The sequence below is a fragment of the Corvus brachyrhynchos genome, unplaced genomic scaffold, assembly GCF_000691975.1.
Source record: "Corvus brachyrhynchos isolate BGI_N302 unplaced genomic scaffold, ASM69197v1 scaffold92, whole genome shotgun sequence".
NCBI classification, from domain to species: domain Eukaryota; kingdom Metazoa; phylum Chordata; class Aves; order Passeriformes; family Corvidae; genus Corvus; species Corvus brachyrhynchos.
The window spans coordinates 2,352,795-2,424,883 of NW_008236973.1; the positions used below are offsets into that span (position 1 = coordinate 2,352,795).

The following is a 72,089-nucleotide window of genomic DNA, read 5'->3' on the forward strand; positions in this document are numbered from 1 at the left end:
ATTTGATTGTCCCTTGTAAGTAAGGTGTAATTAGAGCTAGTCCTCTTCTAACCCTTGTGCTAATGAGGCTTTGCTCACTTCTATTAGTGACAGTGCATTGTATTTTAATAAGGATCCCCTGGCCTGGCACAACAGGACCCATAGATAAGGGGAAGGAGAACAAAAGGAAATGTAAAGAAGTGGGATCAGCAGGGGGTCCCCTTCTTGGCACTGGGCTCCACAGGAAGGCTCTGGCTAACTTTGTCTTAGAACTGTCATTTGTATTAACTTCTAACCCATCACCTTCCCTGGTAGGCTAGCTTTACTCAATGAAGCGGGATAGATCCTTGGCTTGGCCTCTCTATCCCCTATTTCAGCAAACTGAATACAACACAAAAAGTTCACAGGGAAAGCATTTGGGGAGATGGTGTTAAGGATAGGGTCAAGAAGAGCTTTTAACTCATCTTAATGTTACTGTCCTTTTCCATTTCAACTCTTATCTGCCCATCAAGGCTTTCGGTTTGTTCATTCATCCACTGCTAAAAGAAAACCCCAAAACACAAAAAAACCTCCAAATGGAAACTATATGTGTTTTGAGATATGCAACACTTTGGTCTATACCAGCACACTTGTTTGTGTGTTTTCTTTCCATATGGTTGTTTTCTTGCTGATCGATTTCTGGTTGTATCAGAATTCTTTGGCTGCCATTCACTAAGGTTAGAAGGGAAAAGAGAATCAAGTCTTTTGTGTCTTTTGTGTAACAGTATTACATCTCAACAAGAAAAATCCTTTCTAATGACGTCTTTTTAGAGATGCTGGGCCCTGTTAGAATGTGACAGATAAACCTCTCCCAGTATGGCAGAAGGTAGAAAAGCATTATTCTTTTTTTTTTGTAGTTCCTATCAGTGACATTCCAGAAGCCCTAGGCAAACTATATTTCTTAAAGTCAGTATTTTTAGAGACTACCTTGGTATCTTCCAGATTTCCAGGGACATGATTCTGTTCTGCCTCAAATTCCAGAAGATTGTTTACATGTTAGTGAAGTGAATGCAATACTGTACCATTTTCTTTCAGTTTGCCATCCACTTCTTTTTTTATGTATATCTGTAAATGCTTCACTAAAAATGAAGCATTGAGCAATCAAGCCAAAGGTCATCCATGAAATACCAAGATATCAGATGTTATTTACCCCTTTAAATAACCAGCGTCCTTTGTGGTAGGTCTTACGTTGCTGACCACCTTCCCGGACAAGTTACTGTTTGGTGACAAGGGAGTTGAACAGACCTAGCAGTTCTTTTGTCCATTACTGATATGGTAGACAATTAGGATTTATGGAGATATGAGAGATAAGTTTGTTTATTTTAGCTCAGACTCCAGTTCACACTCATATCATTAGTTAAAAGAAAGCTGGCATACAATTTCTGCCCCGACATTGTGTGGACATGATGGGAAGCAGAGTAGTTCTGGGTAGCTTGAACTCCAAATTATTCTAATAGGCTTTGTGACTTCATATATTAAATGAAATTGCTTTATCTGGCATTGGTTATGTTGCCACAGAAACTTATGTTCACTTTAGAAAGTGTCTTTTGCATGCCCAGATTAATTTCTTAATTTCATTTGGCTGAGGCAAAACTTCCTGAGTCAGAAAGTAACTGAGTGATCTTTCTGAGCATCACCTGGCTGTCATCATTAAAGGGTGTTGCATGACATGCTCCTTAACATCAGCAAGTGTGTTCTTAATCTTATATGCTTTTCTTTCCCCAGCTGACTTTCAGGAAGTTCACAAACTCCACCATCACTTGGCCGAATCCTCCAGTGCTCTCCCAGCATATGTGTCCCTCCCTAGGCACCAGAGTGGTCTTCAAAGAGGAGGAGAAGTTTCAGACTTGGCATCTGCGTTGAGCATAAGAAAAAGTAGGCAATCTTAATCTAAAAGATCTCCAGAGCCCCAAAACGTGTCTCTTACCCTCAAATCAGAACATATTCAATGCATGTAACTGTTCTGGGTCTTTCAAACTTTTTGTCTTGTCTGCAGCCAGCTCACAGAGTCTTCTTTTCCTTTCCCTCAGCCGTACGAGTGATCTGATGTGCAGCTGCCTCAAACTGACTGCGTGTTGTCTGACTGGAAAGCAAGCATGGTGAGCATCTTAGCTCCCTTAATGGAAGTGTCAGCGTGAAACATAGACCTGATGCTGGTACATGCAGCTCTCCTGTCCCTTCTGTCATCTCCCTAAGTCTCTCACATCATGTCTCCTCTAGACACCACTAACTCTACCATGGAGGACAACCCTCCACATCTCTGGCTGTACCATAGTCTTTTTTCCTGTTCAGATTCCTTAGGAACAATGGTTGCAAGGGATAATGAATAGATGATGATGTCACAAAGGAGATTTGGAGAAGAAGAAGATAAAAGAGATAGAAAATCAGGCAACAGATTGTACAACAAACTGGCTTTTCCTGCGGTTGTTATAGAAAAACTCTCTCATATCTCTTGCATAAACAAAACAACAGTATTTTGTGGGGGGTTTTTGTTGTTGTTGTTGATGATTGTCTTTCAGTTCATTACATTACTGTATCTAGGCCAATAACAGAGGAGCCAGAAGCAATGAGAAGTGTTAAAATGTTATAGTTATGTAGTAGCAGTGAATCTATAATAAAAGCTGCAGTCTTCAATATTGCGGACTCTGAATGCCTTAATATTTTTACATGCTTACCCCTCTTGATTTTCATTATAATTCATTTTTTCTTACAGCTGAGGAGCGGTTAAGAATTTCCAGGGAACACTGTTATAATTCATTTTTTTCTTACAGCTGAGGAGCAGTTAAGAATTTCCAGGGAACACTCAAGCCAGTGAATGTGGCATGTTTAATTCAATGAAGAGAGGAATAAAGTATGTTTCTTTGTTAATAAAATATGGTTTCTTATTTCCAAAAACAGAAAATACCCCATCCACTCACACAGAAGCAAGACCAAGCTTGATTTTTTTGTTTCATTAGTTTTCGATACATAACTGAATGCTGGTCTTGTTCTAAATATTACACAATATTTCTCTCAGATTTTCAGTTCCTTAAAAAAGGAGGAAGACAAGATCATGCCTTGTAATTGTCAAATATACTTTAACACTTGTGTACTCAAAAGAGATGCCAAAAGATAGTAGTGTTTGCGTATGTGACAGCTACTGCCCAAATTGGGAAGAATGTGTTACTCAAATACGTATACTTAGTTCAAATACGTATACTTAGAATAATCAACCATTTGCTCTTTTCCAGTCCTTTACACTGTTCAAGCTTTCTTACAAAGTCAGAGATTTCAATCTTCAGAACTCATTTTTTACTAGTCAGTGAAATCTCAGTTCTTTGTTTTTCTTAGTTATGTGCAGGCTAAAACTTGTTTTTGGAAAATAGTATTCCAATTGTTGTTTGACAACAAAAGCACAAAAATATGCTATAAAGTCTATTAACTTTAAGAATAATATTTCTTTAAATTTTTTTCCCAGTTGAGTGTCACAGCTGTAGTTTTGTATTTCTATCTGTGTAAAGTCACATTAAAAAGTTACTAGTTATTAAAATTTTAATTTTTAAAATGATAAAACACTGTGTCACTGTATTTCTTAGTTTGTTCCTAATCAGTGATAACGTATGTTAATTATGGTGATTCTTCCTATACAACTGAGTCTGAAGTACTAAAATGTCTAATGACAAGACTGTGGGGAAACTTTATAATTTTTTTTAGCCTTTAACTTTTATTTTGGAATATGTCTCCTCAGTAGCCAACATATGTTGTAATCTAATCTATTTGATACCACATTTTCATTCCAAATAATCAATAAAACCTGAATCTGCTAAATGCAGATAAATAATTAACAAGTTATGAAAATGTATCATTTTACTCTGTTTTCAGCTGTAGAAATAAATAAGACAATTAAGATGGTTTAGTGCAAGATTTGACAAACTGCAAAGTCTTTATCATCAAAGACTTCTTGCCCTTAGGTCAAAGTTGTGTGCTTTCTTAAGTATGTTTTTTGTAACACTGTTCTTTTTCAGAAAGAAGAAAGAAGGTAACAATGAAGATCTTTGAAAAATCATTTATCAGACTACAAGTCCCCTGGTGTGTTGAACAAGGAAGAAATGATGGAGGTAACTTCTGCCCCAATAGATCCCAGATCCAAAATCTTCTTTGTAAACAGAGCCTTTCGTTTAGTACAACTGGATCATAAAGTGACAAGTCTTCCTCTAGAATTTAGCCTAAAGCCTCTTCTGGACAGATTAACTCTTTTGTATTCAGCTGCAGACCTGGATTAACCCCTAAGAAACTCTGTATTGTTTCTCCTCATTACATATATCCCCATGTCTCCTACTATCTCCTTTTTACATCAGACAAAGTGATACAAAGTTTAATCCGTGATAAGCTTTTCTTTTTTTTTTTAGTTTTGCATGTTGGTAAAGACTTCTTTGACAGTTGTTTCCCCTTTTAATGCAAACAGCCCATTCAAATAGAAAACCTTGTCAATAGAATTTTCTAACCTGAAACAAGAGAAGATAGTTAGCAGGAGAAGCATCCTTTTTGCAAGGACAAAGGTACCAGTCCTATATCCATTGTCCATTACTTTTATCACTGTGTGCAGATTGAAAACACATCCATGTACAAGGCACACAGTTCTAATGCTAGACCTACTACTAGATTGTGTTTTTCAGTGAAAGTGTGACTGTTGTGAGATGTAAAAGTATCTCTCATTAGTTCTAAAAGCTTTTTAAAAGTTGCTTTTAAAAACTGATGTCTTTCTGATAGAACTGAGTGGATGAACTAGACAGAAGCCCTGATGAAAGCAGTTTTAAAAGTGGGTGCTAGAGTAAGGAAGGACATGGCACTATCTATCTCCCTACCTAACTACTTGCTTACTAGGAAAAACAGGCACAGAAATAATTTAACAGGGTCACAATCCTGAGCTGTATAATACAGCTCTCTTGAGTTGGCAATGATCTTTGTGACTAAGAACTTACTCCAGTATTTCTATTATTACACGATGATAAAGTATATTAGCAAAACCAGCACTTTTTCAAAAACAAGCTAAGATTCAAGGAAGCTTCTCTGGCCTCATCACATGACTTTTGCTGAGATGTCTACAAAGCAATGTTCTCCATGGGGTACGGTTAGGGCTAAACAAGAGATAATCCGGTCAAGACTTTAAGATGTTTTCAGAAACTCAAACCAGGGCACAGTACAGCAGATTATCCCCTGGCCTTTCACCTCCAAGGAAAGCAGACATAGTACTGAGAGATGAGACACAGCTTTTAAAAGGCATATATTAGAAATTTCTAAACCTACTGGCATTAGCTCTATTCCTGGAAACGTTTCCTGCAACCTTTGGATGGCACTGTTATACGCCAGGCACAGAGGGGCTGTATTTCCAATCTTTCTCACAATCCCCATCTCCATAACTTTGGAGAAATGCTTGTAAGAGAGGCTTCTTTCTTCTGACAGATTCAAAATGACTTTGTTTAGCATTGTTTTGCCTTTACTTTAATTTTTTCCCATATTTAGTTTAAAAAAAGGGAAAAATTTGAAACAGTTTTATATTTGCTTTAAAGGGGTTTTTTTTTGTTTGTTTGTTTGCTTTTAGAAATGGAAATAAAATGTTTGGAACCATAGGGAGGCTGTAATTTCCATTGTTTCAAACCTCCGTTTTCAACCAAAAATATTTTGTCAAAATTCTTTTAACTACTGGTTGGTTTTAGATTGAGTCTATTAATAGATTTCAGAAAGAATATCTCAGGAGATCTAGCACGGGAAGTATATTCTGAAGCCCAAAAAACAAGGTTGTAATTTCAAATTCTGTATATTGTCATTGCTCTTTTCTACTATTTCTAAAGCATTTACAAAGCTTCTGGCACTCAGTGAGGAGATAAGTTAGATGTGCGAACACACACCTTACATACAAGAGGCATGGTAACAAGGAAAAAAAAACCCTACATATTTTCTACTAGGTTTATGACTTCTGTCTTAATTACTCCTCCACTATAGTGCACTTTCTCAATCCGTTCTGTTCGGGGACTTCAGGAGATCCTGGTGTTGTCAACAGGAGTTTAAAAATGGAGAAGTCTGCCTGTGAAGCGTATTTCTGCTTGAGCTTTGGAAAGATCATCTTTCTTGCATAGCAAGAAAGGCACACTTGGCACACCCAGAAAACAAGATAGTGATGAGATGAGGTTGTTATCACTGACAGAGCAGTGGAGAAGAATAAGACAAAGTTAGATCAGCAAGAAGAGGTAAAATTATACAAGCTTTTAATAGTTCAGTGTAACAGTGTTAGTCTGGCATAGTGAGAAGAAAAACATGTAACTGCTCCAAGGAGATGGGCGTGCTGCTCGACTGATAAGCTGGTCTCAGTTTGCATGGATTCAACTGAGAAATACCTACGTTAGGGAGAGGAGAGTGTTGCAGACATCAAGGTGTGACATGACGGTAGCTTCAACTGCAAATGTCATGGTGGAAGAACGCATTATAGAGGTGCTGAGAAAAAGGATGGGTAGGTGGATTTGGAGGCCACGTGTAATCCTTTCAGGTGTGACGTTCTCATGATAAAATGTGTGAAAATCCTCTCTTTCCTTGAAAGAATTTTTGTTGGCAACCAGCTCTCCTGTCTCTTGCATGTTAGCTGCAAAGAAATTAAATAACCATGCAAAGTTATGGAGCTGCCTCAAAGGAATGTGTCTGTACTGCAGCTTGTACCTCCATACTGAAATTACAGTACTGCTGTACTTCACTTTTTTCTAAGTGTTGTGCTAATGAGCTTGATAATAGGGGTTTCCTGAACTGTGTTGCCGTCAATATCAATGCAGCTGTCAAGAGTTAATATGCCAAAAAATGAATAAAAATACATTTATGAAAAAAAACCCCAAACACCCAAGCATCAAAGGCTGCTAGGCCCAGCTCTATAGAAACTGTGCCTCAAGAAATTCCTTATCCTTGGATTACTAGAAATTGAGGCTGAATGTCAGAGTAAGGATTGTATTATTCTAAACAGATATTATCTACTGGTTGTAATTGGTGGAGACAGAGTACCTATGTTAACTAGTCCATTGATATAATCCAATTTCACTTCTTTTATTTTCTTACTCAAAAATGTGGATTATATATGTTGTGAGTCATACAACCTATGATTCATAAAATGGTTTGGTCACCTAAGGAAGTATATAAATTGATTTAATATAATTTGTGATAGGACTGTGTTCCACAGTCTCTGGCTCTTCTTATTGATTGCTGTGTTTGTATAATGATCAAGTGCAACTAAAAAATTAGCACTGATAAATTTACTAGTCAATTAATAAATTAATTTTTCAATGTGTCCAGCACTCTTCACCTATCTACTTTGATTTATGCTTAAACTGGAGCAAGTACAAATTACATTACTTTTTCGCAACAAGGCTTTGCAGGATCTGAAGGCTCTGCAGAGACTTGTTTTGCTGGACCAGCAGCCATGGTAATCTTTCTTTGTAAGTCAAATTAAGTTGCTATGATTAAGCATTTTGATGTATTCGGGGCCAAAATGCACCCATTTTACTGGAGCAGTCTTCTAGTTGTCATGGTATGTTTGGTAAATAAGCTTTCAAAAACATATGTCTGAAACATATAATTATTCCTATACTTGTTACTGACATCACCAAGTATTGATATCAACCTGAATTTCAATGTTCTGAAATATACATCTGGAACAATATTCCAAAATGTCCCACAGGACTAAAAGACTGTTTCTGGAAATTAAGTTTCCTATCACTAAGTCAGTTAATGTAAAAATTGAAGTGGCATACATGTGACTTTGAGAAAAGATATGAAAAAATGCAGGAAATGTATGTTCAACCCCAAGTGAATCAGTGCTTCTGGGAGTCTCCTCTATTTCTCTGAGACATGAGACTACTCTTTTCCCACTGCAACATCCCCTCAAGCAGGAATAACATTAACAATATATTGAATGAAATTTTATTTTAAACACATAACTTGTAGATGCTACTGAAAATCCTTTGGAAAAGAGTGAAAATCAACTGTAACAGCTGCTAAACTAAAAAGTCCTGTAGAAGTATGTGGCAGTGCAGGTGGCTCCAACCATTCTTTCTCCTGAGGAGAACTCAAGACAACCAGCTCTGGAGGTTAGCAACCCAAGTTCAGCATGCAACTTTCAGTCATGGTGAAAATCCATGTACCCTTGTTCATGATTCCCATGTTCCCTTGTTCATGCCTTTTGCATGTTTTCTCCCAATTGGTTAATGTTATCCCCTCCCTGTTTCATATACGAAGTTATGTATATTCATTTCCCCTCTTTAATATGTATCAGTTATTGAAAGTTCTTTGTTCCTCGACACCCCATTGGATCTTTCCCTGAGTCTCTCCAATGTGTTGTTCACATTGGTTCCCTTCCTGTCAATCCCACCTGCTTGTCTCTATCCCATTGGCTGAGATCCCTTTCCCCACCTATTCTGTGCCCAGTATAAGATCCCTGGACCCTCCCCACCGGTTGGCCTCTTCGTCCCTGTCTTTTCACAGGAATAAACCTGTGTGGAATGCGTACGGAGAGTCCCCTCTCTTTTCTTCTTTGCCTTCACCTGTGTGCCTGCATAACAGCGACAGAAGGATACAGCCCCTTTTGGGTGAGGAGCTCTGCCCCTTTTTCATTGTGTGTTGGGCACTGAGTGCAGCCTTCCAGAGGGGTTTCAGCGTTGACCTCTGGGCTTCTTTGTGTCGGCACACAAGGAGTAAAACCCCCTTCTGGCAGCCCCCAGTGGCTGCAAACCCCTCCAGAAGTACCTGGAGTCAGTTTTCTTGTTAATCTCATTAAAATACAGACTGTATTGCTCATATCAATGTAGTTCTGAGTGAAGGTTCTTTCATAAGACAAAGATGTTCTTTTAATGACAATTAAATCTATAGAGTTTCTAGCTGATACCCCTCTAAGAAGTTCAGGATCTGTGTATAAAGTTGAAGTTTGTCCCCAAGCTGATTGCTTTTTTTCCTCGACTGTATTCCTATCTGTGTGTAGCTTTCCTAGTCCTTTGTAAATTTCCTAATTAATTACATGAGAAAAAACATTAACTATACACTTGGTCCTGTCTAACATTCTTCTTTCCTTTCTCCTTCACTCAGAAAAGTGACCCCAGAATGAAAGTTACTGTTGTCCTTATACCATCGTTAACTACGCTCATAATCAGATGAAAAATGATGTCAGGAAGAAATGTAGATATTTCCAGCCAAGAAACAAATCAGCCTCATGAGACCAATGAAAGATTGAAGAGCAGATTTCTGCTAGATCTCATAATTTAGTAGTTTGACAGATATTAGCAGGGAGTTGTTCTTTGCATATATCTGTCTTGCTTGATGCATTATATCCAGGCAGTGGACATTGTCTGTAGCATGCACTTCTGATCCTTTTAGTAGTTACTTCTTTGTAGATTTACAGTAAACATAAATAGCAGGCCCTAAATAAACATGACAGACATCTCAATCCAGTGATGGACATTAAAGTGACAAGAATTTGGTATCTCTCATCCAATTGGTAACAAAAGAGAAATGCAAGGATCACTGAGAGAACAGAAAATTTGAATTATTTCAGTTTTACAGAAAGTCTTGCTGCCTGTGCCAATCTCTGGATTGCTACTTTGAAATACTTAAAGCTCATCTACATTGAAAAAAGTCTCACAATAGATGAGAAAAAGACTTACTATTTTGGGTAGAAGAAATGATTCCCACAGAGATTACTCTTGATTGTGAAAATTATACAGCAACATGTTCCTTGTCTGCAAATCAGTACAGAAGTGTAAAGTCACATGAACGTCGCACCATTATGCCATATTGCAGTGAAATGGGTCATGTACATAGGGGATTTTCAGAGGTGCTCACTGATGTACCTCTATATATGTATCTGTAGTGAGGTGGTTCCAGGGAAGAAATGGGGACATATCCATCTTCATGTAAATCGTATGTCAGTAAATTCTATGCATTTGTGAAGGTGTACAACAGTAAATAGTACAATGAAGTAATAGAAGTTTATCTCTGATAACATAAGTAAACTGAGCTTTGATTTTACAGCCATTTTTGAGAAGAAAATTGCTTTAATGGCAGCATGGCACACACAAGTTTTATACCACTATCGTTACTGAGAAAATAGGGCTTTATGCTGCTACAGCTAAAATTGTAAATCCCATTATTATAATGCATATATGTATACTTATTATGTTGTCTCTTCACCATTCTAGAGAGGATTTTTTTTGGAGTACAGACCTGTTGGGTCTTGTAGTTCCCTGGGAATGGTTCAGAGCTGAGTCAAGATGTAAGTAGAATGTATCCTTGAGGAAGTCAAACTTGTAAGGCAGTGTAGCACAGGCAGTTTTTATCAGCCTCGAGATTTCCATACCAGTAGAGATTTTTCAAAGTGGAAGGAAGAAAACATTTGTAAAGGGTAATGTTTCTCAAGATGTATTTTGTATTACCAAATATTTTAGCTGGGTTACCAATCCTGAGTTTAACCTTTCTTATTTTCCCTTCGTCCACGGAACAAAGCCTATTCACCTGCCTGCTCAAAGGGAGTGCTAATACACATCTTACATGCAGTCTACTTATCTTCCCCAACCCAGCCTTATTTTCATAACACACCTCAACAGATTACATTATTATGTCACTTTCTACTGGTCAATTCCTCTTGCTTTTGAAGCAATTTGGCCTAGATGGAAGCCTAGCAATACATTGTTCTTTAGCCCTCTTTATTTTATGACTGTTTCCTTGAGAGTAACTTATCACTTTTCTGTATCTCTCTCTGACATATGCTGCAGAGACAGTAGTGTTGATGATTGCATAGAAGGGCAGGTGTGATTAGGAAAGCGAAGAAATCAAATTCCACAAGAAAAAATGAAAAGGAAAAGGAAGTCATTCAGAAAAAGCAAAAGAAGAAAATGTGGGGAGCGTATAATGGAAGAACAAAAAAAAGCCAGTCTATCTTTGCTTGATCTCCTTCCATCTCTGTGCAAATCTCCCTCGAGATTTGTATATCTGCCAAGACATGGAAATTATTTGATGCAGAATTATTAATTTAAAAAAAATAAACAAAGAAAGTATTTTAAATGTAAGTAAAACGCAAAAATAAACAGAGATAACTCCGAGTGCTTCCAGTTTAGTCCATAGGCCTGAAAAGGAATGGGTATTTGCTTATCTGTGCACACCATGAATAAACCCTTTGACATATATGGAGCTAATAGTAAGCATGCAATCCCCTTTTTGCAGGGTGATGGTTTTACTTTGTAACAGAGCAGAGATCAATCTTGCAAAATTACAAGATGGTTTGATTATATTCTCATTTCAGAAGAACATCCAGATACGAAAGATGCTACAGATAATTCTACTTTGGTGCTTTTATAGTTTTACAAATCCTAACACTAATTAGTTTTGTTCAAAAGGATACTTATTTAGAATGCAGCACACTCTGCACTGCACAGTGTATCTCAGCACAGAATTGGTGTATTTCAAGAGAACTGATACATTTCTCCCTATATAACAGTAATTCGACAAGTTGCTCACACAAGGATTGTGAAGATGAATTAGTTAGCTCTGAAACAGCACACTTCACTGCTGATTGCTGGGATCTATGCTCAATCCCTTTTCAAGTTGTTTTTTCCCTTCTCGGGATAATCTCTGTTATCACAAAGGATATACATAAAAGATATCACAGTCATATGAACTTAATGTTATATACATACATACAATACAATAACTGCATTGTGAATTCACTTTGTAGGAGTCTTTCTTTACACCTCTGATTCCAGCAGATCTTAGGCCTCTTTTTCATAAGGCCACTCTGTTTCTGATAATATTTTGTAGAATTATGAACTCTGTGCACCAGAATTAAATAAATTTTTGTTGCCTCTGAGAATTTCAGGAGTGCGTTTGGATGAAGATGTTTTATTTGCTCTAAGAGATGGGACTTGGGGAGGTTTTAGCTGGGCTTAGTACTACCCTGTATGTTGTCAGGAGTTTCTCATGGCAGATAGATGAGTAGAGACTTTTGTCACTTGAAAGAAGTTGCAAAGTTCTCGGTATGATACATTTTAATAGATATGTATATTCCAGTTAGAGCTGGATTTTTAAAGTATATTTGCATCAAAAAGGAGCAGGTTGTTGTAGTCATGAAAACTGTCTGGGCAAGGCTTATGGGGAGAGGTAATATCTTCTATTAAATAAAATTATATAATTGGAAAAATTAGGAAAATTTTCAGCCAAACACGCTCTTTCTGTCCTAAACAACTTTAAAAAATCACATCACTAAGTACCACACTTTATTTACCACATTCCCAAATTATGTTTAATGCATTTACTGTATTTACTGTATGTAATACTTGTATTTAACTTGAGTCATGTACTTTGTTGTGCCTGAAGGGAGAAAAATAGGATAGATTTAGGTCAGGTTTATTCACCAAAACATTAGCTAAATGAGAGGAAATACAGCAACATGGATAGTAGTGTCAAGCAAAAGAGCTGCTCCTCCTTATATTCAGTATGAGAAGAGTTAATTTGAGGGTAAAGGACCAGTAATCCTAAAGTGGATACTTATTAAACTGTGGCTCAGCAGAGCACTAATGACATATGCAAGCTTGCTAAATACTACCTTGGCTATAACATCCATTTCCTCTGTGATTTAACGAGAAGATTGTACAGGGATGAGTCTAGCAATATTCTGCAATGTTCAAATTCCATAGACAGGTTTGGGTGGAGTAAGGGTTTAGAATGGCTTCATTTAGCCATACCATTCATTAGTGTTGGGGAATTGAGATTATTGTCTTGTATAACCATACCATAAAACCTGAACAATAGAATCAGGTAGAAACAGACACAGTTATTACATTCTTTCAGAGATCCCAAGAGCTTCCCAAATTTATTTCCATTTGTCACAGATGAGTCCATTATATTTTGAAATATATTTTATACACTGATTTTGAAAAGTCCTTGAGTTCCTTTGGCCAACAAAATTGAAAATTAGATGAAGAAGAGTTATGAATGTATTTTTCATTTAAAGTTAACTCTATATAAATCAAAAGATACCCACCATTCTTTTTCATAAAGCCTAATGCTTCTGTGGAGATTTCTTTCTTTAATCAGTACTCTATTGAAAAGGATGAGAAATTGACCTCTTTGTCCATAAAAACTTACTCAGATTATATATCCTTATATTTAACGTATTCTCATAAAAGAATCATAGCTACTCTCAAATTCTTTAGCTAAACTTAACTGATCCTTCAGGGACATCAAATCTGGTATGTGAGCTTTCACAGAAAGAGGCAAGTCCATGCATACAGAGAGCTGCAAATCCTGGTTGGATATAGCCCTTCTGCCATATGGACAGGGGACCTATTTCTCACACTAGGGCACTATGATAAATAATGTGACTTTTACAGCTGTTGAATATATGAACGCACCCCACCTCCCACCCCGTCGCTGAAGTTCAATGTTTCAATCCCTTCAAGAACCCAACCTAAGCCTAGAGAAATCAAACCACTCTGTTAATTTCAGAAAGATTTGTCTTACCCTTAATTAGCACAAACGTATCCATTCACAAGAGTATTGTAGCCTGGAAACGTTCTTTTTACATTAATACATTTGAGCGACAGTTAAAAAGAAGCCAAAATTCTGCAGCAGGAACATTGAATACCTAGGATACTGAGTAAACTATCTCATTCTTTATATTTTGACCATCACTTTTTCATTTTCACTTTTTCTTCCTGGGACTTTTATTATCTATTTTGCAGATTAATATTATTTCTTCCTCTTATGCCCATCTGTCCACCCATCTGCTTATTTTAGCTACATTTCCTTTCACCCTGCTGGCTCCTGTATATCCTCACCACACCCCAGGCATGTATCCTTCAACAAGATTTATAATATGAATCATTTTGAATACCTTCAAAATAGTGGTATAAGAAAATTGGATTCCTACTTTTTGGTGAGTAATATAAAATTATTTATAGGCTTAAAAATGAGTACAGTTGCCCAAAGAGAGCCTTTAGGCTTTGGGTAGGATTTCAAAGAATAATAACAAAGGTATAGATTATATCTAGAAGTTTAAGTACCAACCAAAGCAGTTCTAACTGGTATGTACAAAGTGCATCCTCCTCCTTGGCCAGTGGAAAGAAAGGGGAGCTGCACTTCTGGGCCAGACAGTGCCTGGGGGCTGCACACCACACACTTCATCTGCCTGAAGCGGTGACCAGAAGCTGAGACTGTGCTGGGCCATCAGTCACAGGTAAGCAGGAGCATACATCAGAGTGTGAGAGCTTTCTGTGTGGCCTGTGCTAATAGTGTCTCTAAGGTGATTCTCAGGGGACAAAAAAAAAAAAACCACATTTTTCCACTGTGTGATCTTACTCCATATGCACAGTGGTGGAGGTCAGCATTAAAACTAGGCGAGTGAGGGAGCAAAGAGAATGCAACCTGATCTTTATCTCCTCCCTTGGATAATTTTATCTCTCCTGTCATTAACTTAGTAGAACCATGATGAAGAGCTGTAAAAATACTTCTATCTCTTTCTCAGCTTGCAGAGTTCCTGGAGGAGAGGTTTGTGGCATGGTACCTGCCTTAGGAAGCACCATGCAGATGGAAAGGGCTTCACTCCTTAGTGCCCCATGCTCTTTCTTTGAACTTTTTTTGACAGCTTGGCTAGGACAGTAACATCCAATCTGTTGGTGCTGAGGGGCTCTTCATGGTCCCTTCTTCCAGGGCTCAGTAGAAGTGTGATCAAGGCCCTGTCACTAGGCTGCTTGCTCAGGGGTGGCTGGCCAGTGAGGGAGCCTGGCACAAAGCCAGGTGAAGAGCCATCTACAAATGCTGAATGAAAAGGAAAAGCCACGCTAGAGCTTTAGACAATTGAGATTTTATTACATACACCTGGTGCTCCTCTGCCCCCTCCCAGCCCATACCTGTATGGTGGGTAGTGCTGCCTGCTGGGGTGTCTATGAGGGGGGCTGAGGGACGGTCTCCAGCCTTCTTTTTAGGGCAGTGTGTTCCATCCCTAACTCCAGGAAAATCACTGGGTGTCACAGTTTTTACTTTCATGCTTCTTACTGCAGTCACACTCTTTTGTGCCATTAGCTTTTTCCAGAAAGTGCTGATGTTGGTGGAAAGTTAATTATTTTGGTGGTACAAGAGATGTTCTGTGTTGACATATGTGAATTTTTCTCTCTATCCAAGGAAAAGTGTGTATTTTCTTTTATATAAAGGTATCTGTTTCTTTCTTTCTCCATAATTGCTCATAGAACTTTGTTTATAATTTATATTAAAATACATTGCTCAATAAAACTGTTTAACTTACAGTATCAATCTCAATCAGTGAGAAAAAAGCAGTCACGTTTCCTTACACTAAAAGCAAATCCCAACCTTGTCTTATTAGCAGAGTCTGCCTATGTCTAAATAATCTAAGAAGACTTTGAATTCACAAGCATCGCTACAAAAGTTTGAATGACAACACATCCATTTCATGTGCTGAAGAAAATGGAAATTAAAAGAAGAGAAATCGCTTCTTAGGAGAAATTGTCAATGACTGAGCAGCAGAGATTGCGTGTGTAACAGTATGTGATGTAATTGCCTTGTGTTTTAAAACTGCAGTTACTTTCACAAAGATGATTTTGTTTCCTCCCTTTAGTAAAAACGTTCTTTTATTCAAGTTTATTGACCTCACTTGTGTTAAATCACCGCAATCTCCCTTCCCTAAGTCATAGTCTCATTTAGTAACCATTACATGATCTTTTTTTCACACGACTGAAAGTGCCTATAATCTATTTTGGAACAGGCTTCAGTCCAGAAATATGTTTTACTTTATTATTTTCTGCTCTCTCTGGGGATGCCTTCACAAAATGGTAATGCCCAAAGACTTCCTGAAGGCTAATCCTTTTCTGGGTCATATGATTCTTTTCAGATTCCATCTTGGGAGAGCTTTCTTATAACAATAGGTTCTGCTGTCTGCGAACTGGACAAAATCCTGTTGCTTTAGCACTAACAATGAGTGGAATTTTAGTGCAGGAGGAGTGTTTGCTTAATACAATAGAAGTTGGTACAGGCTGGACTTGCAAGTGTCAAGTAAACAGTGTGGGAAAGTCTGTAGTACTGCAACTGAGTCAACAAGGTGCTGAACGCCTAAATGTGACTGAACTGTAACTGCAATGACTATCTGGTTGACTTCATCTTTTCCTCCAGGATAGGACTTGACACATATTGAGAAAGAGTTAACAAGAGAACAGGCTGCTAACAGGGAAAAGATGGACAAAGGAACCATTCAGTCATGCGTTAGAAACACCGCACAATGTGCAATCAGAACAACTGTGCTTCAGGATCAGATACAAGTCTGATTTACTAAATAAATATGGGAGAAGGCTGTTCAGACTCTGCCATAATTGCATAAATTCGCTCAGAAATGTAAACCAAACAGTGCCCAGGTCACAAAAGGGCAGGCAACTTTTTTTTTTTAATGATGCTAACTCTCCAGTTAATATCAATTTAAAAGAGCCAGAGAAATTTGAGTTCACTTGGCAATAACAGGAATGCTATTCATGTTTGGACTGAGAATACAGATTGACTGAATCCTTACCAGAGGCAAGACAAATGACACGATACATTTATGTTCAATAATGCAAATAGAAAAACTAATATAACTTTTTCCAAGTAAGAAACTACAATTCAGCCTCGCCTGCTACCTCATTTAAAATGCAGAAGTAGTTTTAAGTTAGGAAGAGTTCTAAAAAAAGAAATTCTTCACCTTTTCAAAAGCAAAGTTTTCCAGGTGTTTTGCCTGTACTTTTCTCTCATTTACAGCCTTAATCTTATTTAAAGGTGTATTTGTATTCAGGTTGTGCCTATAATTTCCACAGACACCTAAGACTCCATTTAATGAGCATGGTCACAAAACTCCTGTCTTAAGAATGAAGACAAAAAGTCAAACTAGTGCCTTTCAAACTTCCTTAGATCAGACACTGAGCTAGAGAGGTGTGGCATTGGTCCTAACATGCCTGCCTGAAAGTTTGCCCCATACAAGAAGCAGTCCTTGCACATTACATCTTTCCCCTCTTGGGTCACCACTGAAGCATCACCAGTGCTGATTTAACCACTAAACCCAGTACTTTTATGAGAGTTAGGCTGCTGAATTTGCTTTTAGCCTGTATAAAAATGTCTGCATACTCCAATACTTCCTCAGATATTCCATGCAAACCCAGTTCAGGGTTAGAAAACTCCAGCTGCCTCATGAGAGCTGCCTCTGGAGTAGGAGTTCCTGTGACTCATAGTCAGCTCAGCCTTGGAAAATCTCTGTAAGAAAGTCACTCCCCTGTTTCCCAAAGCCAGGCTAGCACCCCTGCACAGTTTCGTTGCCAGCACTGTGCCATATTCCAGCCTTGTTGAGATACATGTATATTAATGCTGCTTTGTCCCAGGCAGACCTCCTCTAAATGTGGAACTGCTTCAATTTTCTGTAACTGATTCATGTATCTTTACAGTACATTAAAAAAAAAAAAAAAAAACACTTTCTCCAGACACCTGCAAAGATGTATATATCTGTATAATGTAATCTATATAAATGTATTTATACCTGTAAAACACATTTTATGGCTGTATATATTGACTTACATATACACCAATCCAATAAGATATATTGCTGTTAATTAAGCCATTTGTCTTATTGCTTGCTTCAAGAGGAAGAAAAAGGGAGGAAGAATTTGGAAGATTAGCTCTTATTTTTATTTTAGAATATATAGGAAATAGTCTGTTGACAGGGGGTACAGTAGTTAGAGATAAGTGCCTTGCAACAACAGAGGTATTCATTATAGATGTGGGTTTGTGAGTCAGAGGAAATAGGCTTGGGGTTCTACCTTTTGGCATCATTCTGGATATGCCTGTAATTCACAGTATTTCTTGAGAAAATGTCAGCAATTTAAAATGGTGCAAGACTGTGCCTTTCAACAAAAACTTTTTAGGGCATGTAGTACTGCCTCCTGACTGAAAGGACCTGGATATATGTTGTGTTTCTCCATGCAGCAGCCATCCACGAGCTCTTCAGTGTCCAGGGCAGTGTGTGTGCCCTTCTCCTCTTCAGCTGACTAGCTGAAAGAATAATGCTGTGGCTCATTCTCCTTCCCACAATTCCTGGTCTGGCTCATGATGAATTTAAGACTAAGTTCTACAGCTGGTAGAGAAGAACTGGACCCAAGCATTGGGGAGTTTTTTTCTATCTTCTTGTTATTTCCTTGGACATGATAACATAACCAAGAAGGAACCAGAGACGAACATTTTTAACAAATTAAAGCACCATTAATGGCAAACAGATATGTTAAGACCATTAGTTTTTTTCTGTACCTCTCACTATGGACTCTCTCCTCTGCTCTTTCTTCTTAGTACATTTTGTAAGCAGCTGAGCAGCCTCACACATTGTAAAGCTTAAAAGTAAGGTAGATATATGGAGGGTGGTGCTTTCAATGAATCCTGTAGCGCTTCAGTGACCTTGACAGGAACAGGAAACATCACTTTATTCTGATGTTAGGGATTACAGGAGTTTGGTTATTGGCCAAATGAAGCAGCTGCCAACCTGCCATAAGCATTTTTAAGTACCAACACAGAAGAACTAACTACCACAAATCTAGATTGCTTCAAGAAACTTATCAATCCCTCTTAAGGAATACTAACAATGTTCACTTTCTCCTGGGTGCAAAGTGAAGCACTATTTATGAGATATGTTGAGATAAACTGATTCCATTTTCCACTTCATAATAAGAAAAGCAGTAGACAGGGGGAAAAAAAAGAGAAAGAAAGTGAAGCCTTTGTACACAAAGGGATATGCAAATAACTATATTTAAAGTAACCTTTCCATAACTTGGAAGAAGTAAGATAGTGGTCAGCAATTTATGGAACATCAAACAGACTAAGAAAACCACCATATAACCTCTAAGGCAACTTGGTTAAATTTGTTTCTCATGATCATCTGCATTCTCCCAATATATAGAATTGGCTATGGGAATGCTTTTTATTAAAAACAGTTTTTATTTGTGTTCTCCTAAGGATGCCAGCCATCCAGCTTAGAATTAAAAACTAATTATATCTTCTCCGTGCACCAAGGACAAGGTAGACATGAGATAAAAAATGTTATCAGACTTTGGAGGGGCCAACTCTTCATTTTGCAGAAAATAGTGACCTATAGTTGCTACAAATGAATGGAGAATTTGTCCCCACAGTCTTTCCTTGTTATCCAGTAGCTTAAGACATTTCAAGGCCTTTTCATGAAATAAGTTTTGAAACCCATTTTTAATCACAAAAATACTTGTTACTGTTGAACTCCTGAGTGTTTTGCTACATTAATTTAATAATACCTGTATTATTCATACTTTACACTGCATGGTTTCATAAAGCATTGAACAGAAAAATTTACATTAACCTCTATAAGAATGCATGTAACATGTAATGTGGTTCAGTCGCTCTTAAGCCATTGCATCATGGTACCTACACTGCAGTTTGCTTTGTGAGTGGGGGATTTGCAATGCTCTATCTGGCGTTATCCTCTTCATACCGGACTATACGGCTTTGTCACAAGAGTAAAGTTTCAGCATAGCTATGCTGCAGTCTTACTCCCTTTATTACAGTCTTTTGGTGCAAATTTGTTCTAAGAGTTCTTTGCAGTTAGAACAAAATAGCAATTTTGAAACCTTTTCTCTTTGAAAGGCTACACGCTGTCCCCAGACTTCTAATTATGTTATTTGAAGGGAGCATCAAAAGCACCATCACTGTCTTGTGGAAAACATTTCAAATACTTGGAATTGGTTTTTAATATAAGCAGTTTGCAGAATGGAGGTAATTGTATTTACTTTGAATACAGTAATACTCAAAGAGAGCTTTCTAAGAATTTGAATTCATTGTATTTCACCTCAATTCTAAGGACACTATGTGTTGAACTTTGCCCACCTAAGTGCTTTAAATCTCTTCTCTGGCAGGGTAGTATATGTTTGTCTCCTACAGGTTTATTCTGTTATTCTTTCCCGTTATCTTTGTGCATTTCCTGGTAGCAAGACAAATGGCCAAGGAGATTGAATTCTTTTTGTGTTTCAGGGTAAGGATGGATAGCAACAACTATGGAATATAATGAACATTTGGGGAAAGAGAAAATAGATCAGGAAAAGGTAGAGTCACTGTGTAGCTGTATTTTAATAATGAGTTAAATTGTGAAAGTGAAAGGTTAAGCAAAGGTCTTTGCTCTCCTTAGCAGGGAAAGTGAAAAGAGTGGCTAATTAGATTATGCAAACCAGCAGATAGTCCAATTACAGTTGATAGGCCAGATGTAACGCAGGGGACACGTCCACCTGGAGGAAATGGGGAATGACTGCTTGGTCAGCAAACACAGCATAAGGAGTTGAATGCTCTCTGTGCCTGCCAAGGGGTGGGATGCTGATGCTGTCCCAGCCCCCTCCATTCCAGCCAGGGGCGAGATAAGCAGATCAAGACCAAGAGGCAGATGTTCTCCAGAGCCCATCCATACTAAAAAGACCCCATCTGATGAACCTTGCTTACCTGGTCCACAGAGGGAAGGACTTGGCCAGAGTCATAAGTACCATTCAGAATTCAGGGGTAACCTCCTGCCCTTTTTGGACAAGTGATTTTTGTTGTAATGTAGAAGTGTTTTTTCCTGCTCTATGTTTGGGGAGCTTCCTGGTGACTTAAGTGTAAGCATATGTCTACACTGTCAGGCCTAGAAAAATATCCTGATGTCAAATTTTGGTTTTAGGGCCTGACCGTGTTCTGACATTATGTTAGGATGACAGTTATTGGCTAAAATCCAGCAGTAAATATCCAACATCTTGTTGACTTTATATAGGCAGTTACAGACCAGAGATTTCAGACTCAGTTGATAGCTTGAGTTTTTCTGTGGAGGGGAAAGATTTTGCAAACGTTAATGTTTCACCAAATAATTTCATGATGTTTTGATTTTTGAACATCTTAAAGAACCTTGCATAGATCTTTGATATTCTTCAGACTCAGTTATGCTGATTTTATCAATATAAAACTCTTTCCACTTTGTGAACTTGTGTATGAACTGACACAAAATTGCATTTTAAAATTTAGCATTTATTCAAAAAAGTAACTCAGAATTTCTGCAGACTAGAGATGAGATCATGTATTACAGTGTGGCTACTGCTACTGCTTCTTGTCCTTATAATAGAAAGAAGAAAGATGAAAAAAAGAGTTTGCATATTTGTATATAGAACACACTTAAGACAAATATAACGAACTTGAAGCTTTTGATTATATTTTTCTAGTATAAACATCTCACATTTAAACTAGTTTTATGGGTGTTTTTCGTATTTTAGATTGCACTAAGTCCTATACTTCATGTGTTTATGAGTCATCCTCAATGAGTATATTGCTTGTGGAATAAGCAGGCTGAACCATATGTTTCGTTTGCATATGCTAGTTTGGAGAACTATTCCTTCCTTCTACTTCTCTCTTCTTCCTCCCTCCCAGTTTGCTTTTTTTTAGCAGTCATCTGCATTTGTGAAACCTTGTGATTTTGCTTGGTTCATGGATAAGACCATTATGTCTTCTCCATCTAGCAGTAACATCAGGTTAAAAAAAGTAGAATTTGAGCAAAGTATGTCAGAACTGGTAAGATACAAGGCAAGAAATGAGTCTGTGAAGATGTAAATCTTGAAATTTTGGGTTCTTTGTCCACATATTATATTCTTACATGTCTGAATCCAGTCACAGTCTGAAAATCTGCCTCTGTTATTTTGTTAACATGATGAATCATTGTGTACCCAGAAATTCCTACTTTTATAAAGGAATTAATTGTTTTGTCATTTGGACTTATTTATTTCCCCGGGCAACAAAACAGAGCATTCTTTTTTTTAATCTTTGTTTCTGTCTGTCACATATATCAACACAAATTGTGGAGAGGGAGTAGGATACGATATACAAATTCTGAAAGAGGGTGGAGACCAGAGGAAAAACATGCATTGTCAATACTTATCATACAGATAGCCTAAATTGAAGATGGTTTGCTGAGAGCTGTGTGCCATAAAGACAATTCTTTACAGTGTCCTAGATATCATGCATTCCCTTTCAGCTGGCAGCCTTATAGGGGTAACAGCTTCAGAAGAATGCCTGCTCTTGACTATTTCTTTCTTAGTTTTGGCACCAATGTGGCTTCTGTCAGCAGTCAATATGCCTGGTATTTTCCTCCCACCATCATTATTTCTTGGAAATTCACATTCCTTGCACCAACATGCAGACACCCACATTCTCCAGCTGTGTTTGAATTCCCTTGTCTTAAGATCCTATCAGACCCTGACAGTTAGAGGTCCATGACCCACACCTGGGCAGAAAAGATAATCCTCAGCAGACTCAAAAGAACACTGAACATTCATATGGCCAGTTACATGAAACTGGGCTGCCTCCCCCTTTTTGGCAGGACATCAAAGTGCCTGGATGTAGACAGCCATCAGCAGCAGTGATGCACCAGCATTCAAAGGTTTGAGCATTCCAGTGAAAAGTAGAGGATGCAGTTTTAAATCAGACTATAACTCACCCAGGAGTAGAGTGGGGGCAGATATTTGAGTAACTTTCCTGAACAAGTACATGCCTATAGAACCAGAAATTTAACTCTCAGTTATTCAGTAATTTCTTATTTTATGAGTAGTATTACCATTTATTCCAGAGCCGATGGAGCAACAGCACTTGTGCTATGGATAGTCAGCTTAGTAGCCCTGGTGGTAGAGCAGAAAATCTCTAATTTTTGTTGCAATTTGCTTCATGCATTTTAAGAGCTGTTTCATAAATGCCATTTTATGAATATGATCTTCTACAATGTACACCTGTACAGAAGTGTTGCATTATAAATATATGATCTGAAAACTAATTAAAGTGGAACCCTTTCCTGGGTAATGGGTTTCCATTTCCATCAGTAGTAAAACGGTATTTTGAATTGTATGAAATTTATTTCAAAAGTGCACTTTGTTTAAACACCACTAAATGGAAACAACTTGAGCAGCTGTATGTATGTATTTTTGTATTTTAGGGGTTCCAAAAAAATTTTGTCATCTGACAGATAGCTGTGTGCATGAAGATCAAAGTCAGTCAAGGTACAAAATCTATTTTAAAAATTTGTTCCAAATTTCATCTGCACCTAAATTTAATTTTTTAATTTATAATTTATTTTGACTTAAACTCTTGATATTTTAGAGAGATTTTTTCACTTCCAAGTTATGCGCAGTACTGAAAAAAGTTCTGTCTAAATTCCTGTGGGATGGCAGTTTTCATATGATCTTTGGTTCAACTAGAAGCAAGAAATAAATGAAGTCAGCCGTCAACCCTTACTGTTATTTTGATAAGAGTTTATTGTGTTCAAGATGTTCAGATAAAGATAGATATGTATCTTACTGGATGAATCTTTTCATTATTATTCTTATTTAATGCTGGTTTTTGGGTGGAACCCAGTGGTTTTGAACTCCTTTGTGCTAATCAGTGCACAAATCCAACCTGATGCATTAATTCTCCAATATTTTCCCATTAAGGTGCATTATTTTACAATGTTTTCACTCCATTTCACTTTTAAAATGCTGCTAATTAATTTGCCTTTCTTTGTTTAAAATCTTAGTAACAATAAGAGTTTGTGCTCATTGTTAGCTAAGGTTAATGTTATGCTTCACACATAGGACTTAATATCCTTCACAAGACTACTCAAACTAATGGTTGTGATATAAACCCACAGCTTCTGCCAACACAGACATAGCTTCAGATCTGTTTTTCCCTTATTCATGCTCCATTGTTAACAGAGAGAATCAAAAGAGAATTCTCTCCTGACTCCTGGAAAAGTCTCCCCTTAGTAATACAGACAAACAGAGGTGGCAATTTTCATGAAGTGTTTTTATTTCTTTTCATGGAAAGTCAATAACTTGACCTGGATGGGGATAACCTATAATTACTCTCAAATAATATTTCCTAGATATTGTTTTTTCAGATTTTTTTTCTGTGCTACTGGAAGTAGAGTTTTACTTTCATATGTCTTCATATGTCCTTTCAGAGTTAAAAAAAAATTAATGACTCTTTCTTGAAGAGAACGTTTATAATACATTAAAGTTTTTTATCTTAATTGAGGGTGTAAGTAATAAGTAATTCGAAGAGCTGAAAATGGAGTCCAGCGTGACATATTGCACAATATCCATCCTGTCAGTAGAGTATGGTGACTAGTTACTCACTAGTTTCTTCAGCTGATGAGAACATGTGCTTAGCAGAGTTACGAGCATATTTAGCACTTTGCAATAAAAGCTGAGAGATGACAAAGTGGAAGAGACCTTTAAAAATATGCTTGAGCTATGAAAGTACAAACAGTGTCCAATGAAAATGCATGAGATACTATAGTACTGTGTTTGGAATGGCTTTGTGACTGGAGGCTAACTTCTAATATGCAATGCATAAGTCAGTGGGAATAGGTCCTGTTTTATGTCATTACAAATGCAAAAAGAAATGGTTATCGGTAAATGCTAAATAAACTTGAAGAAAATAAGTAAATTATTTTTATAGGCATGCACGTGCCTTACAATTGAGGGGAAAAAATTACCCTCTTCAAACATCTGATGTCTGTCTTTGAGCTTTAACCAGTAAATATTTGCAGAGGTCTGAGGAGCTTTGCTTAAAAAAAAAAAAAAAAACCTAAAAATAATCCTCAGCAGACCGTGATGTTTTATGAGGGAGGATCTCCCAGGGGAGTTCAGAATATCTGCAAGGATATACACCTTTACTGAGAACAGATGAAATTATAATTTTAACCTTCAAGTTGTGCATAGATTAACTCTTCATTACAGAATTCAACATAGCTAGAGGCTAAGGAAAGTTCAGATTGATCTTCTGTGACATCAAACAAAATAGGATCATGTTCCTGACACCTGGTAGCAGCAACAGCAGCTTTCAGACAGTGTGAGAACAGAAATAAAGCAGCAAATTAAAGCTTAACACTACACTTGCATGCAGTTAACCATTTGTTTTTACCAGACCACAGTTACCTCACACTAACTTCACCGTCTCTGTCATTCTTGTAAAATATAGAAGGGAGTTAAGGATATTATTTTCTTTCCTGTGTTTAATCCAGGAGGGATGATGAAAGCTCCCCACCGATCTAACTACTTCAGTTTATTCCCTTCGTCACCGCCACTGCAGGCTGAAGGCCTGCTTGCTCTTAAAGAAAAAGAAATACAGAGTTTAAAATACTGTTACCTTCTCCCTTTCACTCAACTGTGTGAGGATTATACCCTGTTAGTATGTTAATTGAATGATTGAAAACATGCAAACGGTTTCTTTTTGAATTTTTTTAGACACTTCCTACCTCCTTCCTTTGAATATCTTTAAAGAAATTCAAGGTGGCTTGCTTCCTTATTAAACAAAAAAAAAAAAAAAAAGGAAAAAGTTGTTGGATATCCTAGGCTACCTTCATTATGCTGTATATAATATATTTGTCTTTGCATGCTTTGATAAAAATGTAGTAGTATGTCTCTGAAGGGAGGAACTTTGCAGTTGCAATTACAGATAATAGTGTTGTTCTCTAAACCCCAGTGTGGTGTGAACATCAAAGTGCTGTGGATTATAATAATCCAAACAAATAACCTTCTGTAAACTCATAAGAAAGAAGGAGCTGGGTGTTTTCATTAAGTGAGAGGCAATTCATTTAACAGTTGGTTGTTGCCCGTTTCTATGTGGTAAAAAGTCTGTTCATTTGCATAAGAAAATAACCACCAAAGAAGTGTAAATGATTGAACTAGGATCTCATTAGCAAAGCCTCTCCAGCTACCTGAAGGACCTACCTCTGTTGGCAGTAGATCGAGTTTCAAGTACTTTCTTACCTTTTAGAAACCAATTATCTTCAGGCATTTCCATCAGTTCAGGAAGGGGAAAGGGAATATGGCAATATTTTTGGCAACAGATCTTACAATTTAATGAAAAGATTCTCCAAAATAAGGATTTGAATGACTTGCCTTTATTCAGTTTCTTGAAAATCTATCCTTTAAATGACTACATGTTAAACGCACATGTTTTTTACAGAGTAAGGGAGGAGTGTATAATTTTCTGAGGGGGAGAAAAAGCAATACATTCCAATCAAAATGTTGTAGTTTGGAAGGAGAGCCAGATGACGCTGGAAGTTTTTCTGTCAATAGCATAGCAAAAATGTCTAGGTAGGTGGAAAAGATGGTTGCTATTTAAGTGAAGGAAGAGGAAATGGTTATTCTACAGTGATGAAGGTGACAGACACAGGACCTTAACTCCCTTAAGAGAGAAAATACAATAAAAATATTTTGAACTAAATTGATTTAGTTCTACTGGAGTCAATAGATGTTTGTCTGTCTGTGTCAAATGAGAATACACTTCACAATATTTTCTCTCAATACATACAGGCTGTAGATGTTTGACACATATACTGTCTCTAGTAAAGAGCTCATTCAGTGCCTAAACATGACAACATTTCACCTGTGGAGTCCTGAGCTTAGCTGGGGCCTGGTGTGGTGGTTAGAGGTTAGAGGTCGCAGGAGTTTGATAAACTCTGCTTGCCTGCTAATGGATGTTTTTAGTTTATTTAGAAGATAGTTATTCAGTTCTGAATTCTGTCTCAAGCAAGTGTTTTATGGCATCTTTGAAGAGATGCTGAAATACGGAATGCTCAGTTAGGGAGAGATTTTGAGGCATTCAGGCTAAGATGTGCTGCCAGATTGGTAAGTGCTTCCAGCATCACAGTGTAGAACATGATTTGGAGGCCATATTAACAAGAGTGAGTAGGGACACAAACAGGAGGAGCCTTATCTTGAGTCTAGTGTATTAATCAAAAGAGACTCTGGAAATTACAGAAAAAGGCTATACTAAACCTAAAGGGAAAGCAATTTTCTCCTGTGTCAAGAAAAATTTCTCCTGAAACTTTCACATAATATTATGGTTTAGGTTTCTTATCCTTTTTTGCCTGTCTGAAGACAACATCCTACCCTTCTCTGTCTCTCACTATTTCCTCACCATGTACAGCTTTCCAGCCAGCTCTGATGATTGTGATGCTGATATTACTGGTTCCTGCCTCAGCACAATCAAGATTAACCGAGTTAGAAAAATCCCTCTGTGTTTCAAATGATGAGGAAACCTGGATTACTTTTACAGAATGAGTAAGAGAAGTGAGCTGTACTGTTGTAATTATTCAGATGGACATGTCATCAGGGTGCTATACTCCAGGAGTATAGCACTGCTTCTATACTGCATTGTTTGTTCTGCCATTCCTTTCCATATTTAGGTTTTTCTCCATCATACACTTTCAGTGGAGGCAGGGTGTAGAAAGAGACCCAGACAGATAGGTACCATATCAAAATCAGAATCATGGAAACACAGAATGTTTTGGACTGTAAGGGACCTTAAAGATCACTTAGTTCCAACACCTCTGCCATGGGCAGGAACACCTTCCACTAAAGCAGGTTACTAAGAGGTCCATCTAGCCTGGTCTTGGAACACCTGCAGGTATGGGAAGTCCACAACTTCTCTGTGCAGCCTGTTTCTGTGCCTCATGGCCCTTGCTGTAAAGAATTTCTACCTAACATCTAATCTAAACCTACCAGCTTTAGCCATTCTCCCTTGTCCTATCACTACATGCCTCTATGTAAAGTCCCTCTCCAGCCTTCTTTTAAGCCCCCTTTAGATGGACTTACATCAAATAAACGATATAGTTTGTGTTCACACCCTTGATTACCCTGTGGTAAGTAGTTTCTGTGATTTTCTAGGCAATTGTTATCAAGCACATATAAACTAACCTCTCATTAAACAAGATATCTTGTGGCAGACAAGTGCTTGTAAGTAGACATGAACATGCAAAGCCGGTGAAGATGACTGTGGGGCAAGGAAGTCTCTGTACTCAAAATACTAGTGCTAGTTCCAAATACATAGTGTAAACTTAATTATAAACTAGAGCCTTTACTACAAAGTCACTATGAATTCCTAAGGGAAAGTATGATCTCTCTGTCATACAGTTTAAAGACCGTTCAGTGATTGGTTCAATTATCTCTGAATTGCTAGACTATTTGTCCACAAACCAGAAGTTTTGGGATGTGTTTTGGGGGCTTCTTTTTCCTTTTCCTTTCCCTTTTCCTTTTCCTTTTTTTCCTTTTTCTTTTCCTTTTACTTTTTCATTTTTTTCTTTCCTTTTTTTGACACCACATTCAACCTTCTGCTTCCAGAAGATATATGAGTCATATCTTTGACCCCAGTTACATGCAACTGTTGAATATTTCACTGTCTTTAACTGCAGAATCATAACACAGAGGTCATTGAGCAGAAATAATATGAGAGTATTGTGCTGAAGAAGAAAATACTTGGAAGATACCAAAGTGAGATTGGGTATTTTAGTGTTGGCTGAGCTCCATCAGCAGTTCCCCATTCATCAGTGAATTTTTAATCTGCTGTAAAGTTATAAATGAGTCCTGGGAAGATAAAGAACTATTTTTAGAAGTTTATCTCTTCTGAAAGAAAGATCCGTACATAACAGGTCAAAAGCATTGTAACAGAGATTGGACATAAAATGGAACATTGGTCAAAGGCCAAAATAATATTTGAAAGCAAAATATTACTATTATTTAGAGGCACTTGTGTTAAATATGGTGAAATTGAACTGTTTATAGAAGATGCTGGATTTCCTCCAAACAGATTCTGGCTGCACCAGCTCAGTGCTGTTTTTTTTCCTTTAGAGCAGCCATAAATGAGAAGAGAAAAGGAGAGCATAAAGGAAAGAGTACTTCTGGATGCTACCCAGATTACAGCACAGCTAAGCAACTGGGGGTGAGGTTTGGAAGTGTGACCAACCAGCAGAAGGACATTAAACCACACCACCATCCACACACACTGCTCTGCAGCTCTCCACACATTCCAGTTTCATGCTACAGCAGTGCAGAGTGTTTGGGCCGAAAATGTGGGATGGAAAGCTGTTTTGTGAGGGAGTCTGGTCATCTGTATGCTCCAAATGGTGGGGGGAGCCATGTTTCAAAAATGGCACTACTGCCTACACACAGCTTTCAAAATTCCCCCAAGATGTTGCTCCAGCTCTTTGGTACAATTTGCACTTTGGGGGGAGGGGGTGTTAATATTCTGCCAGTCTAAGTTCTTCAATCCTCCTCACTGCCAGTTTAGATGGATGCCAGAGCTTGTGCAAGAGCAAGGAGAGGGCAGTGGGAGGGAGCCGCCCCTCTCTTCAGCAACAGCTGGCAAGGGCTAACACAGCTGTATTGCTCATCTCCACCCTCAGATTCTCCACCAAGCACTGAATCCCTCTTCTGATCACACAAGTGAATATGTAAAGATTTCATGACTTGACTCCAGGTATTGCCCATGGCTAAGTCAGCAAGCAACACCTGTTCCTCTTAACAGGTTTTACTGCTGACTTCAAAATCCATGCAAACTTTTCATGTTTTGAGTTGATCTGTCATTTTCAGTATATTGCCTGTCATTTCCCTCTCTTTGCCCTTCTGATTTGGAGGCTCATATGATCTAAAAGACTTCAATAAGCTAGTTTAGCAAGTCAATACCTCACTATTACTCTTAATTTACTTTAAATTTCTTGCTGTTCCTCCTTGTAAGTCTAGCAGGGAGGGGAAAAATAGCTCTAACATGTGGCCTTAAATACTTCCCAGCTGAAAAAATACAGTTAACCAGCATGAGGCTAATGAGCTGATGTACAAACTGATGATCCACACCAGTTCCCCTGCAGCCAAATAACATCCTCTGGCCTGTATACACAGCAGCTGATTTTACCCTGGATGTTCTAGTTTCTCTTTCCTGCATTTCCAATCTCTCAGTATAGGGCTCTAATGTTACTTCAGACTCTCTTAGCCCATTAACTGCAGGATGCAGCAGCAGGCTCCCTAGCTTGTAGAATCCTTTTTTTTTATTTCTCTGCAGCCAATAGTCAGTACCTCATTATTTACCTTGCCCTTTCCTTAATGATGTCCTTCTCCCTGAACATCATTCAAAACAGACAGTATAATGATTTAAACTACTGCTGTAGGTTGAGCAGCTTGTTCATTTTGTTGTTGCTCTTATCTAAATAGACTTTCCTAACAGAATATGTTTGAAATTCTATCTTTTGAAAGACCTTTACCTCAGAAAAGCTGCTTAAAAATGGAAGTCAATAGCCAGTATTATTTGTGCATACCAATAATATGATGACACTAAATTTTCCTTTGGTATTGTTTTCCCCTTATATTTTTTTACTTTTTTTTTTTTTTTTTACTGTTTTCATCTTGGGTTTGGTATTTGAGGAATTTGGATGAGAAAAATTCAATTTAAAAGAGACGAGAATGTTGGAGTTTTTTTAACTTACTTTCCTGATTTAAAAAGAGTTACTATATCCTTGGATACCGAAAAAATGTGAAGATGGGAGAGAACTCTTGGGAATTAACATAGAACTGAAATCTATGGGAAGGTAATGTAAGAAGATGGAGAAAACCCCAACTCTCTCTTGCAACACTGATCAGCTCATTAGATCTTTCTGTAAAAAAATGTCCATAAGAGTAAAGTTAAATGTTTATAATTTGCAATTAAAATAAAGAAAGAGGGGTAAAGAGAGTGTACATTCTTTAAAGCACAACTGTCTTTGTGCTTTAGACATCAAATATCTTCAAATTAGAAATAACTGGTATCAATATCATTTAACTGAAGTAAATGAAAGAATAAAAGGATTCCCTGAAGATCATTTGGACCAATATAGAGTAAAAATTACATAGATATTTTAAAAGATGTAGTTTAATTATTATGAAGAAAAATCTATCCATAGATTTTTTAAACTAGTGTTTAGAGAGCAGTGATTTTCAACTGATGACCTACAAAACCCTCTGGGACCTGTAAGATATTTCTAAAAAGTCTTTGAAATGCAGCTCAGAACAACAAACAGATTTCAGCAGCCTAAATTCTTAAGGATGTTGGCACAGCAAAGGGTTGAAAATCATCACAAAGTGTTTACAATACTCTTCCCCACTTCTACCCATCAACAGGAGAAAATTTCCAGCTTCCCCTTCAGTTGAACCACTCGATTTCAAATCAGAGCTATGTACTGAATCTTAATCAACTTGAGAAGTGGAAGACTTAAGAGGAAGTCATTTGAACTCAGAGCTGAGTCTCATAGGGGTTTTCAAGCTTTTTTGTTTTGGTTTGGGGTTTTTTTTGTGTTTTTGTTTTTGTTTTTTGGTGGGTTTTTGTTTGTTTGTTTGTTTGTTTTTGTTTTTTTTTTTTAAATGGTGATGCCCTGGCTGTCAGAGTTTAAATGCTCTAGAGGCTCAATAGCTGTGATGTTTATTAACCAAGTGGTTATGATCAGAACTTTGTCACTCAAACTTGCTTGGTATCAGCTGACATATGGTATCATGTTTGAAATACCACTCAGTAAATCACTGATAATGTCAATGTAATTGCTGAGAGCTAACACACGGTGTAATTCTTTTCCCATTGAAGCTGATGGCAAGAGCACTGTTGATGGCTGTAGTGCAGGACTGACTAACCATAAAAATATTTTCTTTTTCCTAATTGCACAGAAAGAATCATAATTTTCTAAAGACCCAGTCTTTAAATGAGCTTATATTTATAAATGCTAGCATATTAAAATTTTCATGATTTACTTTTTTTGGTAGATAATGGCTGCTGTGACTATTTCAATATGCTCTATTTGTGAGTCAGATGCTAATATATTCATAAGTAGATGGATGTATGAATGTAAGAGATCTGCATATATCTCTGTTTCATCTGTTATTTCTTTCTGTCCTAAGTTTAAATACTCTGTGTTCAGTGCTAGCATTGTTATTAGCATTCTATCAGTTTTTGCCATATATTAATTAGATATTATCCATGGAGCAGTTTTATTCTGCTTTTGGGGTTTAATTTTTAACTGGCCATTTTCTCATATAAATGCTAACTTGCCAAAAATATTCCTTAAAACCTCTTCCTTCCTCACTCACCAGCTACCACCCCCCAAATATTTCAGTGGCAGGGATTTCTCATGTTTTGGGTAAGTTGTCTGGCAGAGAGACACTGCCATCACTAAGATGTGAGATATTCAGAGTTGTCTTTTGCTCTGTACAATTTGGAAGAGACTCTTAAACATGGGCCTCCCTAACCTGGAAGGTGCCAGGATGCAGACTCAGTCTTTTTTCAACACATGTGATGAATCTGAGTGTTTGAGTTGATCAGATATCCCACAGATTTATTTCTCTGTCTGATGTGTTGTTGCTTAAAATGCTTCAAAAGGTCTTAGTTTGTTCCACTGATGGGCAAAATTCAAACTACCAAGAGAGTTTAATGACATGGTACAAGTTTCTATAATTACTGTAAGCAGGGGTTAACAGAATGCTGAACATTTCTACAGTTATGCTTCAGAACTACCATTTTCACTACTGTTCATCATATTTGGATGTCTTAATAAAATGTTAATATTATAATTCATTTCAACCTGAATTTTACAATACTGATTTATGGTAAATGTCTTTATATTTGCCAGCAAGTTGTTTGAAAATTTCCAGTGTTTTGGTACATCTCAAGACCTTCAATAAAAATTGATATTTTTCTCTTCTACTCAGTCCAGAATATGTACTGACATTTTTGACAAGTATGAAAACAAATTTCACTGGGTAAAGATTTTATAAGCTAAGAAGACAGTGCACAGATGAAGGATAGGGAAAGTGGAGGAGTAGCCAGCAAAATAATGTGTTTGATTATACAAAAATCTTGTCTTGTTTTGTCTGTTTCATTATATGGTTTTTTTTCAGTTTGGTTTTTCTATTCTTCTGTGTGTAATCTCTGTGTCTATGTGATCATTAAATCTACTTTCTAACTCAAATGAACATGAGAAAATTTTTTTATCTTTTAAGGAAGGTGGCTGCTGTAGGAGTGAATTATGTCAGCAAAAGTAACGTTCCTTGAAAATCAAGAACTGTCATTGCTGTCAAAGGTTAGTGCAAACTGCTCTGCAGATAAAGTATAGATATTATTTTGAGTTTTATTTTTCTCTTTCTCTGAAGGCTATCTAGATAATGTGTTTGTGGACTTGTACACAACAGGGTTATTACTATATTTGTCTGCTGCCTTTGAACTTCCATGTGGCATTTGACTCTTTTGACCATCAGCTATAATTGTAGTCTTTTTCTTATTTTGTAAAATTTATTGCTTTGATCTCTGGTGTCTTCAGTGTCATCTGGTATCCCTCAGTGATATATTCTGGGATCTATAGTATCTCTTTGTTATATGTATGGTAGCTGGAATTACTTGTGTTCACAGTCCAACTGTCAGACAAATGGCTCTTGTCTTTGTTTATCACTCCTTGAAGACCCTGTAATAGCATCTACAGTGCTGCCTGATTGTCCTTCTATTATCAAGGTTTGCATGGTGCTAATTTTCTTAAGTGCAATGCTGAAAGGATGGTATGTAAGTGGAATAATTTCAGCTGGAAGTAGAGCCTCTTAAGGGTCTTTTATCTTCCCTGTGTTTTAGCTTTTCCTGTTTCGAGGCTTTCAGTGTCATGAGAGTGTCTCTGCTCTGGCTGAGATTCTGGGCCATTTGGAACAGGCAATGTTAGGAGAAATGGAGACCTGGCTTAAATTTCCAGCATGGTATTCTTTACATGCAGTGAGAGAAAATGGAAATTGCTTAATTTGGGTCATAAATTCCTGCAATCCCAGACTCTTTCCGTAGTGAAATAGTCCAGGATCCCAAGATCTGCCACTTCTAGCTCGTGTCCTCAGGTTTCTGACCTTTAAGGGTAACTGAATCTCAAAAAAGCATCAACACCCACTAAAAGTCAGAACAATGCATAGTTTTGGGGAGAAGGGAAAGGAAATATGTGTGATGCTTCCTCAGAACCCTTCCCTTAGCTAAATGCTAGCACAGGAAGAAAATTTTGAAGACATTGGAAATTTTTCCATGTCATCTGCTCAGACATCCTTGGGATAATAGGATGTCTCTCTTCTTCAGGTGACTGGTAGGAAAGCTGTGTTTAGCTTTACTCACAGTCAGTGGCTGAAATGGGCAGCTGGGCTTTCCTTGAGGCATTTCCCATCTGAAGGAGGAGGTGAAGCAAGTTCACCATCTGTGCTTGAGGAACACCTTCATCCCCAGCTCTTCAGCATAACCTTTTTGTCCTGAAACCAGTAAATCCCAAATAATTTGGATTGATAGAGTTGTGCCAGTCTTCAACACACCACAGAAACTGATATGTATAACTTTAAATTGCCAGTGCTGTGCATTTATTATTTAACAAGCTTCTTCAGATTAACTACATGTCCTCTAAGGAGCTTGGATCACAACAGGGTAGGGCTGTGAGAGGAATGAGGATGGCAGAGTTTTGACTTTTCCCTTACACATGTACATACTGACACTCATGCATATACATATGCAATTGCTCGCTCTTACTTTTGATGAAAGGAGGAGGCATGGATTTTCTTCCTCTTTGAAGCAAAAATGGGTTAACACTCTATTTTTACACAAGATTTCCCCCTTTCATCATGACACTTCGTGGTAAATCTTTGCTTTAAATGTGGCTGTGGGCACTTTTGTTGCCTTGATACTGAATTTCTTCCTCTTAAGGAAGCAGAATAAAAGACTTTGTTTTGGTTTGTTTTGCATTTTTAAAGAAACTTTAATTATTTTTTTAAGGAAAAGAATTAAAGACTTAGTGTGTCTGAGACCTCTGTTTTCAGAAAATTGTGGGCTTGTATTTTTGGCTGTGTGGGCTTCCTTTCTTAAAAATACAATTTTATACCTTCGTATTAGGGTTTTTAAATGAATAATGCTGATAAGTAAGTCCAGACTTAACAGAATAATTAGACTCAATTATGACTGGAACAATGAATTCAAGTGAATGGAACAATATTGCTAAATAACCTATGCTGATAAAATTAAAATTTGTCTTTAATTCATGTCTGAATGTTCACAGTGGTAATGGGTACAGGACTGACTAAAAAGGTAAAAGAAAGACCTCCTCCTATCCTATGTACTTCATCCAATAAAGGTGAATACTAAAGGTCATTATTTTTAATTATCATTAAAAAAATGAAATTGTGAAATGTGCAAAGAAATAGTCAGTCTTATAGAACACTGGTCTTGGAGTAGGTAGAACTTCCTTCTATTGCTGTGTTGCTAACTTCTTTGATGTTATTTCTTTATGCCTCTGGGTTTCCTTGTTTTCTCTGTTTATTTAGAGCGTACGAGGTTCACAGCAGAGACCTGTTCAGTTTTACTGTGTGTAGTTACCCCTGCCTTACAAAAATGCAAATAAATAATTCACTTACTGCTTTGAGTTACACTTTCATGGTGAGGTTTTTTTTCTTTTTTTGGACAACAAGATAGTCATCTTTGCCCATGCTTTTAGAGGTCCTGGTGCTATATGGTTCTGGTTCATGACAAAGGATTTCAGTTGAGATAATAACAATAATAATAATAATAATAATAATAATTCTTTTTTTCTCTTTGTTTTTATGTTTTCAGTACATAACTAAACTCACAGAAAAGTAAGTGGTCAGCCTGAGATCCCTTTCATCCTGAAATGCTAGGAAAATGTTTATGTTAAACACTTTCATTGTATTTATGCATGCTCCTGCATGTTGTGTATAGAGCATAACATAACAATAGAAGAATGGGGCTTAGGCTACAGGGCTACAGAAATCATTTTTAGAAATAATAATATCTTTAAACCTGTGTTTTCCTCAGTTTTAGAAGGGAAAGAAAAATATTTTAAAGAGAAAGATGCAAATTACTGAAAACCAGCCTGGTAGAGTGGGAAGAGAAGGCTTGAAGGCTGTAGGACATAGACCATGTTCTGAGCCAAAAGTATTACTGAGGATAAAACAAAAGGTAGACAAAAATCAGGCCCAGATAGTCAAAGGAAAGTTATCAGAGGGGAGATGGCAGGGGGATACAGACACTGAGGTAAGATCTTTATGTAGTTCCAGAGCTGCATTTTCAGATCCTGTGTCTTTAGTCTTAGTGAGAAGAGTTGAAGGAAGAGAAGGAAGGACCACATAAACAAATGCAACCGCACTAGACTGTTAGCAAATAAACCTGCTTTTTTCATTTAATCCACATTTTTCCTGACCTTTTACACAAGAAAATGTATTTTCAGATTTTACCCAAATAAATCCTCCCTGAGTTGTTTTTGCCTTAAGATTGAGATCAGGCAGAGAGTAAGGGGAAAGGCTGGAGGTGGAAAGGAAGGTGTCCTGAGAAGCTATGAAATACGTGCAGCAATCCTTGCAGTGCAAACATCAGCTGTAAAGCCATGTAAGGTCACCTTGTAAAAGAAATACAGCACAGATTAGCCATGACAGAGGCTGGAGAGACTCTCTGATGAAGGGCTGGTAACAACTTCCTGGGGTTTCAAATATTTTGGGCATCACACGTAAGAGAGATCAGCATTTAGACTTTAAGATCCCCTTCTCCCCCTCCTACAAATCCATGGTATTTTCTGGACCTTGTAGATCTGTAGTTACTCCTAGTCTATGCTGCCCTCTCCTGCTCAGATTCACAGCCGCAGAGGTTACCTTTGCGTTAGCAGTCAGATGTTGTTTACACAGTACTGTGTTTGCTTGGTATAGTTTCATAGAGGGAGCATTTAGAGATGTATGAGGCATTTAGGAGAATGCTTAAGATAAAGCTGGCATGCAGCTCAACAGCTTGTCAGAGTAGTTGTTGGACTAGTAACGTGATTCTTCCATTATAGCAGTTTATTTATAGCTGTGAACAAATGACATTTTTATACTAAAATGAAAAAATTCTCAGAAATATTGTATTACATTAATATTCATAAGATAAACATGTTGTATTTTATTTATTCTGATGTTTATGCTTTGAAAGAGATGGAAACCACTAAAGCATCAAGCAGATCAAGCTGTTGGCACAGAACAACTCTATCATACTTCTGCTAGCATTTTGTCCATTTTATCATTTTTAACCCAGACCTCAATGGAACTTTCTGCAGAACATATCTATGTATCTTGTAGTTAATCTGGTTATTTCCCTTGTTGCTAAGTTTTCACTTTCTTTGTTGTTTAAATATTTAGGGGTTGCTATTGTCTTTTACTGCCTTAGCCAAGCTTAGACATACTTAACTCTGTTACTTTTAAAAGGACTCATTCCTTGCATGTTCTTAACTGGTTTTCATTCTTCTTGTAGAGTACACAGCATGTATCAGTGATGAGGTACCCAGATCTGAACACTGTACTTTGCAGTGACAAGAACAACAGAAAGCTGCCTCTCTCTGTGAAACCAAATTCTATGCACCCTCTTACATCATTTATTGCCTACAATTTCTTATAATTTTTAATTTAATTAAAGTAATGAGTATTCACCCTTCTATTCATTATTTAAAATTATCATAGTGCTGAATGTCTTCATAGTGTTGAGTGCCTTCTCATAAGAAGCTATTCAACAACCGAGTCGTAGTTGTCTGGCATTGCTTTCTACATATCAGTCACTTTCCTTTCAACCAGGCAGTTTTCCTCTAGAATAAAATAAAATAATTTTTCATTTTATGCCACAAGAGGCAAATCTCCAAGTAGAATCAGCATAGAATCATAGAATATCCTAAGTTGAAAGGGACCCAAGAATCACGAAGCTCAGCTCCTGGCCCTGCACAGGACAACCCCAAACACTTCTGAACTCTGTCAGGCCTGGTGCTGTGACCACTTCCTTGGAGAACCTGTTCCAGTGCCTAGCCACCCTCTGGGTGAAGAACCTTTTCCTAATATCCAATCTAAACCTCCCCTGACACAGCTTCAGGCCATTCCCTCGGGTTGTATCACTGCTTACTAGAGAGAAGAGATAGGAACCTGTCCCTGCTTTTCCCATGTAATGAAGCTGTAAACCATGGTCAGGACTCCCTTAGGTCTTCTCCAGGATGAACAGACCTAGTGACCTCAGCTGCTCCTCGTACAGCTTCCCCTTGAGACTCTTCACCATCTTCGTAGCCCTCCTCTGGACACTCTCTCAATATCTTATATTGTCTTGCCCAAATCTGCACACAAGACTAAGGTGAGGGTGCACCAGTGCAGAGCAGAGTGAGATGATCACATCCCTCAACTGGCTGTACTAAGTGCTGTACAAAGATCCTAGTGTATCACTTTTCTTGAATTCTTTTCAACAATTCATTCTGAGATACTAGAAAACAAGCAATCCACTGTATTTTGTAAAAAATATTTTCCATTATTTTATCTAATTCCAGCTACACACCCACCTGTTCACTTTATTGCTTCTGTGTCATGATCTTCCAATGACGTATGATTCAGATAAAAGTAATTGAAATAAATTAACTCAGGAAGAATTGGAGTGTATTTATATGCTTCTGCTCCTGCATTAGTTTTTCTTTTTTTCTCCCCAGTGTTGAAAGAGCAACTTTTCACTCTACACAGTTTACTTGTGCCCCCTCAAAGATCTTTGGTGGGATTCTCTCAGATCTTTTGCTGTTGAAGAGCAAAAACCTCTAATGCAGACTAAACCTTATTGCTTTATCCCAGCTGTGCATTGTCCCTCAGAGCTTGGCCCCACAAGGCCCTGAGCCTTCCAGAGACTATCTGGAGAGGGACTTAATTTTGCCTCAGGTGGGATGGCTCACCTGAGATGAAGTTGAGTATTTTCTTAAGATCTTTTCAGAGCCTGGATATCACAAGGGCAGTGAATAAAAAATTCTTAATATTGCAGTTCCCTTGGGCTCATAAGGTGTTTCAGTGTCTCCTCTGAAGTACTGCACACTTCACTCCCACTCATTTCAGGTCTCACTGCTTGCTCCTTTGAATTCACTAAGATAGCCTGTGTGCACAAGATGAACAGTATTTAACCCTCAGCGTATTCCAGGTCTTTTTCATTGGACAGCAGGCTGCTTCCAGTATTTTTAAGCTCAGTTTTGTTGCAGTTTTTTATAGTATTACTGAAGGAGGGAGCCAGCTTGTTTCATGGGTGATCACTTTGTGAGGGCTGAGTAGCAGACATGGATGGATGATTCAGTGGGGTTGCTAACAGGTGGCTGTTTGTTCAGACTCTGACTGTGTTCAGGGCCAAGCAAAGGAATCAGACTCTGGCGTATTGTGCAGTTTTTTATACCACCTCTCCAGTGCTGAAAATCCTAGCCAAAGTCCTTTAGCAGTGTTTATTCTTTGCATGTATTTAGTTAACAGAAAAGGAGCCTTTCAGTGCAGATAAAACCTCCCATTCTTTCAAAAACCAATTCTTTTTGTTATATTTATTCATTTGTCAATGCTGTGAAAGTTTCATATGCTCCAACCATTGATTTCAGTAGCCAATGCTATTTTTCCTGTTTATTATAATTTATTGTCTCATTGTTGCCGGTAGTTTGCACTTAGCTGAGTTTCCCACACAATATACAGGAAACATCTCTATAGCATCAGGCTTCCTGAGATTGATTCCCACAGGGGCCAGGAGGGACAAGCCACTCCCGGGTGCTTTGTGATGTGACTGCAGAGAGTCATGTTAAATCCACCATTTGGAGACTTCCTTCCTTGCACCTACGGTAGCATACACAGTAGCCAAGTCGGGTCTGCTCCCATTACATGCTCTCCCACACAGCCTTTGAGAAAATTTTACCTGCATGTGTGCTTTTAGAATTGTATCCCTTTCTTTTCAAGCACTTAACACATTTGTTACCAGGCTCCATTGAAAATGTGAGTCTCCAAGGGTGTCTATTTGTATTAGCGGAAAGCTAATGAAATTATTTACTTTGGTTATTTTATTTCAATTTACCTTTCCTCACTGTTGATTAACTGATGATTTGAAAATGTTGACTGATGTATTAAGTTGTCTAGGTGGAGGTGCTGTGGGTAGTAAAGAAGGCTAGTACACATATGTTCCTTTGAAAACCTTCCTTAAATAATACCCTCCAGAGTCTCCTGGGAAATTAAATGAACATTGTCTGTGTCTCCCTCATGAGCAATACTTCCCTATTAACAAACAATGAGTTCAAGGGTTTAGAACAGAGACAACTTTATTGGGAGTGGGGGAACAGCATAGGGAAAGTTGAATATGGAATTAACTTTACAAAGTCAGTGATTCATAAATCAATTCTATTAAACTATGTCATCACCCTTTCCTGCTGCCTTCCCTCTTCACTCCCTTCTCCTTCATCTCCCCCTCCACCCCACCTCCTCACCCTCCCGGATGTGCTGCACAATAGCCCCGAGCCTACTCTCCTCCCTTGGTCTTGGTTAGTCACTGCTTACCTCAGCTCACACTGCTCATGTTTTTTTATGTGGGTTTTTTTTTAAAGTCAAAGTTGTCTGAATCAGTTCCAGTTCTTGACCTTACAAGGTCACACTGTATTTGTGATTTACAAAGAGTGCTGATTCTAGCTCAGATGCTGGAAAAGCTGCTGCTGGTATCCGTGGCTGAAGCAACCTCAGCTCTGCCGAATACGCTGCAATTGTCCCGGTGCTTTTGTTGGTTTGCTCAGGTTTTGGCAAGGAGCACTGCAAATGTTGCACAAACTGGCATATAAGAAATTGTGTTTAAACACAGAATAACACTTTTTTTGCCATGAAGTTGTTCAATCACTTGAATAGATTTCCCAGAGAGACTGTAGATTCTCCATCCATGTAGATATTAAAGGTCTGATGGGAAATGGCCCTGAGCAGCTCTGAGCAGGTGGGTTGGGGTAGATGATCTCTAGAGGTTTTTTCCCACCTCTGCCATGCTGTGATTCTGTAAAAAGTGTTGAGTTTTCAGTTGTCAGCCAGGATACCTGCAACAGCAGTTCCAGAGCAACAAATACTACTTCATATGAATCAAATAAGTTTAAAAACACAGTAGTGGGTTCCTCTTAAAAGTGATTGCCAGAAGAATATATTTGGAAATATTTTGAGACCTTACATGCTTATGTGGGTAGCAAAAACTTTGGCAAAGTTCATGATCAAATGCTATAAATTAAGTGGTTAAACTGAAGTGTTCATGCCAGACTTATGACTGCTCAATACAAATTCTTTCTAAATGAAAGTTAACTGGCTTTTTTTATTTGTTAATAATTCCCTGTTGCCAAAAACCAACAGAGCACAGCTTTCCATTTTCCCTTTCCTGCCCCTATAGAAGTCAGACTATTGTTTTGTCTAATATATAAATGGCACCCATGACAAGAAGGCCATAATACATATGTTTCCCTCAATAAAACCCCAGGTATTTAGTTTGCTCCTGGTAAGTCTGAAAAATAAATTGTTTTCTAAGTTCTCACTTCAAAACACAACAAGGACTAGCTCCAGGCTGCCTCTGGTGCCAGAATTAATTTTAACTGACCATACCAGAGATATAAATTTAATTGGCCAATGCCTTTTTTAATATTTGCTTGTTTATTGGCATATATTTGTAAGTGTGTTTTAAAACACAGCAAACCCAGCTAATTTTCTATTTGTCTAGCAACCTTTAGGAGTAGTTGTATTTCTCTTCTGTCAGGAAATTTAGTGAAAATGTATATCACAAGAAGATTACCATCTTGAGAAATAGAAAGTGGGATGAGTTTTTCTTCCTCCTGGGACTTTTTGCAGATTTACAAATATATTGACCAAAGTGCTTGGTGCTCCATCATTGCTTTTTGTCTTGGCATCCAGTTTGCTCTTTTTGTTCACTGGCAATTACCTTCTGCTCAGAGGTGCAGCTAAGCATCTCTAAGAAACCTGCTTCTTTTGCTGACTGTCTTCCTGTTTGTTCTTCTGCTGTTATTTGTCACTTTGTTTCTTTTTCATTCTAATTTCTGTTTTACCTTATAATTTCTCTTGTTCTAAGGAGCGTATGCACATACAAAGTGACTATTTTTCTCTGACTCTTTCTTGTCTTTTGTCTTGGTTCAAAATTTGCATATTCAGATCATTCTCCTTTTCAGGCAGAACCTTCTATAATTGCTTGTCTTTAATATTATGGGACCTGCAGCAAGGTTATTACCTATTACTAATCATAAGTGCAATGATTAGAAAGCCATCCCTATAAAGCTTCTATGTGTCCTGACAATATATAGAAAAGTTAGGATATCTGGAATCCAATGGACTTTTCTTTCTTTTCCTGTAACTTTTGTTAAATTCGCAAAATACTTTTCTATGCTTTACAGGACTGAGGTGACTGGATGAAATTGCTCAGATGCCTGAGGCAACACACTGAGCTGTCTGGAATGATAATGATTATTCAAATGATAATTATCCAAATGACCCAGATTTCTTCCTTTCTGTATCTTGACAAATCGCTAGGCAGTGGCATCTCTGCTGTCTGTGGTTCTGCGGCCAGTCACGTTTGGATACCCATGTAGGTAAGCCGTATATAGCAGCAATGACAATAAGGCATATCAGGAGTTTGTTGTCTAAACAAAAGTGTCTTTAGTGAAGTTTTCAACATTGTTAGCTACTGCATGTTGGTTTTTTCTTTCTATTGCACTTCAATGTCTTTATGTTACAAGTTTATCTTTGTATTATGCAACTTCAGAATATGCAGACTATTTGCAACCAGTTGTTGCCAATTTGCCTGAATTAATTTTGCCTAAGTGCTTTTCCTGAACCATCTGCAGACTAGGATCACACTGATATTTTGTTTAGCTTACAGAGTTTTTAGTTGCAGGCTCACAGTTTAGATGAGATAAAATATGATTTATACTGGAAACACCTCCAGTGGCATCCACTTGCTTCCCTGATCTCTCTGATTATGCTATGGGAAGATTTCTATCTAAGTTTACATTTTATGGTGACTTCTGCTAAACAGATTAGACTTCAAAAACAGCAGTCCTATACCAAAGGAAATTATGACCTGTAGAACTCCCCTTTTGTCTATTTCTGGACCTTAGTACTGTTAGCTTTCCTTTATGTTCTGTTTTGAGAACTCTTCTCAGGCGATCCTTTGGTCATACTTGGATTTTTAATTTATTTCTTTATCTGTTTGTTCATTTGTTTGTTTTATAGGTGACTTCTCATCGTATCCTCTTCCTCTTTGCCACCTTACCATGAATTCATGTTCTACTCTTGCTGCTACAGCTATAGGGTTCAGAAGTGCAAATGCTCAGACCAGTGTTTCTGACCGTAAGAACAGTGGTGTACCATGTGAAACAGTCACCTCTTGGTCTCTGTTTTGTGTATTGATAATTAATGTCCCCCTCTTACACTCATCTTTAACCCTTTAATGGAAAAGAAATAGTCTAAAATGATGGAAGAAAAAAATTGAAAAGCAGCAGTTGCTTTAGAAACAGCAGTATAGCAAGATATGGCTAAAATGTAAATACACAGGAAAAACTTAAGAATGAGCAGATTTGTGAAATATGAGGGAGGTGCCATGACTCTTCTGGCTTGCTAGTAGTTGGCCTTGGAGTGTCTCTTCCATATGACCATGGGTCAGACAGAGAAAATCCATACCAGTTCTCTCGCCTGTTATTCTCTGCAGTATCTTTTTCTCTCCAGACCAATATAATAAAAGAAAAAGGCCCTCTTCTGTCTGCAACAAACCTTATGCTATTAAAATGCACTATTAAACACTAAAAGAAAAAACCCAAAAGTAAACAGTCAAGACCTACCATTTCTCTTAGTACCTGGTAGAAGAAGAGCTTAGGTGGATGTTTTCAAAAGTCCAAAGTTTTCCAGAGGAGCACATTTGTAACCTCCCAAAGTCCCAGTGGTAGAGTACCACTTGCAGAATACATTCCTGCACTTGTGGAATTTTGATGAAGCACCATAAGCTATTGTCAGCACATTTTTATCCTGACTGTTGCACTTGGAATGAAATGCTATGGACATAAGGAGCATGTGCATCATTAGTTTCTCAGGTTTGTAGCTCACACTGATTTTGATTCCCCACCTTTCTGGCTCTAAAACCTCCTAACCAGTTAAATAACATAAAGAAAATGAGAAAGTCTGAAAGGGCCATACACTTTGAAAATCTTTATTAGTTTGCCCATAATACTATGGCTGATATAGCTGCACTCTTTTTATTTGAAACTGGCCTGTATCCAACTGGTTAGGAGAAGAAGCAGAAAGAACTATTTGTCTGTAAAAAAACCATTGACTGCTCAGAGACACTTCCCTGATTTAGACTCGTATGTTGCTCATCATTCTGTATGCCAGCTGTCTCCAAAAATAATACATTAAAGGATTTAACTGCTACAAAGACAAGATCATAAATGAATACATTAAAAACTACACATAAGGCAGGACATTTTTAATAGGATTTAAATAAGAAAGAAATTTGGGACAAGAGGAGTTGGCATCAAAGTAGTGCCAGAGGAGGTTTAGATTGGATGTTAGGAAAGATTTCACTGAACGGATTGTCAAATATTGGAACAGGTTGCCCAAGGAAGTGGTAATCCCTGAGGGTATTTAAAAGACATGTAGATGTGGTGCTCAGGGACATGGTTTAGTGGTGGACTTGGCAGTGCTGGATAAATGGCTGGACTCCTGATCTTAGCAGTTAGACATAAATGGTTCTGTGATTCAATGATTCTATGAAATCTAAGTTGAAGGAGAACTCAGAGACTTTGCATCAAGGGGCTGTGATAATGCATTTTTGCAGAACACTGAGCACCTGCAAGTGGTCTGACAGCAGCAGAAGTTGATATTGGTGGTAAATTCAGATTGAATCCTAAAATTTCATGTCATTGTATTGAGTGTAGCACACTAAATTTGAAGGTAGAATCCCTGAAACACAAATCAAAATGAGATGAGGTAAGTTGAACTAAATTTAAAAAATAATTTGTGCATTTAATTTATTTGGGAAATATAAGACAGCATGATTCCTCTCCCTCCCCACCAATAAAGCCTTCTCGATCCTTAGAATCCTGGGAAAGGATAAAAAGAAAGACTTACTTATCCCCAAAAGGTAACTTCCTAAAATAGAAGGTCTTTCAGAAGTACCTTTCAGAAGAAAGAGAAATTGCTGTAATCACTAAATCTTATTTACTTAAGTCCCATGTGCACCACATAAATGACAATATTTGTTTCAAAATCATTGTCATGTAACCTGTGATTCTGAACATCCATATGGGATCTCTGTTTATCTTCTGTAGAAATGTGTGCTTTCCATGAGTTAGTCTATCTCTTATTTCAGAGAGAACTCTTAATTGTCAAGATTCAAGTGAGAATAATTTTTTTTTCACTTTTTATTTTTTTAAACCTGAACATTGCAAAAAGCTTTGTCCTATATACAAAATACTGCTTTCTTCTTTTAGTGCGGTTAAGTGGTAGATAAACTGCAGGAATTTCTGAAGAGCAGGAAGTCTCCAAAGAGCATATAAAATCAGTAATGACCTCAAGGAAATTAACCTGCATATACTAAGCAAAAATGTCATTCTATACTGGTATATCTGTCTTAAAACAGATGCTGCACAGATGCCGGCATTGGTTCCAGTGGAACAGGAATCCTCTAAGGTTTATATTAGGAACTAGCTGTTAGGCTTATAGTTAATTGGGAAAAATGAAAACCTTTTTCCATCCCTGGTTGTTTGATGTAGGCCAAATTAAGGAAAAGAAACATTCCTATTGCTGTGAATGAATGATTGTAGTTCCTTAAGTCAGGGGATCAAAGAGACTCAAGCAGAACTAGCATTGGGCACACCATGCTACAACTATATTTGACAAAACTCTTTGTCATCAAATGGCCAAGTCTATCTTCAGACACAGCCAGGGCAGCTAAGCATGGGGTTTGTGAAAGTGGTGGATATGTGATAGGAGAATGGGAATAATAAGGACCTTGGGGTTGAAAGACCAGCCTTCAGCCTTGAGGATGTTTTGAAGTGTCATGAGGAGGTGCTCAGCAGATTCCCTTCATGGTTAAGACTGATAAAGGATTCTGTCTCTAAATATCACTGGTGGCTTTTCTTTCTGCAAGGCAGTGAAGGCATTATTTTCCCACCAAAAATATGGGAGATGTGCTGAAAACTGAGTGCTGTAGATGAAACATCCCAGGTACCTGTTGAAAATTCCTCTCCACAAGGAACAGATGGTTGTATGAGAGAACTTGTATTTGTGCCAACAAAATCATTCCAAACACCCACATTGTGAAGGTCACTAAGTTCAGAATTAGCACAGACACCAGCTTCAGGATGATGGTTGCCAAGTCCTAGGTGCACCTGGCTGAAACTGAAACATAATCATCCTGGGGTGAGTCATGTTGGGTAACTGTATCCCACGTAAACCAACCAAATGCATATCAAGCTGAAATAAAACATTATTAGTTCATTAAATTACTTTTAAAAAGCAATTTAAAGTCATTGGATCAGTAGCACAAAAAAGAGGATAAAGAGCCAAAGACTGGATTCCTGGAACAAACTTGCATGCAGGACTACAGTTTTTAAGTCTTAGGCTTCCTGCCAACCAGCAGAATATCTTACATGAGAAGCTACAAGAAGCAGCTCACTTCTAGCAAGAAACACTAAACACTAGAGAACTCTTCCTAGAAAGCACTAGCAAGGAAATACTACTCTGAAAATACCAGTACAGTTGAAAGTAAATACAAAAGGAATTTAAGATTTTGTGAAAGGAGGAATTAATGCTTATTATTGCTAATTATTTTTTAATTGAAATGCTTAAAAAGAAGGTGATTGTGTCCTCCTAATGGTCATAATCTTCTCACCTGTTTCACCCTGTCCAAGAGAAATGGCCAATGTTTTATGTTCTGAGACAAAATGTTTCAGTACCTTGGAGTGGACACTTCGAGCATAATTCCTCCATTTTCTTTTTGGTTTTTTTACATTTCTTGGTCATTATGCCTGGTTCCAGTTGAAAATTATCAGGAGTCAATTATAGCCTTTTATCAGGAACTTGGATTGTCAAAAGAATGAACTTTTGATAAGCTTCTTGGCACACCAACTCTGAGTAGGAGGCAATCTTTTCCGAAGAACCATGCAGGTAATTACCAGATGTGTTTGTACACTTACCTTTTCATCTCTTCTTCTGACCATGCTATTTTTTTGTCATTCTTCATTTTCTTGTTGTCCCCATTCTACAGATTTGCCTGCAGTAGTATTGATTTCTTTTTTTCTTTCTCTTCATGAACAATGTTTGCTTGGCCTCACTTAATCAAATCTGTTTCTTATTTTCTGACACTAGACCTTTAAAGTGGTTCTGCATAGTGTGTTTCCTACCCATTTTGTTCTAATTCCAGAATAGTTCCTTTGTCCCTTCCAGATGAAGCTTTTATCCTACTCAGCTGCTTTCTTCTATTCATGCTCCTCCTGCCTAGCTCTGAACCAACCTCTTCCAGCCTAGCCAGTTTTTCCATGGGGGGCACTTTGTCTCAGATTTGGATTCGGTGTTATTTTTAAAAATTTCTCTGGCAACTTTCACTGTTGCCATCATCTGCGAAGAAGGAGAACAACTGTGAAGAACATTTATCTCCTAAAAAGGTTTTGCTCTGGGCCTAATTTTCATGTCCATTCCAGTGAAAGATGTATTTATATCTATGTTAAAAACAAAGTTGACAGCTAAATATTCCAGACTTCTCTCCCCTCTTCACCTTCCCAATAAAAATTGTTATAAACCTTCTTTATTTTTAAATATCTCAACAGCGAATCACTTCCTAACATCTCCCAAATGAGCTTTGTTCTGTGCAAATCATCATGAGATAGTCCTTACAGAGAAAGAAATAAACATTATTCTCATATTCTAGTAATCTTCTTCACTTAAATAATTAAATTTAGTTAATTACATAATTTAATCATTATATAATTATATCTACAGAATCATATTCAGGGATTCCTGAAAGTCCTGGTCTCCACAATGGTACTATCCAGTTAACATTCTCTATTTCCTAGCATCCTGTTACCTGGACCCTTTTGTGTAACTATACCTCCAGGCTGCTATTCTTATAACTTTAGTTTCACTTTCTCCTCTCTTAAATTAAGTCCTGGTCCTGAAAGGTACTCAGTACTTGTGGTGCAGCCACCTCTATTTCCATTTGAAATCAATGGGAAAGAATGATGCTCACCCTTTTGTGTTACTGATTCTTCCTGAAAGAGAGCAGTCAGAGGTTTGCAATATTGGTTTTTCAGATGATTGAATGTCAACCTCATCAAATTGAAATTCAGACTTTCTTGACCTCTGGCTAATGTTGTTGACTTCATTTAACATTCCATCTTAAATTTAAAAAGAACAAAAAAAAGAAAGGAGAAGAATAATTCAATGCTGTCTCCTTAGAGCTTCCTGTCAGCCAACCCAGAGTGAACTGGAGAATGTGAATAGACTTTGCTTTGTTTAATCTATCTCAAACAACTTTCTTTTGGTGATCTTTTTCTAGGAGGATCTAATCTTTGTTCAGTCTGTAAAGTTGCAAGTATTAGAGTTCATTCCTGTTTCTGACACAGACTTGAAGTGAGGAAATCCAGGAAGATATATTCCATCATTGATCCTGATACCACATATCTTTCCACACTAGTAAAAGCTTGCCATGAGCCAGACAAAAGGTTAAAGTTTCCATCTTAAATTTGAAATGAAATGAATATAGCAATAATCAGGGGCAGTTTCAGGCATACAGGAAACACAGAGAAGAAAGTAATACCCACTGTTGCCATGACTAGAAGGATGTGTCACTGAGGATAGGATGCACTGCACTAATTTCACCTCTCTGGAAGTGAAATTAGTAGGTTCCCTTCTGGTCAATGAATAGGAAATGTGCATCTCTGGAGGGCAATTCTTGTTTTAAACACTTGCTCTGGACTACAGAGGGAACCTAAAAAACAAACAGACTGGACATGTAGGGAATCATTCAGGTGCCTAAATGTAGATACATGTGGTGCCAGTTTTGATACTCAGAGGAGTCATAGGGCTTTCAGAGATGCTTCATCAGTTCTGTCATGTTTTGGACCTTTAAAAGGAGCAAAAATGTTATAGTGTAAGAAATTCTACCAAAATAGGAAGTCTAAAATTTCTGAGATTGTCCCTATAAGGACAAGGTTACAAAACTGCTGGAATGGATGAGGATGGATGAGCAAAGTAAACTGTAATAAGACAGAAAAGGAGAAATTCCTAGAGAACTTATCATTTGAGAAGACTATTTCTATTACTGCACAGATACTGGTCAGAAAGACAATATGGCAGTTTATTTTCACAGACTAGTATGAGCTAGTCTGGGTTCAAAATTCAATATTCAAGTGAGACAAAAAATTGGGAAAATTATAAACAAAAGCAATAGGAAAACTGGAAGAAAACTAAGACGAAAAGAAACCTTTCAAGTGTAATTAAACAAAAGTAAAGATAAATCCTAGTGATGATTCATAGCTTCACGCCACATCAGCAGACAGGAAAGATTTGAGATGGAGGAAGAAGGTGGTCATTAAATATTATTATGTGCTTTAGGAATATGATTCAAGTGAAGGAAATAACCTGCAATTGATAGTAAAAAGGCATGATGAGAAAGAAGGAAGATTTTGTGACCTTGTTCTGGAATATTTAGCAGAGATTGAGTCAAAACTGATCTGACGATATGAAGAAAACACAAGCAAAATGATGGGACATTGAGGGATCTTTCAAAAGAGTGTGAGACTGAAGACAGGACAGAATTTTGCATATAAGGGGTTTGGTTTTATTTTACTGATCTGTCCTTAGAGCAAAGACAAAAGTTGGACAAAGAAATGCATCTACATCAGTGGAAGGACAATGGAAATAGCAGATGGCAAAGGTTAAGTTTGGAGGAGAATACCTAGAGAAGAAGTTTCTGTCAGGAAAGGCTGTTCAAGACCCAGTGTTAAACAGATAAGAACTGAAGATTAGAGAAGAATCACATTAAAAATTAATATATCTGCTCTGAAACTGTGACAAACTGATTGCAAAACACTGATGCCAAACTATGAAGGTTTCTTTTTTTTTGTTGTTTTTGGTTTTGGCAGGAGAGTATGGTTGTTTGGCTGACTTCAAAGACAGCTGTACTGGCAACAGCTAAATTGTTTTTGGGTCAGTCACATGGGTGTATGTAGTTTGTTTCAGCATGAGTGTTCTCCCAGTTCCCTGTTTCTCTCTCACAGGTTTTCCCCAGTGTCTACTGTTTGATTCAGATGGATATTAATAATAGCGTATTTAATGAAAAAATTATGTAAATATTTTATGAAACCTCTGTAAATAATTTTTATGGCTGAAATGAATCAGTTGTAATGGATATACTGTGCAAAAATTCTTTCTGATTTTTTTAAGAAATCATATGTTCTGTCAATTCCATTTAGCTGTAATGATGTTTGGTGAAGGAAACACATTGAAAATAATTTTTTAATGTTATGGGACTTTCTTACTGTGCTATATCAGCACACAACTGTACATCCAAAATTGTTCTGCTCAAGAGCATCATGGAGTCTGGAAATATAGACAGCATTTCAGAAACATAGAGGATGGTAAAGAGAGGGCTTAATTGTCAGTGTGTTGCCCTCTGAAATGAATAGTGTCTGTTATAACATTAGCCTAGGTTTATGCAGAAGTTTATATAGTTTAATTGTCTGAATTATACACTGCCAGGAAACAGAAGAAGCTCTAGGGAAGAGATTGGGAAAATACCTGATAATCCCTGCATGGAATATCTGCCCGAGCAGGTAAGGAGCCAGGCAGAGCCACATCCTGCAAATTCTATGGAACTCAAGGAATACCATGTCCTTAATTCAACTTTTATGCTTGAGGAACAATGACCCTACCCCTCTACAATGGGTCAGAACCCTGATTTTGTGGTTACAGGGCATGTGGAGAAGATCAGCTGTGATTCCAGAAGGATTAGTAAGTGCACAGCTATTTTTTAAATGCTATTCTTATCAAATATATACTTGTTTCCAAAAGGAATGAGATTTGTGCAATTAGGGTGCCTGTCTTCCCAGCTTACTCTTCTTTTGCTCCTATTAGGTGGTTTTCACTGGATTTAACATAAAGACAGACCAAAATTTGTATGGGTTTTGTTGGGTATATGTTGGACTTTTACTGAGGTTTTTTTGGTAAAATTAATTTTTGCAAAGATTTTGGAGTGATTAAGAGAAAGACAAGGAAAAAACAAAGACTTTTATCACTGAGGTAGTAAGAAGAAACGTAAGAAGTAACACAATTTCAGGAACTGGTGTATCTACTCTTTCTGATATGATGTCTTCTAAATTTGAGATTATGGAGATTCAGTCTTATCAACATTATTTTTTCTCCACTGAATGGGAGGATTTCTGCCCAAGCATAAACAAAAGTTCAGTTATTGTAAAAAGCCCTACCACAAAGATCTATGTTTTCCTCATTTTGTAGTACAACATTGTACTGGGCTATGCTTTCTAAATTGACAATCCATGTGCTAATCATCACTATTTATATTCGTTTGTATAATAACTGTAAAAACCCCATTCTAGTCATGATTTCAAACCCTGTCTTCTGCTCCCAGACTTTTTCTCTTTATCAGGCATGATTATAGGGTAGGGAACAATTTGTTAAAAAAGCTGAAAACTGAATGGAGTTTGGATAAAGATATTTAGCTGCAAACATTAGTGACAAACATTAATGTGCATATCCATGGAAATCAAATCACCATGGAATTAAATTTGTACTTGTTGGCTTTTCAGACAAAAAGGACGAACTTTGCTTTCAGTTTCAGAGAGGAAAGAAATAGGAGTTTTGTTGGGGTTTTTTTTTTTTCCTAAATAAAAATCTTAAAGTCTGATCCAACTGAATTTAAAAGCCATTAGAAGCTGTCTAGTGCTCTATTAGGTTTTGAGCTCATATTAATGGTTTGTGGTGTATCAGCACTGAAAAGCATATTTTATGAACTCCAATGCATGGATTTACACATGACTTGTGATATTAAATCATGCTGTGTGTATAATTGATAAAACAATTTTGTATTTTCTTTTGCTGATCATGTTTCCTTACAAGAATTGCTGTCCTAAAAGGTAGAAAATGCTTCATGAGGGTGATTTTAATTTTAATTTTTTTTTTATGTTAGCAGCAGATTTTTCATAGTCTATAGGCCTAAGAAAGATTAGTAGGAAGAAGAAATATCTTTTATGATATTAATAAACACATCAGAAATGCTCAGTGTCCTCCCCCCGCAAAAACAACCCCAGAACAAAACCTCCCATTCTGTAGCTCTTGATACCTAAATTCTTATTGTATTGATGCTATTTTTCATGTGTAGCAAAGTGGGTCATTTTAAACACAAAATCCAAAGTTTAAAATAATCATGAGTACTTCAGTATTCATTCAGTGAACAAGTATGTTTGGAACAACAGATACTTGGCATAGCTTGAACTGAAGGTGACCTGGCAGTGCCAATCTGCAGATAGTATTTTGTTATATAATTTAATGGTCTTCACATTTTTCTATCTAGGTGTCTGAGGCAGGTTTCCTCTTTCATACAAATTTTGTGGTAACCTTTGCCCCACAATGGTTTAAATCACATTCTTAAGGGATTAAACTGTTATGACAAAAGAGGAATGTTTAGATATTCTGCTTTGCAGCTAAAAATTTGTCAGATTAGAAATTGTGTATTTTATAATCTCAAGATCAAAGAAGCTTTCCATCAAAGTTTTATGTCCGCTATAATATTTTCCCAACCTTTGTTGAACCTGAATTGTTTTGGATTATCTCACATTGGGTTCACTGAGTATGCCTAGCCAAATGTGGGAAAAAGCTTCCTGCCAACATTTGAAACATTTCACATATGTAGGGCAGAGGCAGTAAGCCACAGGTATTAGTTTACTGCAATGGCGAAGCTTGCTTTAACAGTCTTTTTAACTCTACTTTTATATGAAATGCTTTTTGAGATTAGTATGACAGATAAAACCCCAAAGGGCAACCGTTTATCTTCCATTAGGAATACCATTCACTTTCTTTAACCTAGTGACCTAAGTGCTCCTGTAAAGAGTCTCTTTTATAGAGTTTTTACATCTCGATGGATTAAGTATCATCTCTCTGCTGAGGAGAAAAAAAACACAATTCAATTTCTTTAGAAGAATGACTTGTCAGAGAAGAATAGTTTTTGTCTTTATCCATCTTTAATTCCAGCAGTCATGTTCCCCAAATAGTCACAAAACAGTAATCATTCAAAGTTCAAATTGTCAGTTCATTTAAAATCCACTCACCGAGCCCCTTTATTACATTTTCACTACGTATTTGGCAAGGTAAATAGCAAACCAAGAGGACAGAGAATTCAGTTGTTCTATGTGCTGTGTACTACCTTGATAGTCTTTAAGGTTATTCAGCATAATCTTAGTGAAAAATGCATATTTATAATAACATCTTTTTGTTCTGTTAAAAAACATAACATTATTTTATAGATAAAACCCACACATAATCAAAGTAAATCTGATCAGGTTCCATAAAGAAATAAACAAATAAATTGTTTAGACATTTCCAAATATAATTGGAATTTGGCATTCAGAGTGAGGTTCATTCCCCAGGGTCCAATCAGTACTATTTGGGAAAGGGAGATAGCTTCACTTTTTAATGAATATAATGAAAAGTAATATGCCCAAACTTACAAAAATGTTAACTGTCTCTCTTGCATTTGCTCTGCTTGGTTTATAAAAATTTAGCAATGCTTTTAACAAGCTGTTAGGTGACTCTGTTTGCTTTTAGAAATACCCATCTATGATGAGAGGTCTGGCCTGTGCTCAGATGCTATGCTGCACTACATTTTAGGCTGAGGCTCAGAAACAATTTATTTTTGGTGGCACTTGCCTGAAATAAACCTTTAACCCTACCTTTAAAGTCTAGATTGTAAATTGTTGTCTCCTGATTTTTTTCTGCATTCTTCTTGCCTAAATACCACACTGTTATAACTGGCTGTTCTCTGTTCTCTGGCATGTGCTTATTTAATTTTCTTTTTTGAGGTCAGTAACCTGTTTTCTTGATTGATTTAGGTATTCTGCATGTATCCGCAGGAGTTAAAAGTCATTTTGGTTTCCCTGTTTCACCTGCACTTTTTTAGGCCCTGATCTTTTCAATTGCAACATGAAATGGCCCAGTTATTTCATTGAATCTCTGAAAAAGAGGAGTAACTCACAAACTACAATTCACATTATGGTTTCTGTCCACATTCAAATTCTTTCACTTTAGTCCGAGTCTATAAAAAGCACTGGATGTACCCGATATTGCAAACGTTTTATTTTTTAACTCTGTATTATTTAATAGCATCTATATTGATGTGCTTGAAGCACCTTATAGGTAGGACTACCTGTGGAAAGGGTCTGTTGAAAGCATAGAACTTACTTGTAATTTCATTTGTTTTTCAAGGCTTGTACAGATATCATTAGAAAAAGTGCAATATCAATGTCTTCAGCTGTTGAAGCTTAAGATAAACTTGTATTCATTTTTTGAAACAATATGAAAAGTACTGTAAGACAAAGGATTAGAATTTTTTTTATTTCATATCAATATTAATTGAAAGATAGATTCACTATATATGCATTGCTATCACATCAAATGTTGAAGAATTATCTTCCTTTCCCCCTTTTCACCCAATACCACCTTCCTCTTCCTAGTCTACTGCTGTCTGTACTCTGACCTTTTTGTGCCCAGATCCCCTGTTTAACAGAAAAGATTATTTTTTTATTCTAAGACTGAAACTGTACTCTTTAAGTCTGAATTTGAATCTAAGTCTACTACTTATGGGCCATAAGTAAATATCAATCCTTGATATCTAGTATTTATGTTCTATTCTCCTGTTCTTATGGAGTCAGGATGAGACAGACATCCAGTCCTGTAACAGCATCATCCTTGTGTGTGTCTTCACTTACTGGGCCTATTAATTATGAGTTACAATGCTAACATTAACTAATTAGTTTATTTCTAAGTGCCAGAATCTTGTGATTTGTGATATATGACAAGTCTCTCGATCACGGTGTGGAAAAATATGGTAAAAGGCTCTACTAATTTACTAACTAGTAGAAAAAACTAGCATTTGTCAAAGAAAGGCAGATTGTGTCAAAACAACGCCATTGCAGTAAATCCAGTCTTCCCAAGTTTAACTACAGTAGCTCTGAATCTACTGTCCCCTGTGTTTTGTTTTCTTCATATGTGATTTCCCAAAAATTAAAGGGGAATTTTTAGATTGAAGAAATCAGATGAATGAATGTCTTGTGGAAATGTTAACATATTATTGAAATTGTGATCTGGTAGATGGTGGTAAAAAGTGAAACCTTGCTGACTGAAAAAAATTAGAGAAGAAAACACAACTTATGCCTGCTGGGATACTTCATCAAACTGTTTTAAAAGACTAAGAAATGAGATTGTACTTGCCCATGGTCAAGGGATTTCTAAACTAGAATATTAAACATTTGTTAGAATTAGGTTTCAAACAATGTTGGGTGTTTCATGCTTGAGTGACGAAAAGACAATTATTTCCCAGTGTCTTTGCTGCCTCTGGGCATGATTAAATAATGGAATTGTATTCTCAGAAAGATGTGGTTTATTACTTTTAACAGCTTTTCAAGCTGAAGTCTTTATAAATAAAAAGAGCTATAATTTAAAAAAGATAAAAGCCGTGTGCCATTTCATCCCCTTGAAACATGGAAGAGAAAGAATTGCGTGCGGTAATATCTATAACCTTTAGCATGTAGCTTTCTTGAGGTGGGTATTCTTAAGGGAAAGAAAATGTGATGCTCCCAGAGCCAGGAACTCTGCTCATACTTGCTTTGTTGTTTTATGGTTCTCAAGGCAAGGGATTATGCAAAAAACATAAGTGAATTTATTTGGACTTGATGAATTTTGATGGTGATTCCACAGGTGGAGAATAAATTAGAAGCACCCCCACCTCCCCCACCATCCCCACTCCACATTCAGATACTTTATGTAGCTTTGTTGTTCCTGAATGTCTCCAAACCAGACTGCAGCAGTCAACTACTGCTCAGCAGGGCCAGTCCCAGATCACCAGCAGTATCCTGTGCCTGGAACTACTCACAGTCAGGTTGTTCTCAGGTATCTGTTCTCACCCAACAGTGAGTTGGGGTACTGGGCTCTTGTAATTCAGCCCATGGAAGAAGTATTTGTGACCCTTCCTCTCCCCACCAGTGCTGTCAGGCTGACTGGTCTCACACACAAAATCTGCTGTGTTGCATGTGCACTCCACCACAACTGAGACCATCCACTAGAAATCAGCAGCTTTCAATCTAATGGAATTACCATTTAACATTTCCAGTGAAGGTGGACTCTCATAGGAAAAACTTGTATAGATAGGACCTCATTTTATTTTTGTTTTAAATGAATTTTATTTCTGTCCTTCAGAAAGAGATACCCTGCAGACTATTGCTTTAAATTATTTTGGTTATGGTTACCTGGTATTTTTAATGTGGAAAGAAGGTAGAAGTCTACCAAAAGGGAATGTTCTGCCCTTCTCCATGGCTGGTCATTAATGCCTGTCTGTATCGCCTCTCTATTTGCAGACCTAGCCTGTGAGCCACCGTATAATGAAATCTGTCAAGAGGAGTCTTCTATGAGAATCATTTCTGCTACCCTCTCACCTCCTCAAGAATAGTTTAGATGGATCAGTTCCTTCTCTGAGCTGCTGTGCATCTTCAGAAACTCTGGAGCTGGCAAAGATGGAGGGAAAAAAGCAGCTGGAAAAAAAAGCAGCTGAAAAGCAGCAACGTTCTTGGTGCTGGAATGGATTTGTGTATAATATAAACAAAATTAAAATGACTGATCTGTTCTGTTGCTTTGCTGCACTAAGTCAGGACAACCATGAGCTATTATGGCTCCATTTGCATGATATCTAAGATTCTGTATGGTTGTTATGTTCTTAGGATTTTGAATCTCTTTCAACAGGCCGCAAAACCTTCATAGGCTACCAGTTTTCCTTTATAGTAAGTGAGGTTAAGCTTTGTAACAGCAGCTCAAAAAGCAATACTTGTGTGTCCACTCTCTGACACATCATTATTGTGTGATATGTATCAAAGCTTCCCTCTTTTTATCAGATTGCAGAATTGTCCCATTTGTACAACTGCTCAAAGTAAATAAATGATCTGGACAATGCTAAGTGCACATGCAATTGAAGCTATTCATTGTTTGGTCTCATATCGAGGAGAAAACATGTCAAAGGATTTGTCCAACCAGACCAAGGTGCCAAAATCCCTAGATCTAGCCCTGACATATGGTATCAAGCAGATGTACTGGATATGAAAAATCACAGCTGCCAGCTAGCTGATAGCTACCTAAGAATCAGTCAGTGCTAATTTGGTATTTCTGTGCTAGATAAGATCTATGTGGTGTGTCTGTGGGTAACTAAATCTCTGTTTACATTAGGTTGATAAGAATGGATACCATACAGAGTGTCTTAGGAAAGATGTATCCATTTGTGACTGCAACCCACATGACAGCTAATTATTTAAAATGAACTCTGCTGTTCTTGCACCAGAAATCTGCATCTATAAAAGCAGAACTGAAGTGGCATCTTCTTCAAGAGGTCTTCCGAGACTTCAAAACAAACAATTGTACTTGGAGTTTGAATCTTATTTTGATAAGGCCCTAGACTCTGCTGTGGAGTGGAAATTATCTTTAAAGTGAGTTAAGTTGGTCAGAGTAGCAGAACGTGTTATTAAAATAGAAAATAGGGTCTATTGTGACTAGGTACAGCAGGAGCATCCCTGGTGATATTTTCCTTAGCTATATTTTTCCTTCATTTCTTCACTTTTCTCTTTCAATGAAATTGTTCGGGTGTCAGCAGTGGTGGAGTTTTGTCACATTTATTGTATTACAAAAAGCATCAATTTTACACTTTAACTGATGCCAATAAACATTTTTTCCACTGTGGCCAAACCCCTCTTGTTTTTAGTACCTGTGACTAGAATTAGCCCTGTCTGTGAGCCATAAAAAGAAAAAAAAAGGGAGAGAGAGAGAGAAAAGAGAGCTATCTACCTCCAAATATAACTACTTTGAGTGAAATAGGCCTGATAATTTCCTCAGTGCCTCCTATCTATTAATTTGCAACATTTCCGTTCCTCCCTTTCCTATATCTTACACTTGCAAAAAAAGCAACATTTCCCAGATGTCTTAAAAAAAAGATGAAGATAGTCTATCAGATTCAGTGTTCCTTTTTAAACTAGTGCTCTCTCTAATGTCTACATTAATTAAATAAATGCATTTTTAATTGAAACACATGAAGCTTTCAAGTCAAACTGAGTTCATGTCCTCAGGCACCCTTTTAATGGAATTTTGGAGTGACAGTGCACACCAACCAGCTGGGTCAGGACCATGTTAATGCATCATCAAAGTTTTTTTCTCTGATGGCAGAAGCCATTGCAGATTCATTCTAAAAGGGGAAGCCTACGTCTTCTCAATTCTTGCAGAAATAACGTCTCATGAGGTCTCAACAGATTCCACATGCAGTTTAGAAGATAATTGAACCAGGTGTGTCCATTTTTAATATTTTATTTTACAGGAGGTCAAGTTTTAGTGGCAGTTAATGATGTTCATCTACAGGTTTTGTCTTCCCTTCCAAGGACAGAGGAATCATTTATTGTTCTTTTACTCTAAAGGAACTATGCACAGAAGAACTATGCATTATGTACATAGAACAATAAATAGTTTCTGGGATTCATTGATGTTATTCTCAGTGGACTAAAGCATTTTCTTTCTTTATAAAACAGAATAAAAAGAAAGCATCATGAGTAAACCTGAATAGATACACATCACAATGGGTTATCCTTATGCAAATACAAAGCACAGTCACCATCAGCAATGTCTATACCAAAAAGAAAAAAAAGCAAAAGGGTGGTTAATTCCCTTGCATTGTTGACTAATGAAGCTTTCCAAGTTATGCACATGCTGCAGCTGCACATCCTTTGTGTTCTGTATTGGATGGGGTTTCTGGAGCCTGTTCTGTACCTTGTCTGCATGAGACTTCCTGGTGCTCCCAGGGGAGCTATCAGTGCAGGCTGGATTCCCAAGACTTATCTGCATTTAGTAAACAAAAAAAAAAGGTGGAACAGTCTTATCTGGTCCAGAGGAAAACTGGTCTAAGCCTATACATCTATGTCCACATTATTTTTTCCCTCATATTGGAATGGCTTTACCCCTACACTGTCTGTAGGAAACTCTCTCAGATATGTTGTATCTGGAATAGCTGCGTAGCTTTCCCCATAGGCATCATTGTACCAGAAAGATACCTGAGGGACAAATTATCGATGAATTACAAGACATGCAGACCTGAGTAAAAGTTCAGAAGCCTAAGTTCACTTAAAATATACCTAGAAAAGGAAGTAGGATGCTTCTTTTATGCAAAGCTTATGCAGTTTCATTAAGAAAAAAAAAAAGAATTATTTCCCTGAGGTAAAGGCTAGCAACTTTTAAATCACTTTTTATCTTATTTTGGACAGAAATAATTAAACCCGGTCACTTCATTTTTAATAGAGTCCTTTTTGAAGAAGACATTTTCAGCCTTATTTACTGACCCTGGTTACACATTTATACACTGAATTAAGAGAGTAGTTTAACAACTTGGCACAAATCTCTGACTCCAGATTTCAGAGTCCACCTCATCTTCTACCTCTGTGGCCTTTTGAATACTCAATATAAGAGATATAAAAAGATTTCTGTACAGTCTCTGAAAGACATACTTGCTTGAGAACTCTGTATTATGCACCAAATAAGAAGGTATGCTTCTTGAATGTTGGCCATGGAGAAGGAAAGGGAGCTGGATTTTTTTGTCAAAGGAAAAAGCTCATTTGGTTTGTGAAGAATTGTGCCCACAAACTCCATGTTGAAGATGGTTAACTTCTGGAGTAATAGAACTTTGCAGAGCAGTAGTCAGGACACTCCCATTGCCTGCTGCTACTACTACTGAGACTACTGGTCTCTCTCAACTTAGCTTGCTCATCTCTGAATTCTTGTGTTAGGCTTCTGTTTTCCATCACAGAGGAGCAAGCAGTAGATTGAGTTCCAAAATATCCTTTTCTGTCTCCAAAAACCTCCCTCATGAGTATTTGTAATAATCTGTTAAGATACAATTACCTTTATTAATACTTGGGAATATAACTTTTTATTTCATTGCTAGGCAATTGGTCAGGCAGCGATGATACATACAATTTATAACACAGAGGTTCAAAATAGGAATGAAAGAGCAGTCACAGAATTCAGATTAATCTAGTTTGGCAACACTGACTTGTAAGTGGACATGTAGGCAGAAGGAGAAAAAGAACAACAGCATACGATACTTCTTTTTAATGCTTTCCTTGTCCTCAGTTATTTTCACCTCAAGTATTTCCCTCAACATCTGTGGTTTGTCTATTTAGTAACCTTCTATAAACCTTTCTTTCTACAAATTTCCCCATACCACACATACCTCTTGTATTGACTAGGTCCTTTGGCAGGTTGTTACAAAGGTTAACTGCATGTTATATGAAAAACTACCTTTTTGTTTCTTCTTTGAATCTAATTCTTCTGGGTTTTTTTGCTAGCAACCACCTTCAGCACTAGAAGAGCAGTGAGTAATGAGTCTCTGGCCAACACTGGTTCTGTAGACCTTTGTGTTACGATCTGAAACCATCTGTTTTCTGAGCTGAAATTTTGAGCCTATTAAGTCATCCATAAAATCATCCTAGTAGTCTTTGAACCCTGCTAATACATATGTTTTCTGAGATTAGATGACTAGAGTACAAAATTAAAAGTCAGAGTGAATGATAGATCTACATTCTAGAATAATATTTTCTGGTTTATTCTCTGTTTCTTTCACAATTCCTAGTATATGAATTTCTTTTTTTACTGCCTCTGAATAATAAGTTGATGCTTTTGTGGAACTACTTATCATGCCCTCGAGGTCTCGTTCCTGCAGAGTGATGAGCAGATTCGAGATCACCTTGTATATCTGAAGGTAGAGAGGTTTTGTCCTGATGCTGAGAATTTCATAGAATTATAGAATCTTGGAATGGTTTGGGTTGGAAGGGACCTTTAAAGGTCATCCAGTTTCACCCCCTGCCACAGGCAGGAACACCTTCCACTAGACTGAGTGTTTCAAAGTCCCATCCAACCTGGTCTTAAACACTTTCAAGGATAGGGAATACGCAACATCTCTGGGCAACCTGGTCCAGTGCCTCACCACCCTCATAGTAAAAAAATTCTTCTTAATACCTACTCTAAACCTACCATTTCTGGTAGCTTTAACACTTTGTTCTATCACTACAGGCCTTGGTAAAAATACCTCCTTCTATTTCGCTTATAAGCTCAATTAGAGGTCACAATAAGGTCTCCCCAGAACCTTTTCTTCTCCATGCTGTACAACCCTAGCATTCTCAGCTTTTCTGCATAGGAGGAATTTTTCTATATTTGTATTCTTTCTGACATTTTTTATCCAGTTACTCAGGCCTGTTAATCTGAAATTCCTCATACTCCAGCCTTATCCTCACCATCTTGAATAAAGTAGTGTTTTAAGGTAATTTCACAGGAAACTTTTTGTTCAAATGGCTTGACATAATATAATAATAAAGCTGTCTGATTTCAAAAATTTTCAAATAATAAACAGCTACATTTCATTAACATTTATATCTATTAAATGAAATATTTCTAGTAAGTCATCCCATTAAAGTGAGTGTAGTGACTTTTGACTCCTGTGAAAATAATAGTAAATTATGATTCAAACCTCACTAGCAAAAATGTGAGGCTTTTGGCAGTGCGCAGAGGAGTTTGCTTTTGACTTTGATTCCAGCAACAAGGGAGTTTTATTTTTATTTCTTTTAAAAAACTATTTGTTGCCAACACACACAGTGGTGTCAGAGTGAGTTTTCCTAAACGTAACTACCAGACAGAGGTGTCCTTTTTCCACAAAATGATACTTCAATCTACTTGGTATATTTACTGTGCATTAGACAAGAATCACCCATCTTGCATGGTATTCGTGTATCTTGTACCATAAGTAAGAGATTCCAGAGTGTCAAGTCAAGACCTAAATGTTACATTAGCACATCATTTAAATGAAGGGCTTGCAGCCTGCATGTGGAGAAAGTTGCTGCCTGGGATATTGCAGTTGTCATGGATGAGTTCAGCGTCTCTGCTGTAAGCAAGGACCAGTCAGATACACGCCCTTCACTCTCTCCAATGTCTCCTCCTTCTCACCTCCCTTGACCTCATGCTTTATACAGCAGCTGTGGAAAATCAAATCGTCCTGCAAACCTGCTTTCTGCTGGCCAGCTGGCAGCGTGGGCTGGGACCAGGAGTGCCAGAACCTTCCAGCTGTACGTGTATTGCTGACTATCCATCTGTAGCATATGCCATATGCCAGTCCCTGGAGTTAGCTGAGGAGAGGATACATCTGAAATGAAACTCTTTCATCAACATGAAAGTGTTCCTTCCCACTTTCTTGCCTTGCTCCTCTGAACTTTTCTACTAGTCATTTATTCTCTTCTCCCTTCCTCCATGCTCTAGGAATCATAGGAAGAGAATTAATTCAAGCCTGTGGCCCACTGCTGTATTTTTTCAGTGAGTATAAAAAATTCTGTGTGCCCCTTTGAGTAGAAGGTGTGGCAAGTACCACTTGTCTTGAGTAAGTAATGTAAATGTAGTATTTGCTGCTCCATGGGTTCAGACAAATCTGTTCAGGCAATTTACAGTTGATTTGATTTTCTTTCCCATGAGGTCAACGCAACACATACAAGTGGATTATGAGGAACAAGAGGTTAATTCAAAGATATGGTCAGTTCTGTCTGACTAAAATAAGCATGTCCATCTAAGAACACATGCATTTTCTAGCCTAAGTTATTTAAAATGTTTGCTTACTTAAATAGTGGTTTTCCCCTTAAAAAGCAAAGGCAGATATTTCTTCACTTCCCAGATTTCTCAAAAGCTTAAAATAGAGGTGGCAAGGAGCCAACATGCTTAGTAATGTGCAGTGGCACTCAGAAGGCAAACATGAACAATAAAAATATCCTTCTGCACTGGCAAGGCTGATCACATTTGACTGGAATGTGGATTTCATTATATGTTAAAAGATGAAGCCTTCTACCATTCCAAAAGCACACCCCTCACCACAGGCAGAAGTATGCAGAGAGAATTCAGGGCAGATGTGCTTTATTAATTTTTACTTTTAATGCTAGATGCAGTTGAGATAAGGATTGTGATAGTGGAGTAAATGTCCTAGAGCTCTCTTACTCTGACCTGTATACAAACCTCTTCCTGTTTAGCCTTTTTACTGAATAGGAGAAAAGTCAAGACTTCTGAGTTCAGCAATATTACATTTTTATTGCTCACAGGTCATTCTTCTAAGGAGATCCAAAGTTAGTTTTCAGGGAAAAATAGAATCTATGTATTTTTTGTTCTAGATTCACTTTCTGTCTTTTCTGAGTGCTACTTGACTTAAACCAAACCAAAGCATAATAGAGCAAAGAGTCCAACAACAGAGCTCTTCTGGAATTCTTGACCTTCTGGAATTCAAACCTCTTCTCTTGGTTATCATCCATCTGATGAGTGGATCTGGGTGGTTAGCCATCTGTTGAAAAATTCACTTGTAAGTTATGGGGCTACTCATGGTGCCCAACCTCAAGGACCTAACTTAAAATCCCAAAATGCCTTCTCAGGGTATCTCACTCTCTCTTTGGGTTTTACAGAAAACATGTGCTCCTCAACTGGAAGTCAACCAACTGCTCCTAAACTGCCTTCACCCAGTAACAGTGTGAATCCCTTCCTTCCCCAATACTCCTGTTTTTCTTCATCTACCCAAAACTCTATCTGTAGTAGTACAAATTGTCATGGAAAACCAGTCTCAGGTGCTTTCTAGAGCAATAATTGTGTTAGAGATTCTATTTTTCTTGGAACCAAATTAAAATTTAGAAGGCTCAAATCTGACGCTTAGGTAAATGAGAATAATACTCTTAATTTTTTTTCCCCTTCAAATATTTGTATTGAATAAACCAAATTTGTTTGCATAACTCTGAAAAGTTGCCATCTGGCAACCTGCTGCCTCAATTCATGGCAGAGGGTTTAATTCCTGCCAATTTGAAGCCTTTGTTTTAAAATCTGTGCTGAAAACAATCCAATTCTCCTTCCCCTGAAGTCAGTGGCAGAACTCCCACTAGTGTCTGGGGGAGAAGGATCAAGCCCAGACAATAATGGAAGGTAGTTTGAAAAAAAAATTCAAAGTATCATCAAAGGAGTTGCACTCCTAATTCTATTTGTCGCTGCTTTGAAAACATAATGGCAAGGTTTTGCATATATCAGTCAATAGCTCTAGGCAACTTGAAACCATCTGAATTAACTACTGTACTTCTCAGTGAGGTCTCTTTTTAAAACAAAAAAAAAAGAATAAATCCCCATGGGAAAATAAAGGAAAACATTTGAAACAGTGCATACAATACTGTGTTTTCTTTTCTGAAAGCTAAAAGAAGCTGCTAAGTAATTCTATTATTCATCACTCAATAAATAGAGATTTTCTGGAGCAGGTTGAATTATAGGACATAAGATCATAGCCATAGAGCTTAGGCTGAAATCCCATCAGATATCATAACTAAAAAGAAGGTGACTTGAGCCCCAAGGATAAAATAGGATGTTAAAGAAACAAGTGGTGATTCACCATCCTCTAACTCCTACAGAAATCTTTCTATTTGATTTAAGGGAGAGCTGGATCACTTTATCCTACTGTTTTCTTCAGTGCCAAATTTGAACTATGCCGCAGTTGTAGGCCCCTGTGGCTAGTTACAAAGCTGAAACCTTGATGACCTCTGATCACAGAAATGTGCACATCACTCCTTTCCCAGGGTGAAAAGTTGGCCTCCATGTTCTGGCCCATTTCCAGGTGAATTCTATTCTGCATCCTTGGAATTGCCCTGTATTTTAGCCATGAATAAATACATATTTCATTTCCTTTGTTTAAAACTCTTGTGCAGTGTTACTGGTACAAAATGGCTGTGGTATTCTGATATGAGATAGCTGTGTGTCACTGGGAAGGAAAGTGATACCTGCTGAGGTCCCTGGGCTTGTAAATAGCTGTTACTAGAAATGGTACTGATCTTTCCTTCTCTCCTGCAGATTGCCGGTTTCAGCCTAACCCCAACATTACAAAAAAAACCTCCCACACATATAGATATTATCTGAAATGTAAATTCAGAGCAGATGTCCAGAGTGCTTGCTACCAGCCATCAAGGTTCACAGAACATCAAGCAGGACACAATCTACAAAGAAAAAGCAGAACAAAAACACAGACTGAGATGAGAGGTGGGAAAGTCACCTGCCCCAAGCTGAGTGCAAGCCCTAAGGTATGGCTGGTACATAGGCCTTTTTTAAACTCTCACCCTTGCTGTGCCTGCAGGACATCAAGTGTTTAGGCATCACTATTATTTTAACAAATGGAGTAGTTCTGCGTTTGAGTGATGGAATGTGAGCCATATTGGCTCCCCACAGGTAGAAGGAAAATACTACTGGTCCTACTTATATGCCAGTTAAACATCTGGAATCACTGCGGATGAAGAAAAGAAAACTTACGCATGAGGGTTGGAGCTGGGATTTTGAAAAGTGAAAATCTAAATATTTAAAATTTTGCTTTCAATTGTATTTTTAGTTTCATTCTCTCCTTTCTTCTTGTATATATAAATTATTTGTTTCATTTGAAGTACGCATAAACTGACCCCATACAGAAATGTAACAATCAGATCCTACCATTCTATTCAGGTAGGTAGTTTCATCCATTTTTTTTTGTGTGTCTTTGATGTAGGACACCATACAGAGGCTAGCTGCTGGGCTGTAACTGCATGTTATTTACCCCAAACTTTCTGTGTGAAGGGTGGGTAGCAAATGCAGGACATCGCACATAGCTCCAGGCTGGCTTTTATGTGTGAAATCTTCGTAGGATTCCTCTGATTCTTACAAACACAGTGATGTCTTCTCTTTGAAAGAAAAGTGTCTCAAAAAACAAAACTGTTGAATTTAATCCCGTCAAAGAAAAGGCAAACATCTGAGAACCACAAAGCTGGGATTTTGACTCATGGTGTGAAGCTAGATGTATTTGGACATAGGTCTGTATTCTTTCCCATTTTTTTTCAGGATGTAAGGATATCCTGAAGTACACGAATGGAAGTAATGTTATTGACATAACAGTAAAAAAAGGGTTTTGTTCCCACTGCATGCTAGCTCTTGCAACAGCTTGGATGTAAGCTTTCATTTCCTGTGGCACTAGGAAATGTGTATGTTCAGTGGGGATCAACAGGCAGAATTATTCAAGGGAGACAGTGTGCTTCAGTAGTTGCAGCAGGGAACTTTGAAAGGTCCTGGCCTGGTTTCAGCATCTTTCTGTGTCGTTCTTTCCCTTTGTGACCTTAGATGACTCACTTGACCTTAGTCAAACAGCTGCAAAGGCAGGTAAAGGAGCCCCACACTGCAGAGGAGGTAACTAAATTGAGAGTCCCCGGAGAAACAACTGCTCTATTTTGAACTGACAGCATTTGAGATTTATGGATGGAAAAAGTATTGAAAGGTAAATCACTTCTAGTATCTGATTATGAAGCAGTGGCCATATATTCTCCTTCATGGATCATTTCAAAGTCCACATTGACAGCATTAGCTGTTGTGCCCTTCATGTGTATGGACTTAAGCTGCCTAAACGATGATGAGTTAGCTAACAAAGATAACAAGTATTTAAGCAAGATAAATTCTCTCCCAGCTGAACTCTGATGGTCAACAAATAGAGAGCCTGCAACACTTTAGTGCAGCTTTGCTAAGCCAGACGACGTGACAGAGCGTGCAGTGTCGGGCTCTGCAGGCCTCCGGTGCACTGCCAGACAGAAGGTGCAGCGAGCCAAGTGCATTCTGCTACCTGGGAAGAGGCCATGCCCACCAGAGGACAGGCTCAGCAGTGTCCCAGGGCAAATTACATAGCAAAAGTCACTGCTGGCATGAATGAGCATGACTATTTGGAGGTTAATGTTGCTGTGTGTTCACTTTCCCCCACACATGATTTTTCCCTCATTATTTGGTTTTATTCACTAAAATAGTCTGACATAGTTACAGCCAAATATTCAATAAATATTAATTCTTCATTTAAAAAATCCATATTTTCCAATACCTAGTGCTGCCTCATGTCCTATGAAGCAAAACTGGAAATTGCTAGAATGAGGTGTGAAATACTCAAAAAGAATTTTTAAGTTGACCTGAATTAAGCCTTAATTTGGATACTATGACAATCTTTATCTCAGCTGACACAGGGTGTTGCTAGGAAAAGAGATTGTGTAACATTTATCTGGTGTCTCGAGTATAAACTCCCACTGATAGTGCTGGAATGATCACCTCTGGTGAGATTTAATATGAAAATTATATTTCTAAAATGTAGCCTCATTACTCTATACTTAGTTCAGGCAGGCAGAGAATTTCATAAGGTTTGCTGTGCACTTAAAAATTCTCAGAAGCAGTAGATATGATTACTGCACAAATAGAATTTTTTGACAGATTTTAAACCCATGTATTTTTAGGATTTTGTTGTTTATCTTATCTTTAGAATTATATCCACACAGTATTAACTTCTCAGTGTTTTAAGTGGGGAAAATATTAAGGTGGTGTATTTTATCTTGTTTCTTGTTTGTTCATTTTATGATTACTTCTTGTACAATTAAATCTTAAGTTGTTTTTTTGACCACAGAGGACAAGATGATTGATAGAATTTACCTTCTTTGAAATCAAGCAATGGTTTAGTCCTGGATGGGAAGCCTGTGATGTATTATTGCACATCTTAACCCAAACACTTTTTTATCATACAGTGAAATATTTTCACGGTTGCTGTACTGAATTTTACAAAATGTGTAAGGATGTATTTTTCTAGAGGAGCTGCATAAAAATACCATAGAATTCGCACAGCAGTGCAGGAATATGGTTTGTTACATACAAAGTCACTGGAAGGGGTAAGTACGTGCTCATTTGAAATTGGATTTGTTGGGCCAAACAGAAATATATGTACATATGTTCATGCACACACACACAGACACACAAACACACGGACACACACAAATATGTAATTTGCTCAGATAACCTTCATTTGCTCAACTTAGCATAAAACTGATGCTTCTATTTCAGACACATCCTGGACTGAAGTAGTCAGGATCAGCAGTCATTTTTCAAAGCTAGTACTGGACAAACAGTAGTGCACAATATTAGGCTAAACCCCAGTTAACTTCGGTCTTTGATTATGGTCGTTGGACATGGCTGCAGTGACCTTTTTATAAAGTAACAAATGCACTGATAGTGAACTGACCAAAGGGATAATCCAGACCATATGACACGCTCGGTATATAAAGTGGAGGGAAGGAGGAGGAAGGGGGAAATGTTTGGAGTGATCATTAAGACTTTTGAGGGACACAGGGTTTTCTAAAACCTAGTAAAAGCATTTTTTTTTGGAAGGATCCAGATAACAATCACACAGCTTATGAGGTAATAAACGTGCAGACAGACTGGCAACACCTGAAAGTTAAGGTTTTCTCCATACCTCAGTTTTATGAGAAAAAGTTTTGTTGATTAAATAATAAGTGTTATACTAAGACTAAGCAGAACTGGGCAAGACAATTTTGCTTGGTTTTGTCTCTAATTTTAAGCAGAAATATTGACATTTCTGAGTTGCAAGAAGACTTAAGTACTCTGTATAGCTTGTGATTGCAGTTCAGTGCAATTTGCTGTACAATGGTTGGAGTAGTTAGGGAGGGCATTAGCCCATAGCAGCCCCAGGTTGAGCTACATGAGAGTACAGCTGAACACAGGAGTGTTTATCAAATGAAAAAATGGCTCAAATTTTATGGGTAGTCTCTCCACATGGGAGATGTCCAACTGAAAGGCATAGACCTCTATTTTTTTCTAGTTGCTCTGTGGAGATTGATCTCTTACAGGATTGGCCTACAGAAGTGATTTTCAAATGCTTCCTCGATGCCTGCATCCCTCATGATTTCTCACCTTGTCTCAACTCATCTCATCTCATCTGACCTCATCTTATGCTTCTGAATTATATACTTGCTTTCCAATCCTTGCAGCTGATATATATAAAAAAAAGTAATCAAAATGTCGAAAATAAAACTACTGTAATGCTACTCACTGGCAAATATGTATGCCTGAGGAAGAACCGTATGCTTCAAATTTTATATATTACTGTGTGGAGGGTTAAAGGCACATTGTGTGGATATGTTGTAATGTATGTCCAGAATATCTCTTTTCCCAGGATATCACTCCCATGCAAAAAAGTGCCTCCAACCTCATGGCAGTGCCATATCTGTGTGTCTAATGGAAACTACAGACAAAATTGCCTTCAGCTGTATCAAAAATAGTACTGAAATATTTGGGTTGTCATAAGGCTTTCATTTACATGTATGTATTTTTTAATAAATTATTTCCAAAATAATGGTTAATCCTCGCTTTATGATTATTGATACAACAAAAACAGAGGCCAAATTAATTCCCATAATTCTCAAGAAGAATATTTGTTTAAGATATTCCTTAAAGAATAACATTTCAGAATATGTTACAGAATTTCTACAAGGACTTTATGATGGAATGAGTCAGAGTAACAGGATCAGAGGCTTCCTTTAGGTTTCCATTAGTCATGTAGGTTGAAATTTGGAAGCTACATTGACCATCAACCAACATTTGCAATGAAATATGCAAAAAATACTTTTGTTTGTGAAAGCTGGGAGAGCTTCAGAAACATTTTCTTTTGTATTTATCTTCATTGCTTTGTTGCTTTTGGTTTCAGTTGTTAAGCAGAAGTGGCTTGACAAACATATGTAGAGATATATGTGTGTGTATGTTTATGCATGCACAGACACATATAGGTATATATATGCATTTTATTTTGAGCTATTTTGTAAAAAAGTCCTTTTTTTTTTTTGTAGGTAAAATGTCTCTACTAGTGACTCGGGATGACTTTGAATAGTGTGATGTTTTAAGATGAACTTCAGTTTTGCCCTCAAACATGTTCTTATGAAGATCACCAGAGCCACAACCCAACACTTTTCTTATTGTCCAAGTCAACAAAAGAAAGAAGTCTGAGGTTCCAATAGGTTCATATTTTTGAAGTTCTGAATAAAATTGTTGGAGCTGTTGGCAATAATTTCTGCTTTTCTAGTTTTTTTATTCTTCATGTACTCTGAAACAAGAAGTATGAATTGCAGCTAATATAAACCAAAGCAAATCAACTCTCACTATGTCTTGCAAAGTCAATTTATGTTCTGTATGTAGAGGGTATATGTTGCTATTTCACATTTTCTTAGTGAAATTATTTTAATGAGTTTGCTACTGAATATTTTAATTTTTTTTTAAAAAAGCCCAATATCTCCAGTGAATATATCCATGAATTCCTATTTTTCATAATAGAATAGCATCAAGAAGCACAAAAATTTTTTTATAATTACATGAAAAACTGTTAGGAAGGTCCTTTGTCGTTTTTAGTTGTTTCAAATAATAAAATGATTTTGTTGACTTGCTATAAAGACATTTTGACATGAAAAATAATTTAATGAAAAAAATGTAGTTTTTATCAAAATCAAGTTTTATCAGAAATTACAAGAGACAATTTCCTGAGTACACCAGAAATATTTTGTTTTTTTAAAAGCTGCAAGCATACTGTTTAACTGAATGTTTTTTAACATTTTCTACTCCTTTCAAATCTATTTTTCTCAGTGGAGAACAAGGAGAAAATGGCAGAACATAAGATATGGTTCTTACGAGGTAGACCTCCGGCAAATACTTTGACAGGCATTTTGAGGGCCCCATAGTACAGATTACACCTCCTTATGCTAAAAGTTTTTTAAATTCTGTGGCACAAAATTGTCTGATGTTGCATATTTTCAATAAATCAAAACCAGATAGTAACTTATTTGCTCTCTGCTAGGTCCTGGGAAAGACAAGAAAAAAGACGAATGTCTAGCCACTAACGAATGTTGTTTAAAGGAAAATAGATTTCTACTGACATCATTAAGTCTGCAGAATTGTTTTTATAAGGGTACATACCTATGTCCTACCAATTTTTCCCCAGAAATATTAATGTGCAGAAAACCATGAAGTGTTAGAGCCTGTCTTGAGGAAATGGTCAGCTTTTTAAACATGCCATTGCATTTTCAGCATAGTTGCTTACCCTAAGTTAGCAAATCTAAATGTATATATGATAATTTACTGGACCTACTAGTTATCAGTTTCTAAGGGAAAGTTTATTATAAAATCAGTAAGAAAATTTGCATACATTGTGAAAAAGAAGAAAAAATTGTGATCTGAAAAGTGTATTTATCTAATTAAGTTTGATTTTACTCTTAAAGGAAAATTATTTCACAGTCATAGGATTTGGTAAAGATCTATTTTGAATAATTAATTTAAAATGTTATTAGATTGGTCAGAATACCTGACTCATTATCAGCCAAAATCTGCCTTTCAACAGCTTTTGTGTTTTTTGTATCTATCTCAAAAAAAATTTCTGCATACAAACAAATTCAAGAATATGAATATATATAAATAATGCAGGTGTTCATGAAAATATATTTTAAAATGGAATAAATATCACATGAATATAGCTATTCATGGAAGCAAAGTAGCAGGAAATTAAGGAATGTTATTCTGGGTCTAGAATTAAACATCATTGATTGTCCAGGCCAAATTTCTGTATACCCATTCCTCATTTTCACCTTCTATTATATAGCTTTTATTTCTTGTGAAATTAAGTCAGATTCACTCTGGTATTTACTGATACTGTATAATCTGTGAGCCTAGTGTTCTATAAAAATAGTTAAGGAACTTTTAAAGGAAACCATAAGTATTTCAAAATCTGTTTACTGTAAGGTTGGATGTTTGTTTAATTCTTTACACACTGCAGTTATTTTTTCTTATGATGAATGCAAATAATTAACATAATACACTCCTCAGCCTATACCTGGACACCCAGCAGTTAAATTTCATGGTTGATGAATAAAATGGTTGTTGAGACACAGAACAAAAGTGGGATGGGTACAGTCTTTAATATTCTTGTAATAAGGCAGTCACAGATCTAATCTTGTTGCTGATTACATTTTAATGGGATTTGTCCAAGAACATTAGAAACAGGAACTGGCTGGAAACTTCCTGAGACATTTCCTTAATCAAAATAGCTATGTGTTGTGAAAACTCAGAGCCTTCCAAGTGGATGCCTTCACAGATGAAGGGGAGGATGCATGTTGACAAGAAACACTAATTACAGGGCAG

At 37.3% G+C, this 72,089-nt stretch overlaps 1 long non-coding RNA gene across 1 annotated transcript; it reads left to right on the forward strand.

Moving 5' to 3' along the window:
* The first annotated feature begins 50,469 nt into the window (after positions 1-50,469).
* Positions 50,470-56,957, forward strand: LOC108445267. Its single transcript, XR_001860072.1, has 2 exons — positions 50,470-50,548; positions 56,360-56,957. It is a non-coding gene; the product is annotated as an uncharacterized LOC108445267 (long non-coding RNA).
* Positions 56,958-72,089: the final 15,132 nt, after the last annotated feature.